This window comes from Typopeltis vanoorti, chromosome 5 (assembly GCF_054136105.1).
Source record: "Typopeltis vanoorti isolate ZY-2024b chromosome 5, IOZ_Tvanoo_1.0, whole genome shotgun sequence".
Taxonomy (NCBI): Eukaryota; Metazoa; Arthropoda; class Arachnida; order Uropygi; family Thelyphonidae; genus Typopeltis; species Typopeltis vanoorti.
The window spans coordinates 125,554,724-125,622,740 of record NC_143553.1 but is presented as its reverse complement, the minus strand read 5'-3'; the positions used below and the strand labels follow the sequence as shown (position 1 = coordinate 125,622,740).

At 37.1% G+C, this 68,017-nt stretch overlaps 1 protein-coding gene across 2 annotated transcripts; it reads left to right on the top strand.

The window, feature by feature from the left end:
- Positions 1–27,631: 27,631 nt before the first annotated feature.
- On the top strand, positions 27,632–67,216 carry LOC150106793 (uncharacterized). Of its 2 annotated transcripts, none has more exons than XM_090392706.1 (4): positions 27,632–27,795; positions 28,481–28,559; positions 49,174–49,294; positions 66,966–67,216. In XM_090392706.1, exons 2-4 carry the CDS (start codon positions 28,482–28,484, stop codon positions 67,112–67,114), a joined length of 348 nt encoding a protein of 115 aa, XP_090248832.1. In that variant the 5' UTR covers positions 27,632–27,795; position 28,481; the 3' UTR covers positions 67,115–67,216. The 2 variants fall into 2 exon arrangements, with proteins under 2 accessions (XP_090248832.1, XP_090248834.1); XM_090392708.1 differs by lacking the exon at positions 27,632–27,795 and adding an exon at positions 27,928–28,041.
- The last annotated feature ends 801 nt before the right edge of the window (positions 67,217–68,017 follow it).

Here is a 68,017-nt window from a genome sequence, read left to right as displayed (position 1 = left end):
CCACACAATCTTAAGACATCTTCTGTCTACAAAAATAAAATCCTAAATGGAATGCTTGTAAATGCATGCATTTATTAACAAATAAATATTACTTCTTTCTGAAGTAATGAGCTTGTGCAGAAGCATGGAGAATTCGCCCCTGCTTTACACAAACGTACGATAGCGATTAATGGGAATTTTGGAGCATTTTTCTTGTAAGCATGTAATGATGTCATGATGTTTTGTGGGGCCGACGTCTTTTCACTTCACTCGACGCTCCAGTTCATCCAACATATGTCCAATAGAATTGAGTTCAGGACTCTATGGAGGTCACTCAAGAGTAGTTTCATTCATGTCCACAAACTAAGAAATGCCAGCAGCAGCCTTATGACATGGTGCATTGTCTTGCTGAAAGAGACAATGGTCAGTTCCATAGAAAAGCCACAAAGTAAAAAACATTGCATTGTCCAGAATGTTCAGATACCTCTTGGAATTCATTGTTCATGGCACTACAAAGAGCGGTCAGAGGCCGAACCAGGAAAACTAGGGTCATACCATCACGCAGCTAGCTTTGAATTTCATAGTTGGCGTTATCCACTCTGATTGGAGACTCCAATCGGGCATCCAACACCCCTCCATCTGTGACGCGATTCGTCGCTCTATAACACAGCTTTCCAGGCATCCAATTCCCACTGTACACACTCTTTGCACAACTGAAGACAACACTGCATATTGGCCCATGAATGTTTTCGTATTGACTCGTGTTTCAGTCGATACCCGGAAGTCCGCATTTAATGTGTCGGCGTTAAATGGCGGTATTTATATATAATCTTTCGTAACAACCTATGGTCAATTCGGTGAGTGTGGTGGGTTTTCCACTGGGGTAGAACTTTCAGTTTATTCGCTGCACTTCCATCTCAGTATGGTATCACTGATTGTTTACCTAGTATAACCCGATTTGTTAACAATAAGCCTGCATGGCATCCTATCACATTGCCTCTTTCAAACTCCGTCAGTTCCTATTTTAAAGCCGTTTCACCAAAACACAGTTGCACTGACTTGGGAGCATTATATTACTGCAATCTATACCCACTGAAAACACGTGACTCGTTACATAGCACGATGAATCTTTACCTTTAGTAAAGGTTCATCGTGCTATGTTTGGGCTGTCCGTTGACTTCTTACCAAATAGTATATATATACAGTATATATATATGATACGAGACCATACGACACTTCTGCGCATGTCAACAGAAGGAGAATCCATTCCGATAATAGGGTATTTTGTAATATATTAATTAATAATTAATTGTTAATTTAGCTGATTTATTATTATTAAATAATAATTGATCATTAATAATTATTAATTAATTAAACATCAATTAAACGTAAACATTATTAAATTAATTTGTTATGATTTTCATTGACATATCCCATTCTGATCACCAAATTGAAAAATTTTACCTATAAAGCACGTAATTTCGCATGTTGTTGACCAAGTCGTTCATCGCCGTTGTACATAATGAACAGCGTGTTTCTGCACATTCTGGCGTAACAGAGAACACTCACTGCTCACAGATAACCTGTGAGCAGTGAGTGTTCATGAAGTTTAATTTTTCATGTGAGTAAGTGTGAAAAAAATAAAAATAAATAAAATATATCAGCTAACGCCTTTTTGTTCCGTGTAGGGAGTAGGCGAGATCGTTTTTTAGCCCTATCCAACTTTTGGAGACTGAGTGGAATGTTCAATCTCCACTGGTAGCCAATCAGAGACAGCTGGCCAGGGCTATCACTAATAAAGCGGCACGCAGTGAAGAAGGGGGATAGTAAGTGCCGCCATCTGGTGGTCCCTAAACCTAACACAATATTTTTAATGTCTGAAAAGAGTGTGGATTCGACGGCGGATTTTCTTGTGTTTACGGGATGAAAAACCCGAGTTTCCTGGAAGAAGTGTTTGTCTTTTTATTATCGAAAGTCTAAATTTTCCTAATTGTTATTTTAAAGATTTAATTTGGCCCGAACGAGAAAAAAAAGAACCAAAGAAAAGTAATTTCTTTGGAAATGAAAATTGCAATTTTAGATCGCTTAGAAAAAGGAGAGGGATCTACGGCGACTGGTAAATATTTTAATTTAGGCGAATCTACTATAAGAGCAATTAAAAAGAATGAAGTCGCAATAAGAAAATCTGTCATTTCTGGCACAAAACTAAGTGCCAAATTATCATTGTACTCAAGAGATGCTTTATTAGAAAACACGGAACGAATGCTGGTAATTTGCATTGAAGAATTAACTCATAGAAGAATTCCTATAAGTCTTTATTATAGTTTAATTTAGTTTAATTAAACAAAAAGCTCTTCGGTTTTATGAGATGAAGCAATTGGAGCCGTCTACTTCTGCTTCCCAGGCTGATAAAAAATTTTCGGCTAGCAAGGATAGTTAATCGGATTTTTATAAAGGAATGCACTTCATAACGTGAAGATTACAGGCGAGGTTGCAGCAGCAGATGAAGAAGCAGTCAAAAATTTTCAAAAGAAGTTAGTCAAAATTATTGAAGATGGTGGATATTGTCCCGATCAAGTGTTTAACGCTGACGAAACAGGATTGTTTGGGGAGAAAATGCCTAGTCGAATTTCATCGCAAAGCCTGAGAAAAAAGTAAGTGGATTTAAAGCAAACAATGATCGAGTAATGTTGTTACTTTGTAGTAATGCATCAGGGGATCGAATATTGAAACTCCTCTTAGTAAATCGACCTCTAAGACCACGTGTTCTAAAAGGCAAAGATCTAAAACAGCTGCCGGTACATTGGATGGCTAATACAAAGGCCTGCATAACAACTGCTGTATTTATTATTATTATTATTATTATTATTACGGGCGACTTCAGGGAGTCCTTAGACTCATCGAGGGAGGCCCTAAACATCATAATATCTATCATATCCAGGTATGATAGATACTCGCAGTATCTATCATACCTTGCCTTGAACTCACTCACCGTCATAGCACCCACAACAGACTCTGGCAGCTTATTCCAATCATTTACCACTCTAAAAGTAAAGAACCCAGCTTTGACACTCTTACTAACCACACTCTTTCCCGGCTTTTATGGGTGTCCCCTAGTTCTTCCACCACCAATCCTGATCTCAAAAATATCCTCTGAATTAATCCTATAGAAACCCTTTAGCAGTTTGAATGTCTCAACATTATCTCCCCTTTTCCACCTATCAACTAATTTCTACAACCCACAAATCTTCAACCTGTTCTCATAAGGTTCATTCCATAGAACTGCTATCATCTTGGTCACTTGCCTCTGGATTCTCTCCACCTCCTCATCCCCATCATGAAGAAACCTAGGTGACCAGATCTGCGCACAGTAGTCGAGATGAGGTCTTATCAAGGAGGTACAATAACTTGCTTGTCTCTGCTCGTCAAAGTATTTTTCAACAACCAAGTGAGTCGATGAGCTGATTTAGCCACTTTTGCAATGTACCCCCTAAACTTCATCTACCTATCCACCGACACTTCCAAGTCCCCGGCCTCATCAATCTCCCGGAGTACAGTTCCACCAATGTGGTATACTGCTGCTAATCTTTTCGCCCCAAAATGCATAACCTTACATTTTGTCACATTAAATTGAGATCCATTCTCCTTAGCCCAGAACTCCAATCTGTCCAAGTCGTCCTGTAAGATTTTGACATCTTCTGCATTCACTATTGCCCTACTCAACTTTGCATCATCAGCGAACAAATAAACTGTTCCTCTTAGATCCTTTCCTATATTGTTAATGAACAAATTAAGCGGCAATGGTCCAAGAACAGAACCCTGCAGCACACCACTAGTCACAGGCCGTCTTTTGGACTCTACTCCTGAATAAACTACTCTCTGATATCTCTCCATCAACCACCCACCTATCCATGTCATTTATTGAATGAGATGGATAGGTGGTCCAATGGTCCACATCATGCTGGCTAACCCACCTATCCATCCCATCTCATTGAATCATTTACTAAATGGTTCAATAATTGCTTTGTACCAGAAGTTGAAACATACATGAAGCAAAAAGTTCTCGATTTTAAAGTTTTATTAATTGTTGATAATGCACCAGGTCATCTGCATTTAGAACATCCAAATGTGCAGGTAGTGTTTTTTCCACCCAATACAACAAGCATTATTCAACCATTAGATCAAGGTATAATTGCTACTTTTAAAAAATATTATGTTGAGCACACTTTTCAATTTATGTCGGATAAACTAGAAAATGAATCACTAGCAATAACTGGCGTTTGGAAAAAATTTTCTATTTTGGACTGCTTAAATCATGTTGCATCTGCTATCGCTGAAATAAGACCACAAACTTTATATGCCTGCTTTAAAGCAGCTTGTCCTGGATGTGTTGCAAACAGTGCAACCATTCAGACACCTACATTATCAGCTGAAATCATTGCTTTGGCACATGAAATTGGTGGAGAAACTTTTGATACATTTAGCCAGCATGATGTAGACCATTGGCGCACCCAGGGAGGAGGACAAGGGCCCTCCCCCCAAAAAAAAGAAAAAGGAAAAAGCACGAGAAAAATTTCCAAAAATCTTTTCCTAATTAAAATTCATTTTTTTTTTATTTATGTTGTGTCATGTCTTCTATTTCTATGCTACTTATGAATTAGCGGTCACATAAGGTGGGAATAACTTACAGTGCTCGGGAATCATGGCCGCTGTGAACTCAAGGCGAACGAAGTAGTGCTCGGGCGCTACTTTGTTTGCCCGAGCCGTGCCAGAGGAGATCACGGGTATCATGTATTGACGATCACTGCAGATGCTCAGTCATAGCTCGTATGCAATGCGTAGTGCGTATTCTCAAATCGTCTACTCAATCGCCCTCCCTCAAGATGAAATCTTGAGTGCTCGGCCCCCCTCCAAGATTAAATTGAGTGCGCCACTGATATGGACAGTGCTTTAAGTGACGATGATATTATTGGATATCGATTAACTTTAGATATCGTCGAAGATCCAGAAAACGATAGTGAAGCGGAAGAAAAACCTGTCTCCCTCACTGCAAATATAATTCGAGGTCTTGAACTGTGCAGTAAATTGGAAAATCGTTTTCTTCTTAATGAAGAACTGTATATCTGGATCGCAAACGTTGCCGAATGTTGTCTAATAGCAACGATAATTCTGATGAAAAAATGTTAAAAAATGTTACTTTTCAATAAAATTATATGAATAAAGCTTTAAAACAAACTTGGGCATTCTTATTTTCCTGAATTTTCATGAACTTTTTTATGCGATTTTAAGTTTATTTTAATTCATTGCTTCGGTTTTATGCGGTTTTAGAAAATTATGGAACGTATTATCCCTAATTTTTCAACGTAAGTTAGGCCTTTTTTGTGCGATTCTTTATATGCGGTTTTCTGTGGAACGTATCTACCTCATAAAAAGAGACTCGATGTATATATATTATAAATATTTCAAAACTAGGATTGCCTCCATTTTAAATTCTCAGTTATGGTCGTTGACAACGTAAATCAAGAGTCATCTTTGGTTCATCCACTCTAGTGCTGCCATCTTGTGTTGTTGACACTGAACCTCGAAGATCGAAGTTTTCGATTATAATCGATAGTCGGCCGGAAGTTAAGGTAGTTACTGGAAGCGGAATTTTTATGTGAACAATCATACAAGCAGATGTTCTCTACGCAAGTAGAGTCGCACCTTTACAACGTGGGTGAGTGAGGTTAATGTGTTTCATGGAAGTTTCACCAGTTTTACGCGATGAATAGTAAAATAACACAATTTTTCTCTTCCGCTCCCCCAACTAAAAAGTTAAAGCTCGAGAACAATAAGTTTAGTGATAGTGATGGGGCAAAAACAGACCCGATGGGCAGTGATACAAAAACTGGAGGGATAAAACACGTGGCTGCTGCGGTTGCTACAACGAGCATCACCATTTCTACTGCTGAATGTGAGCGTGGCTTTTCCCAGATGAACCTGATTATCACACCGACAAGAGCTTCTCTACAAATGAGGACCATAAGTACACTGATGTTCATCAACTGGTTGGGCTTCCTCTGCTTGTTTTTCAACCTTTACCATACGTCAATTCCTGGTTCCTGAAAGGCAGACATCTAGCAACAGACACGAAGCGTGTGTAACGAACTCGTGAAAATGATGAGCCCGATTTGGAAGCTATTGTGAAAATGAAAGTATTTTTTAAATCACCTTTGCTTTAATGTTTAATGTTTTATTTCCATTTGATATATGTAATATCCCTTTGTCAAAAGTAAAAGAACGAGAGTTTCAAAGGCCTGGTATGTTTCGATTTTCTTGTGTTGTGAGATGGTAGAGTTCCAGTAAGCTTATATTTAGAAAAAAGTTCTGTATATATGTACATATCCGCTAACGCTCTTATTCACTATAGTAAATAGGTGAAGCCTACTGACAGGTGCAGCAATTTAGTGGTCCCCTAAACATACACTATATTTACTGTCTGAAATGTTGTGAGTTCTATCGATATCAATCCCGTTTTCAGGAGACATAAACCACTTGTCAATGCCAGAGATCGGCTAACTGGTGAGCTGGTGGGAAAAACCTTAGAAAAAGTTCGTCTACACAGTGACTAAATTCGATCCTAGGGCGCTCTTTCTTCGGGCAGGCCTAGTGCAGTGGACTCACACACTGCTTCCACCGCGCTACATACTCAAATGTTCACTATGTTGAAAGAAGTATTTGGACATCTTATATGCGATGCAAATTTCGGATCCTACCACATGCAAAGATTCAGGGACTGTCTGCATAAGTCTCATAAAAGGTAGGATGTCCACGTTCAGCTGAAATGGCAGACTTCCAACTGGAGATGGTAAATATTTTATATGTTGCTCCCACTTACAAAATGTTATTTGTAAACCTATAGTGCATTTTCTGCTGCACAAGGGCTAGGGATTTTTCTATTTTTTTATCAATTTTATATATAAAAGAATTAGTTAATGCCATTTAATAGTGTATAGGGAGTAGGCGAGGCCGTTTTAGCCCTCTCTAACTTGTGGAGACAGAGAAGGCACTTCAATCTCCACTGGTAGCCAATCAGAGATAGCTGGCCTAAGGCTATCACTAATTAAGCAGCACACAGTGAAGAGACAGCTCAACAAGTGCCACCATCTCTTGGTCCCTAACCCTAACACAATATATTTAATGTCTGAAATAGTGTGGGTTCTACAGTCGGTTGAGTTTACGGGACGAAAAACCTGTGTTTCCGGGAGAAAAAATATGGTTACCCGCGACAGAGATCGACTAACTCGAGAATCAGTCGAAAACAGGCTTAGAAAAATTTCCTCTCGTCGACGACTAGATTTGAAACCAAGTCTTTCTTCGAGCGGTCAATCGCCATGGTATGCAAATGCCACATCCACTGAGCTACATTGCATTTTTCATTTATTTTTTTTTTACAATTACAATTCTAGAGACCGACCCTATTAGTTGAAGAGCGGGTACACTAACCACTCAGCCAACCAGGCCGACACACGATATTACTTATGCGCACAGTTTTCTTCCACATCATCTTTTTCTTATGAGTCTCTTGCTAAATTAGATTATATATCCATTAAACTTTTACCCTATTTATTTTTTGTACTATATAGTCGTCTTCCGATATTGCCTCATTTATGTCTTTTTAAACGCTTCACGTGCACGAATAAGAAGGATATCGACAACCGATACCATTGTGCAGAATACTGTATACTCCTCAGTTGGTCATAATTTTCAGCTTGTAGTTCAGCATGTAACCTTTTATGAACGGAATATTCATTAACAAATAACTATATAAAATGCCATGTTGAATATTATTAGAAAATATTTTGTCCATCCATCACTAGGATGCGTTGTAGTCTATCCATATATTTTACTGAAAGTTATATCTCCTAACATGTGATTATAAGAGTATTTTAAAAAGTTATACATTTAATGATTCCAAGTAGATGTGGTCTATTTTAAAAATATATTTAAGAAACACTAATATAAATGCACTGGTTTTAATTTTAGGGCACATTTTCAGTAAATTAGTGTTTATGGCAACTGTGGATACTGAGAAGTAGGACTTCTCAAACGAGTCCTACTCTGCATTGTGTCTCATTAATTCGTTATCTTTATGATTGGTAGAGGATAGTACATGAATGGATGGATACTGTTGAGTCACTGGATATTCTGTCTTTGATGTCTCTGAGGCTATGTTTGGTCTCCATTTCTGTATTTTTATGGATGTTCGTAAAATGAAACACTGCCATCACAAGATGGCAGGTAATGTCCATACACTTCCTCTTACTGTGTTTTGGTTTCACTGGATGAAGCAAGTTCTGATTTAGACATTCTTGTGAAGTTTTGCCCAATTTGCTTTAATGAAGCTGATGTACAGGTCAAAAGAAAGAGAGAAAGAAAAATCCATTTATTTCACCATTATCAGATTCAGGGCGTGTTTTTGGAAGGACTAAATTACTAGTATCGCACTACATTCTAAAAACATGATTATCACAAAGATGATGATGAAGAATTAACAAAATACTTTCAGCTATTTTGTTAATTCTTCATCATCATTAATAAGAGGATAAGCTCGAGTTTTCCGTGTTGATATGATTCCTACCTTTAGAAGTCTAGAATGGTGAGGGCAAGCATGTAAATATATGTTGACAGGAAGTTTGTGTTTAGTTATTTTTAGCCTGTCTAAAAATCTTATATACAGAAAGGGTAGTAAACCATTGATCCTCTAATAACTTGAATTTTGATTCAGATTATTTTAAGAATCTTATATTTTCTTGGTCTTAAATACATATTAAGAAAACCTCATGTAAATATTTTGATATGAAATTACTGAATTTATACAATGCTTTAAAAGTGACATAACTTTTCTGAGGAATTTATTTTCCATAGTGTCATTAATCTGATCTGTCAACAAAATATTCAGTGTTCTTAATATATGAAGGTGCTGAGCCTATCAATCTTTTTTAAGAATTAAGTATTAATTACTCATAACTACCCGGGATTATATTTTCAATGAATTATGCGAGAAAAGTTTTTTTCCATAAAGCATTATAAAAACTCAGTGCATTTCGTATATTATGGCACTATCTACAAACGATACTTAGATCTCGTAATATGGAAACTCATCTGATACTCCCCAATATATAGCTTATATACCGACGTAAAATGCGACCTGTAGCATTATCATTTTAATTATACTGAGTTTGTTGGTCGAAAATCGTTAGAGATGCAATTCTAGTGATAACCGTTTAACGGTTGTTATTGCGACAGCGACATGTCCTCCAATGGCGGAAATAATGCTGTATTACGGTCATTTGATTCTAGTGCAGTAGTAGTAAGTATTATACTGTCTAGTGTTGTTGAGGTGGTTTATAAAATCATGATATGAGTGCTGATCCTTGGTCCAAATTATCAAACAAAAATGTCATCGGCATTCCTTTTCCATAGCTTGGGAAAAAATCTAACTCCTGATCAAAACATTCATACAATATGGTATGGTATGGTATCAAACCACCATCTCTAGACAGATTCTGTTCCTTCCTTTTTCTTTATTTCTTGAAGTTGGTGAGAATTATTGAAGAGTATAAAATGAAAACATTATTCACTCTGTCATTAAAATAGAGTTCTCATTTCGATCTGTTAAAACCAAACGTAATTCTCATTAATACATTGAAGTTTATTTCCCATTATGCCACTGCAATACTCCATGCTCACCTATACGGGAAAATCTATTGAGCATGCTATAAAGATTGTCAGAGACAGACAATACCAGAGAAATAAAGCCACACACACACACACACACACATACACGCGTATACTCTGCATCGGAATGGATTTCCCATGTGATATCTGATTGAATCTGATTTGTTATTCTGTTATTACAGAAATCAGATTAGATCAGGTATTAAAAAAATACTCATCCTTTGACAGAAATTATTGCAAAAACTGAAGAGAAAATTGAAGCAGAAGATGATAAAAAGTGTCCGGGTACACTTGAAGATGATGCTAAAAAAAGAACCTGAAACAACCACGAAAAACTGACGTATTAAAAAACAAAATAAAATAATACTTGGAAACAGAATCTGAAAAAGAGATTGAAAAACATAGAAAAACAGACGAAAGTATTAAAAAAAAAAAAAAAGTATAAATACACTGTAAACAGAATCTGAACAGGAACAGGAAATTGAAATAATTCAAATTGAGGAAAATGAAGAAACAAAGAGTGTTCCTGAAACTACTGGTAACATTAAAATGCAAAGAGGAATAAAGTATTTATAATCAGTGACAACGAGTGGTCTTTGTAACCCAAATCAGAGAAGGATGAAAATAACAGTAACAAATATAACAAGATCAAGAAATAAAAAAAAAGGCAGTGAAAAAAGAAATCCGCACGAATAATAATATAAATAACGCACAGCACAAAAGTTACGAGTCTAAATAAATTGTAATGGTATAAATCATAAGGATACTCAAAATTTACTAATCAACCAACTGTTTAAATCTTTTCCAGATATTTAATGCTACAAGAAACAAAAATTTGCTCTATAGAGCCCATACGAAATTTTGAGAAAAGAATAACTGCCCATTATATCTTAATCCACGAATTTGTAAATAATAGTAATAGTGGTGGACTGATAACTATAATAAAACGCAAACCAAACATTCAGTTATTTTCTCATGAGTACCCATAACGCATAAAGTTTTAAAACAGATATAGTAGTAGAAAACAAACTACGCACATTTATTAATGTATGTGGACCAATAAAACCTGCATTATATATATAATGTGACAACGATTTATTTCATATATATATATATATATATATATAAATGAAATAAATCAAACATCAAGGGGACACGAACTTTATAAAATAAGCAAAAAGACCAAAAGAAAATAACTGAAGTACATTAAAAAGCACTAACACTAAAAGGGTTACACTAACATCTTTAAAGACTGTGGACTTACTGATGGTATTAGGTTTTTATATTTGATGAACAAAAAATTTATTCACTTTGCCCCAGGCAATGTCTAGAATAGACAGATTCACCTTCCAATTCATTCAGCAGTAACTGTAATGAGCGTTACACATACCCCAGTCGTATTCAGTGATCGCCACATGGTACAGTCTAAACTTCAGTATTCCCAAAAAGAAAAACCAAAAACATTTATTAATCGGAACTTTCCCTTATGAAAATTCAATGAAAAGCTAACAAAGGAAATTGAATTAATACGGAAGTCGAAAATATAATAGCAGAAACCGAAAAACATGAAAATGCAATCAGTGCGTGGGAAACATTTAAATTAAATATCGAAAAGGAAGCTATCCGAATAGGGATTAGAATAAAGCACCAGTAAAAGAAAGAGAACAGGAAGATCCTAAAAAGTTATCTTGCCTATACTACTCAGACAGAACAAACAGACAAGTCAAAGTAGAAATAAATCGATTAAAAATAAAATATAAGAACTACAATACGAGGGTGAAGGCAGACTGAAAATTTCTCACCCTAGCAATAAAAAAACGAATTTATAATTTAAAAATTATTTTTATTTTTCAATATCATCTCCCTTAAGACTAATACATTTATTCCAGCGATGCTCCAGCGTCATTATCCCCACCCTGTAGTGGTTTTCATGAAGATCTGCAAAATACCCCTCTACAGCTGGAATCACCTCTTGATTCGAAGAAAAACGCTGACTAGCAAGGAAGAATTTTAGTTTTGGAAAGAGAGAGAAGTCAGAGGGAGCCAAATCTGGGGAATAGGGTGAATGTTCCAACAATTTATAGTGCAGATCCCTTAATTTTCCCATTGCCAAAACACCTTCGCGGGCAGGTGCATTGTCCAGAGGAAAGATGATTTTTTTCTTCTGCAAACTGGGTCTTTTATAACGAATGTTTTCGTATGGTCCGGTTAAAAGATCGGAATAATATTCCCTGGTTATTGTTTTACCCTTTTCAAGATAATTAATAAACAAAATATTTTAGTATTCCAAAATACCGATGCCATAACCTTTCCTGCTGATGGAATCGACTTTGTCTTCTTTGGCGATGAATAACCCACTTCTGTCCACTCTTTTCACTGCTGTTTGAATTCGGGTGTATAATGGTGAATCCATGTCTCATCCATTGTAATAAATCGATGCACGAAATCAGTTTTATTCTTGTTAAAACGCTCCAAGCACTGTTCAGAGATTTTCATGCGAGTGCGTTTTTGATCTGCTGCGAGCAAGCCTGGCACCCATGTAGCGCAAAGCTTTTTCATTTGCAATTCTTCATGCAAAATATATCCTACGCGTTCTTTTGAAATGCCTATAGTCTCCGCAATTTCACGCACTTTGACTCGCCGGTCATCCAATACCATATCGTGGACATGATCAATGATTTCTGGGGTTGTTACACTTTTTGGACGTCCTTCACGTGGATCATCTTCAATGCTGGTACAGCGTTTTAACTTAGCAGCCTAATTCTTAATTATCGAAGACGAAGAAGAAGAGTTCCCATGAACTTTTATGAACTTCGAATGAATTTCTTTTGGCGTTAAACTTTCTTTTACAAAGAATTTTATAACCTCACGATACTCAATGACTTTCAGTTTCACACGGATGCTTATGACAGATGTACCAACTTAGAAAAAAAATTCTTGCCGATAGTGTTGCCATCTGGTGTATGATCTTGGCCGAAAACGTTTCAGACCACCCACGTACAATGAAATACAAAGTGCATGGCTACGGGCGCGTTTAAAAGCTGAAGAAAATGAACGCAAAATATCCACCTCCTGGCTGTTCGAAAGAGACAGCAACGAAGGAAGAATGATAAATGCTCTGAATTATGAAACGGAAACGTTGCAAGAAGATGCAGAATTACTGAATATGATTACTGAAGCTGACCAAATACTTTACAAAAGAGAATGATACCATTGAACGAAATAAATTATTGTCATTTTTACCCAAATAACTCGAATGGAAGCTTCAGAGATTGATACCCCCATTATAATATTGGAATGCAATAAAACAATAAATCATCTCCCAAAAATAAAATCTCCCGGAGCCGATGGTTTAACTGATGAATTTTACAAAAGATATTTTCAAAAGTTTGAAAACTTGTTTATGAGGATAATTAAGCAAATGTTAAATGAGGAACACGATCCTTTTGAAAACGATGAAACGCAGAGAAATGGGAGTCCTTAGGAATTCACTTTGCATCAAATTAACGAAGGCTACCTTTCACTGAGAAGATAGCTGAACAGAAAGAACCTTTATGTGTGTGTGTGTGTGTGTGTGTGTGTGTGTGTGTGTGTGTGTGTGTGTGTGTGTGTGTGTGTGTGTGTGTGTGTGTGTGTGTGTGTGTGTGTGTGTGTGTGTGTGAGAGAGAGAGAGAGAGAGAGAGAGAGAGAGAGAGCGCGTATCAGTGAATAAGACAATTTCTGGAATGATGAGTGAACTTTAAGAAAGCAAAATGAGTAATCGAATGACGGTGTTATAAAATAGCTACCAGTCAATTAGTTAATAACAGTAAAACAAAGGTATTAAGAGTTAACTTCATTAACTTTGGGGGGGGGCCATCCCTACCAAGCGCGTCCCTCAGGTGACAGATGAGAGGGACCCAAGCGGCCAGCTCCGAATAATGAATAAGGAGCCGTGGACCAAAGGACACTTCAGAACCATTGGTCAACAGAAGTGCTGTAGGCTAATGTAAAGATGCCAGCAAGTAGAAGAAGAAAAAGGACCCCAGTTCTGCATGGCTCATTGCAATCCCACCAAAATGGTGGTGAGAAATCAGTAACAGCAGGGGGTGCTTAGAATCCAGCAGAAGAAAGTAGACTGCCATCTGGAAATTCGACCCTATTTATCGGTTCTTTCAACACTCGAACTATGTCTTCTGACTCCCGTATTGATTTCCTGTTTCGAGAAATGCAAAACGTAAAGTTTGATGTCGTTACTATTTGTGAAACCCGAAGAAACTCTGAATTAAGAGCAAAATGGAACAATGACAATCAAATTTTCCTGGGAGCTGTAGGTAACGCTACAAGGGCTGGACGAGTTGGTTTCATCATAAACGAAAAACTAACTAAAAATATATTTCTTGCATAATCCATTCTGAACGACTAGGAACGCTAAAATTAAAAATAGGAAAATCAGTTACAATGAAAATAATAGTAGTCTATGCACCTACAGCAGCTGACAATGAAGAAACAGAAAACCTCTATGAACACCTACGAAAAACATTACAGAAAAAACAACGCACACTATAATGTGTGGTGATTTCATTGCAAAGATATGGTACATGATCTATTGAAGGAAAAATACATTAGACCGTGGGGGAAAGGGGAATGAAATGAACCAGGTAAACTCCTGGCAGAATTTTGTGAAGCAGAAAGGCTTTACATTACGAATAGTTTCTATAAAAAGAGAACTGGAAAAAGATGGACTTTGCAATCCCCAATTGGAGAGACAAGAAATGAAATTGATTACATTCTAACAAATTACAAAAGAATAATAAAAAATGTTGAAGTCATTGGAAAAACCTACTGCGATATTCATTCAGACCACCCTCAAAATACATTTCAAAAAAATAAAGAACGCATACAAGCACAGTCCAATCATAAAAAACGCTCGAAACAGATAAATCCAGAAGAATTTAGAAAAAATGTGGAAGAAACTGACTGAAAATTTAAAAAAAACGACGACATCGACGAAGATTTAACAAACACTAATAATCGTTTATTGAACTCCAAAGAAAGAGCCTCCTATGAACTTCCTCCTAAGACCAATGAACACCTATCAGCAAGAACGATATTCAAGAAAAGAAGAGTACTGAAAATACAGGAAAATACCATTTAGAATATAAAATTATATGTAAACACCTGAGGCAGAACATCAAAGACGACTATAATATATATAGAATGGTAAATTGGCAGAATCAGCTAGGCTCAGTAATAGCCTAAAAAAGTAGAAAAAGAAATAAGTCTAAAGCAACCACTACCCTCAGCCTTCATAGAGCTGAAATGGAAAAAATCGTTTTATGAGAACCTTTACTCATGTAAACAGGTAGTCATAGCGCCAGTACCAAATGAAAATTTGGAAAATTTGGAAATACCATCTATCCTACCTGAAAAAGTAAAAATGGCTATCCACCATATGAAAAATGACCGATCACCTGGAATTGATGGTGCAAAATCAGATGAATTAAAAATGGGTGGAAAAGTACTCTTTGAAGCTCTAGCAGAAAGATTTACTCGATATATTCAATTAAGGAAAGTACGTACTGAATGGGAAACATAAAATACCATAATTCTGCATAAAAAAGGTAATAAGGAAGACATAAGTAATTACAGACCCATCTGTCTATTATCGCACACATACAAAATATTTTCCAGAGTCATCCTAAACAGAATACAAACCTCCATCAAATAGTTGATGGAGAATAGTTGCAAAGAACAGGCCGTTTAAAAAAAAAAAAAAAAAGCTTTTCGACATAGACCACATTCAAACTATTACTCAACTAACAGAAAGATACAGAGAATACCAAATTCCACTTTGTCTTCTTTTTATAGATTTTAAAAAGGCATTTGATACTGTTGAACATAATGCAGTATTCCAAGATTTAATAGATCAAGGAGTAGAATTAGCATACATCCAGCTCATAAAAGATATCTACAAAGAAGGCACAACAAATATCACTCTTCTCAATCACCTGATTAAAATTAAGTTAAATTAAAATTAGAACATCAAATTACTTGTATAGTAACACCCGAGGTTAAAGCATGTGTAAATATATGATGTATCTATTTTTGATGTATTTAATTTTACAACTATGTATTTTTTTGTTATTGGTTTAAAGTTAACTTAAGTAGAGAAGTACCTCAAAGGCGATGTCTTATCACCTAATCTCTTCACATCTACTCTGGACAGCATCATTCGAAAAACTGACATGAACGGTGGAATAAACATTGATGGTGAAATGTTAAATATGCTATTATTTGCAGAGGATGTGGTATTAATGTCTTACTCCTCCGAACTGTTAGAATCAATGCTGAATGGCATAAGCCGAAAATTCCAAAAAAAAAAATAATTGGATTGGAAATACATCCAGAGAAAACAAGATGGATGAAAACGAATACTGTAAAGATTACACAATCACTCTAAAATTCTACACCATCGAAAAAAAAGTTGAAGTTTACATCTACCTCGGACAGTCCATAAAAATGAATAACGACCTATCAAATGAAATAGCAAAGAGAAAAAGAGCTGCTTGGATAGCCTTCAATAAAATAAAATTAACCATTACCAACCTAAAAATAGATATAGAAATAAGAGCCCACGTTTTCAATAGTCGCATCTGCGGGCCTTGGGGCAGGAAATACCTAAATACGCCACTGAGTGTAACCACTGCAAAACTTTTATACCTCCATACTTAAGCACCTGTGTAGCTCAGTGGAAGTGATGTTTGCACTCCTCAGCACTAACCAGCCCGAAGATAGATTTCGAGTTCAAGTCTAGTCACCGACTAGAGGAACTTAAACCAAGCCTTTTTTCGACCGGTTCACGAGTTAGTCGATCTTTGGCACGGGCAAGCTGGTTTTTTCTCCCCGAAAATCGGAGTTTTCGTCCCATAAACTCAAGAAAATCGACAATACAAACCACACTCTTTCAGGATACTGTGTTAAGGTTAGGGACCACAAGATGGAGGCACTTCTTGTGCCGTATCTTCACTGCGAGCTGCTTAATTAGTGATAGCCTTGGGCTGGCTATCTCTGATTGGCTACCAGTTGAGATTGAACTGTCCACTCAGTCTCCAAAAAACAGATAGGGCTAAAACGGCTTCGCTTACTTCCTATACAGGAATAAAAAGGTATTAGCTGATTTTTTGATTACTTAAGGATTTCTGTTCGAATATCATCTACTCCAACTGCCTTTGCATATCTCAATTTTTGAGGATATTTTCTTATCTTTAAAATCAAACCATCTTCCTTTAACGGCTAATATAGCTTACTTTCGTTTAGGAGTGCCCTTTTTTTTACAATGTCACTGACTCTTTACCCAAAAATCTAGCGCATTACTGAAGTGTTATAAAACTAATATATGAAGAATAAAAATAGTTGAAATTTTAGACATATCTGTTTGAGATGTTGTTTTCTGTCTTCTTGTTCTGGCGATGTGCCTTCATATGCTGTTAAAGGAAGGATTTATGGGGGGAAAGTAGGGGTAAAGTAATGTGAGGGAATTATTTGAAAAAACCCGAGTTTTTTAATATATATATATAAATAAATATTATTATTACTAAGGGTGGGTAGAGGGCGTTTTGGGAGGGGAAGTGTGAGAGATGGATCTAAAGATAGAAATTATTTTTGGGGGGAAGACGAGGGATTTAAAGGGAAAATGTCAGGGGAAAAGTCAACTACCACCCTGACTTTTTCACCTTAAATCCCTCCTCTTTCCCCCCCCCCAAAATAATTTCTAATTTCGGATCCATCTCTTACAACCCCCTCCCAAAACGCTCTCTACCCACCCTTAATAATTATAATATTTATACATATAATAAAAAACCCGGATTGTTTCATATAATTCCTCCACATTACTTTATCCCAACTTCACCCTCCCGCAAAAAAAACCCTGCCTTTAATAGCTTAACAACATGTGCTGGCACATCGCTGGAACAAGAAAACAGAAAACAACATCCAAAAAAGGTATGTCCAAAATTTCTCCTATTTTTATTCTTCATATATTAGTTTTTATAACACTTCAGTAATGCCCTAGATTTTGGGGTAAAGTGCCAATGACATTGTAAAAAGAAAGGGGCACTTCTAAACGAAACTAGGCTACTATTAAGCCATTAAAATAATAGCTTATTTTGAGGAGTAACATTGGAATTTTCCCAGAAATAATACCTATGATATCTTCCTTTATTTCCTTCAATTCTTACTCCTGAATGCCATTTGCATTCCTCTTGAAAATTTTCTAGTACGGTTGTGTCACTGCTCGTTTCGTTTATCATTCTTTCAAAGTAATTACTCCAGACATCTATGATATCCTTATCTTCAGTTTTCATGTCACCATTACGATTTTTGATTCGTTATACAGCAGTCTTCCCTCCACATCTAAGCTTTTCCAATAGCCTTCAAAATATTTTCAAACCTTCATGATATTTATTTTCTATATTCTTCACAAAGTGTTCACATGACTTTTGTTTAGCTAATTTTTACACACAGCTTAGCTCTCTTACACTTTTCTCTGTAATTTTTTAGGGCATCTGCCGCTTATTTGTTAGGAACTTTTGGTATGCGTTCTTTTTTTCCAAGACTGCTTCTTTAACCTCTTGTGTCCACCTTGGAGTTCTTATTTTTTTTATCCATGTAGTAAACTTCACCACCTACCTCTCTAGCTGAATTAATCAATGTTTTCTTCGGAGTTTGCCACTGTGACTTCAAGATTTGTTTCTTGTTTTCAAACTGCTGCAAATTTTCTGAATCAATCAATGTCTTCTTCATAGTTTGCCAATGAGACCCCAAAAAAATTTCTAAGCTCTCTTCCATTTTTTTTTTGTTTTGTTTTGTATTCCATTAGATCAGCGGTTCCCAACCTTTTTGATTCGCGGAGCCCTTTTTAGAATCAATTTCTATGGCGGAGCTCCTTAGGCCTACCCTATTTCTTACAAGTTAATGGTGTTTAGGAGTAGTATTACGTGGGGAAAAAGAGGGGATAGATAGTAAGGGAATGTAAAGAAAAGATATACTAAACAATTGCGCAAAATCCATGCAATGAAATTATATTTTAAAAACTTTGAAATTTACCATAATATCTCAATTTATTCTCAACTACCACCAATACACATTATATTGTCAAAACTTGGCAATGCATAAAAGTTCTTCCAAAGTCAATAAATCAAACCATTTGCGTTATAACAGATTTTACATTATTGGTGAGAGCAACAGCCACTGGGGAGGGCAAATTAGTCTTCTCAGTGCCGGTCCCAAGACCGGATAAATGGGGAGGGTTGGCGTCAGGAAGGGCATCCGGCCGTAAAAAAACCGTGCCAAAACCCAAGATGAAATGTTAGATAACAGAGAAAGGATCACGGCTAGGGCGTCCCCGGTAAGCGACGCGCAGTTCTGTCGCCCGAGGACTGTGAGAAGTGGGCTAGGGCTACTGAACCAAGGACGGGTTCAGCTAAAGAAGCGAGTCCAACAGAGAGAGAGTATGTGTGTAAAGTAAGAATCGGGTCGCTGAATGTGGGTACGATGAATGGGAAGAGTAGGGAGATAGTGGACATGATGAGAAAAAGGAAGCTGAAGATCTTGTGCGTGCAGGAGACAAGGTGGAAGGGCAATAAAGCGAAGGGATATAAACTGTTTTATAGCGGTGTGACTGAGAAGGGAAGAAACGGAGTTGGAATTATCATCGATAAGGAGCTAAAGAGTGGAGTCTACGAGATGTGCCGGAAGAATTATCGGATTATGAGCGTTAAGCTTGAGATGGGAGGAAGTGTGGCTACTATAGTATGTGGCTACGCCCCGCAAGTAGGTTGTGATGATGAGGAGAAAGCGACATTCTGGAGAGAACTTGACCAAGTAGTAATGGAAATCCCTGATGGTGAGAGAGTGATCGTTGGAGCAGATCTGAACGGGCATGTAGGAAGGCGACGAAGTGGTGAAGAAAGGGTACATGGAGGTTGGAGTAGTGGTAAAAGAAATGAAGAAGGTAAAAAAATTATAGAATATGCTGTGGATTTCGATCTGGCTGTAGCTAACACGTGGTTCAAGAAGAGAGTTGGGCATCTGATAACCTATAAGAGCGGGGTTAGAATGAGTCAGATTGGCTATATTATGTGCCATAGGAAACATCTGAAGGAGGTGAAAAACTGTAAAGTGATTAATGGAGAAAGTGTAACAACACAGCACAGGTTGGTTGTGGTAGACTGTGATATAAAAGGGGAAAAGAAGAATAGACGGAAGTGATGGGTACAGAGGAGAATAAAGTGGTGGAAATTGGAAGAGGAAGGACCAAGGAATAAGTTTAAAGAAGAGGTATTGAAATAAATGAAGTTACCAGAGGATGTGAAAGAATGGTGGTGGGACGTTAATAGTCGGAATATTAGAAAAATTGGAGAAGAGCTGCTTGGTATAACATCAGGAAAGGGACCACCTGAGGATAAGGAGGCATGGTGGTGGAATGAGGAGGTGCAGTTGGAGATCAAGGAAAAGAAAGAGGCAAAGAAAAAATGGGACATGACTGGAACTAGAGCCGACAAGGAGGCATATAGATTAGCAAAGAAAAATGCAAAGAGAGCTGTGGCAAGGGCGAAAGCGAGGGCAGTTGATGAGGTTTATGAAGAACTGGAGAGAAACGGTGGCGAAGCTCAGTTGTTGAGAATAGCGAAAGCCAGAGATAAGGCCTCGAAAGACATAACATCAGTCAAGCAGATAAAAGATGCCTCAGGAGTAGTATTACAAGACGAGGACAAAATCAGAGGAAGATGGAAAGAATATTTCCGAAAACTACTAAATGAGGAAAATCCAAGAGAGAGGTTCGAGGATGGAGAGGTAAATGAAAGACCGGTGCAAGACATAAGTAAAGAGGAAGTGGTTTGGGTACTCAGAAAAATGAAGAATGAAAAGGCTGTGGGAGCAGACTAGATACCTGGGGAAGTGTGGAAAAGTTTGGGCAGTGAGGGCGTGGATATGTTATGGGATCTGATGTGTAAAATAGCCCAACAGGAAAAGATACCAGAGGAATGGAGGAAAAATATTCTCGTCCCAATCTACAAAGGAAGAGGAGATGTTCAAGACTGTGGCAACTATAGAGGAATCAAGCTGATGTCACACACATTAAAAATATGGGAAAGAGTAATTGAAGCAAGGTTACGGCAGGAAACGAAAATTGGTGAGGAGCAGTTTGGATTTATACCAGGAAGAGGGACAACTGATGCAATATTTGCGCTAAGGCGATTGATGGAGAAATATAGAGAGATGCAAGTGGATCTGCACATGGTGTTTATAGACCTGGAAAAGGCATACGACAGAGTGGCCAGGCAGGAGGTATGGAGGTGTATGAAGAAGAAGTGGGTGTCGGAGAAGTACGTGAGGTTGGTGAAGGAGATGTATGAGGGAACAGAAACGCAGGTCAGGTCTATTGTCGGCATGACAGAAGGGTTCCCTATTGTCGTAGGGCTACACCAAGGGTCAGCTCTGAGCCCCTACCTCTTTGACCTGGTCATGGATATACTAGTGGAGGATGTCAAGAAGGAGGCACCATGGAGCATACTGTTTGCCGATGACATTGTTCTATGCGAATCATCCCGAGGGAAGCTTGAAAATACCCTGGAAGAGTGGAGAAAGGCATTGGAGAAGAGCGCCATGAGAATTAACCGGGTGAAGACTGAATATATGTCAACGGGGAGTGACGAGGATATCGTCATACGACTCCAGGGTGAAAGGCTAATTTCAGGGAAGAAATTCAAGTACCTTGGGTCGGTTGTCGAGAGAAATGGTGACCTGGATGAGGAAATACAGCACCGAATAACATGCGGTTGGATGAATTGGAGGAAGATGAGCGGGGTCCTGTGCGACAAGAGATGTGCCACGTCTCCGCACCGGCGATGCTCCTTGGTGCGGAGACGTGGCCTATAACCAAGGCACAGAAGAGGAAGATGGAAGTAGCGGAGATGCGAATGTTCAGATGGATGAGTGGTGTGACAAAGGACAGGATAAGGAATGACTACATCAGAGGGACGGTTAATATGGGACCAATTGGCAAGAAGGTACAAGAAAGTAGGCTGAGGTGGTTTGGACAAGTTGAGAGGAAGGGTGAGGAGTTGTTGGTAAACAAGTGGAGTATATGGAGTTGGAGGGAAGGAGGAAAAGAGGCAGGCCCAAGCTCAGGTGGAGGGATGACAGAGGATCTTAGGGAGAAAGGATGGAGTCCGAAGGATGCTCTGGACCGGAGAACTTGGAAGAGGAAGGTTAAAGATTGGTGCACCGACCCCATTTAGCATGGGATAAGGCAGAGTGAAAGAAGAAGAAGAAGAGGTGAGAGAAACAATAAGGTCCATACAATAAACTCAGTTCTTCCAATTTAATCATTACATCCAATTCAATTCAAATACATATTCGTTCATTATTTGTTATTCGAAATTTTTATCATTCATTATAAAAGACAATTCCTATTTAATTTTACTAACTACTGTGCAACTAGAGTGCATTGTAGAGCAACAGTGGGCCTAAATTAAGACATAACATAAAATAACGTATAAAAGTTTAATGAGACACCTGTGGTTGCATTTTTTGCGCAGTTTTCTTATTTTAGGTTCAATTCATGATAATTGCAGGCGAATGTCTGGTTCTGCATTTACGTGGCTTCTGTATTTTGTTTTGGTACCTGTATAGGCGGAGAATCGCGCTTCACAGAGATATGTAGTTGAGAAAGGCAGCAATACTAATTTTGCTTTTTCAGACAAGATTTTGAATTCATCTTGTAAATGCAGCCCAAACTCCGGTAGACTTTGAAACACGATTTTTAGTTTGTTGTGAGATGTCAAATTTATAAAGACCTCGCATTCCACTGAATTTATGCTGGGTGGTTTTTTGTTCACGCTGAACACATTCAGTAACCATTTAAAGTCATCAAGCATCTTCTCTTGAGCTGTCGGAAAATAATGTTCAAATGAGTCTTGCAAAGCTTCCAGATGCGTCTGAATGTTTTTCAGTATTTCTTCTTGAATCTTGATGTTATTTTCATTCAAGAAGCTTTTTGTAAGGGGCAAGCAATCGATATCATCTTTTTCCACACACTTCAACCAATACATAAGTTTTCTCTTAAAAGAAGACACTTTGGTCTTTACATCAAAAACTCTTTCAGTTTTTCCTTATAATGATAGATTCATTTCGTCAGTTTGCTAAAAATGTCGGCCAAATACGACAGTTTGCACACCCAGTCTTTATCATTTAAAACCGTCGCCAATAGAGCGTTATGGTCCATCAAAAATGCTACTACCCCCTCTGCACGCAGTTCCATCAAACGTGTCAACGCTTTTCCTCGAGACAATCACCTTACTTCAGTGTGCAGCAGGAGGGACTCATGGTGGCTTCCCATATCTTCACACATTAGTTTAAAGAGCCTGATTTAAAGAGGTCGCGATTTTATATAGTTTATTATTTTTATGGCATCATTCAACACTATCATAAGCTCAGAAGGCATTTTTCTCGAGGCGAGCGCGTGTCTATGAAGAACGCAATGGCTGTTACTACATTTCTTTGCCTTATCTTTAATTTTGGCAATGGCTCCAGCATTGTGACCCATCGTTGCCTTTGCACCATCAGTGCATATATCTACACAGTTTTCCCACGGTATTTCATTTGATAAGAAGAATTCATCCAAAAAATTAAATATTTCACCCCCTGATGTATCGGTTGGTCTGCAAAGAAGAAGGTCCTCCTGATAGCTTTGTAAGTAAACATAACGAACAAATACCATTAAAACCGTCAACCCGACGACGTCAGTCGATTCATCCATTTGTAGTGCGAATTTCGTATACCTTATGCGACTGACAAGGGTTTCTTTCATGTCATCAGTCATATCGCTGAATCGTCAAGCAGTGGTGTTATTTGATAAAGGAATGTGTTGGAGACTAACTTAACAGCTTTTTCATCAAGCAAACACTTGACAATATCGATTGTACAAGGTTTAATAAGAGTCTCTGCAGTGGTATAAGTTACACAGTAACTTATTAGGTAGGAAGCTTCCAGTATGTTTTAATTATTGGTTTTAGCAAGTGTTGTCATAGTTTTCTGTGAAACCAAAATTTCGTTGCACTTCCTCTTGAAAAAACCAAGCGGTTTATCTTTCAACTCGGGATGGTTTCCCTCGAAATGACGCCGCAGTCTAGCAGGAAACATGGAACTATTGGTCAACACATTTCTTCAAATCACACAGAGAGGCCGACCATCATTTGTTTTTGTGAATCCCATATTCAAGTAACTTTCTTCGTATTTTCGTTTTTTATTGGGAGGTCTTTCCCCCCACTGCCCCACTTCTGTCGCGTTTTGAGATTGAGGTGGCGCGGCATATTCAGAGATGGTTTCTTTTGCGGAACGTTCTTCTGACAAACAAACGCTGGAGTGCATTGCTTGGTTATCATCTTTTTTTTTTTTTTTTGTCGTTGGCTCATCTGGCGAAGTAATGGAGTGAGCTGTTTGTCCTCCTTTTCAAATGTAACACTTTCTTCTTCAAAGTACCTGTTTGAAGTCAGCGATCCATGCCTAAAAGAAAATCACACAGGATATGAGATATGAGAATAACTGACTTTATCTTTCATAACCCAGAATACAAAATAAAGCAAATAAAAAATTTATAAAAAATACAAATACTTACCTACTTGAAAACCAATAAAAGCAACTGAGTCAATCAATAATGTAACGTATTTCTATCGGAAAAAAAGTTCAGGGTTCGAACGTACGAGTAGAAAAAAACACAACACTTTATTAATGAACACTTACTAACTACACAACTAAACACAACTACACAAAAAGAGGTCAAACGCACAGAAAACTCCGGACGAATCGCTAAGAAATCACAATGTTATCGCTATGAAAATTCCCTGTGAAATGATTGATTCTACTTTTTCTTTCTTATTCTTTAATTTCATTTACATTTTATTTATTTTATTGTCCTGGAGCGGCTGCAGAGCCTCTGGGAAATGCAGGAACCACTGCATTAGAGTATCTGTTGACTCATTTGCTAGGAACTTTTAGTATGCTTTCTTCTTTTCCAGGACTGCTTCTTTAACTTCTTTTGTTCACCATGGCGTTCTTATTTTTCTATCCTTGCAGACAATTTCAACACATACCTCCCTAGCTAAATCAATCAATTACTTCTTCAGAGTTTGCCACTGAGACTCCATAGTTTGATTCTTGTTCTCAAACTGCTGCAAATTTTCTTGAATAATGTTTGCATAGTTGAGTCTAAAATTTACCTGTAAAAGCTGCTCAACTCTAATCCTTTTTAAAACTTTCTTACATACTGCTCTTTTCAATGTGATATCATTTTTTTATTCGATAACACTCAAGAAAATTGAAATTTTAATTTTACTAACGTTAAATATGTAGTAGAAATAAAAATGTAATACGATATACGCAGCAAGTATATAGAACAATGCAAGTGATAACAATAGCAAGTAAAAAGTATACAACATATGTTATAAAAAATATCGTATACTTATTTGCCAAGTGCTAATATAGAGATTGATAATAAAAAAGACAGGAATAAAGAACAGAAAGCGGAAATAGATTAGAAAAAACTTGGTTACACAATGTGTGTAACCAAGACTGAACCATATATGTGTACCCATACTGATATCTTGGAAGAGGAAGTGAATAAGGCTATAAAACATCTCAAGAATAACAAGAGTCCTGGAAATGAAAACAATAGGTGAGATGCAAAAATATGGGGGAGAATCAGTGGCAAAAGAAATACATAAGCTATGTAATGAAATATGGAGATCAGGGTATGCCCCCGTAGAGTGGAAAAAATCGGTCTTGGTTGTTCTTCATAAGAAAAGCAGTGCTTTAGAATGCACCAATTACAGAACTATTGCATTAATGAGTCACATTGGCAAAGTGCTGATGAAAATACTAACAGAACCCCTGAAGGGGCATATGGAGGTACATCTTCCGGATGAGCAGCCGGATTTCGACAAGATCGAAGCACAGTGCAACAAATACTCGCACTAAGACTAATAGCAGAGAAAGCTCGAAGAATGAACAAAAAGATATATTGCTGTTTCGTGGACTTCCAAAAAGCATTTGATAATATTGACCAAAATACAACATGGGCTGTCTTGGAATCCTATGGTGTGGACAATAAATTGATCTGCCTGCTGAAAGATATAAACAGCCAAGCACAAGCAAAAATCAGAATAGCAGGTGAGACTGGAGATTAGTTTGCCACTAGTCAAGACACAACACAAGGGGACCCAATATCACCAATCATCTTCATCACACAGGTGGAGGCATTTCAATAAATGGCATGAGAATAAGCTACCTCTGCTTTGCAGATGACATCGTCCTGATTGAAGAAGATGCAGCAAGGCTGGAACAAACATTGTTCCATTTTTCCTTTTAAGTATAGTGTTTGCAAAGCAAACACTATACTTAAAAGGAAAAAGATATGGACTAAATGTCAATTTTGAAAAAACTAAAACAATGATATTCGGACAACAGGAGTTACTGAACAGAGTTACGATCAGGACCGGCCTTCTCTATAAAGGGACCCGGGTGCAAGAAACCATTTGGGGCCTTAAAATATTTTTCAAAGGTAAAAATTAAAGGATTCGAAATAAGCGTATTGTAAAACCTCTTACCTGCAAATGATTTTGGCACAGGAAAACAAAACAAAAAAAAAACATTCGAAATATAATACGTTTCCGCAAATGTGTACCGACTGTGCCCACTCGGACGTGTGGCCCGGGTGCATTGCACCCACTGAACCCCGAGATGGTCGGCCCTGGTTACGATAGACAGATTTCAACTGGAAAATGTGGAACACTTCACATATCTTGGATGCCACATGACGAATGACTTGGACCCCAAAAAAGAGATAAAAATTAGAACAGCCAGAGCAACAACTATTTTAAAAGCCATGACAAAATATGGAAGAGCCGAGCTATAAAGATGCAAACTAAACTGCGCATTGTAGAAAGCTGTATCTTCAGCAGCATGCTCTATGGATGCGAGGCCTGGGTACTCCTGAGAGAATCTGAAAGGAGGGTATTGGCATTTGAAAGGAAGTGCTATAGAAAGATCTTGAGAATAAGCTGGATATAGAAGGTGAACAATGAGGAAATCTACAGACGAATACAACCAAAAGAAAACCTGATTCAGAAAATAATCAAAAGGAGACTACGTCTCTTTGGCCATATATGTAGAATGAATGATGAGAGAAAATTAAAAACGTTGCTGTTCGGAATGATTGAAGGAGGAAGACGAAAGAGGAAGAACAAATAGAGAATGGGGCGATGACGTTAAATGGTGCGGAAACTCTATACACAAATTGAGTCATCTTGCACAAAACAGAATGCAATGGAAGAATCATATCAAGATGGCAGCAGACACCTACGGGCATTGGACCCATGGTTGTTGATGATGATGATACCGATTACTATAAAATTACATACAGAAAATAATTGAGACATAATCTATAATATTTACAGTAATTTTCTATAATATACGTAAAATCGACCGAACAACACTTATATCAAATATAAATACTGATAGAAAGGATAGAGAGCCACAGGTCCAATTAGTCCTTCGCGAAAGAACAGCTAATATTTAACCTTGCATTTTGATTAGATTTGTGAAAACGTTGATATTCTTTCTGAGACACGGGAATATTATAACGGGACACTGAGAGCAAATGATGCGGTAGGATTTTTTCCTTTAAACCAATCATGTTGGCAGAGTGTAGACGCATTAGGGGTATCTATTGCGCCTCGTTCCTAGCCTGTTCATTCCTTAAGATATAATTATTGGTAATTATTATCATTATAGCAAACACCACGAAGTCAGACTCCATAGACGTTATAAATAAAGATTTATTTGTATTACAAAAAAATAAATAAAATAAAGTTATAGTGCTGGCACCTACAGAATTTGCTCTTAGAATACACACATTCAGCTGTGATCAAGAACGTAACGTGTGAAGGTTTATTGACGTTAGTCTGTGTTTTGACAATAAAAATTGATAAGAAAAGTCGGTTGTAATCCTTTGATGTGTGAAGGTTTATAAATGTAATATGATTTTCTAATAAGGTAAAATTCAATTTACTAGAAATTACCTATTGAAAAGTATTGCTGTTTAAGCAACAAGTAATTTTAAAGTAAAATATGCTAGTTGCCTGTTTTTCAATGTACGCTCTGTAAGTTGTGTATTACTGGTATCAGCGGTATTTAAACCGTGGTCTGTCATTGAATTGTATTCGTTTGTTCGGCATAAGGTTTTAAAGTGTAAAGGTCTAGAAAAGTAATGTAGGATGTTAACTATAGAGCTCTAAGAAGGTATTTATTGTTTAATAAATTGGTAGGTGTGTTGCAGAGAGGTGAGGGAATACGTGTATCCTGCCCTTTTGTTGAAAATAATTTATTTCTTTGTAGTATTTTTTTTTTTTAATCTTCAAGCAAAGGCCAGGACTTTACACACACACACACACACACACACACATATATATATATATATAGAGAGAGAGAGAGAGAGAGTTTATTTATTTGTATTAGTTTTTTAATCTTCAACGAAAGGTCAGGACTTTACATGTATCCTCTCTTCTACATACCTACAAATAAATTATATATATATATATATATATATATATATATATATATATATATTTATTTATTTATTTATATATATTCCAGTGTACTATATTAAAATAAAAAAAAAGATAATGACATCTATTTAAAAGACTAATGTTCTTGAGAAGTTTTGTTTTTTTCTTTCCAGAATGGCTGAACATCCATCAGCAGGGGTGACAGGGGAATCAAGTAAGGATCCTAAAAGTACTCAGCCAGAACAAAATGAGGTAATTTGATTTAGTTCAACATAATGTAGTGTATGATGGATGGCATTGTGTGAAGTTATAATACACTGATATTATTCTCCCCCATCCCAGACACGACAAGCAAAAATATTCTATCCCTTTAAGAAATCAGAGCAAAATTCATGAGTCTTGTCTTTAAAAAAAAAAAAAAAAAAAAAAAAAAAAAAGTGCTTGCTTATCTATTGCCAAAACTATTTTCTTAGTCTTTCCCTTTTTCTGTGTCCATTAATTCGCCTGTAGAGAGCAAAAATACAGAATGTACAAGAAGGTAGATGTCTAAGTTGGTTTCTCAATCATCTCGGTTTACTTTAATTGAATTTTCAAAATTTGCAATATTATTGATTGTAGAACTGCAAAGTATATTAATAAAGCAAAAGTGTTAGATATTAAATGAGTATTTCTCTATTAGGCCTCTTTAATATTTTACACTTGATCTTTCAGAACTAAAATTACAATCTGCCATCAAGTGATGTAGTAAGTTGGATCCATAGGATACGTGTGTTGAGGCTTAAGTGCTGTGAAGAATTCATGTTAGAGGTTTAATGGAATATTAACAGCACTGAGAAAGGATTAAAACTAATTTTAATACTTCCAATATTTCATCTCCGTTACAGAGACATCTTTGGGGATTACAAAAACCTTTTTGTAACAACACACACACACACAAATACAATACAAAGTGAAACTAAAGTCCTATCTAGGTGGTGCGCCCTCTGTGGGCATTTGCAGGTGGCCTGCGATGTAAAGAGGGATCTCTGATAATTAAAGTTTCCCAAATTTTGGGAAGTTTAATGCAACCGTATTTGTTTAAATTAGGTTGATTCCTGAGTGCAGATGCAGATTCAAAAAATAGTCTTTCTTTTTTGAATTTACTATGGTGGAGCATGGTAGTTTTTTTTCAGGAGATCCTGTGGGATGTATCCAAAACATGGTCTGCAAGGCCAGACTGACCATAATTGTGTTTGCAGATGTAAGAAATGTGTTCTTCTAACCGGATGGATTCTGACCTGCCTGTTTGACCGAAGTAGGCAAGTTTACAGGAACAAGGTACTCTATATACACCAGGCACTGAAAGAGGAGGGAGCAAGTCTTTAGTGGAGCAGATAAGGGTAGCAAGTTTATGGTGGGGCTTACCGTAAACTTGCTATTTTTAAACCTCTAACATGGATCCATAGGATATGAACCCCCAATTCTTTGTGAGGAAGAGATATATATATATATTGTGCTGAAAGATTAATGATAAAAAAATGCATCATTTATTCAGTGAGGTCATTCTGGCTTTGTTTTGAATGTTCTTGGTTAATAGCACATTTGGGTTGATCTGGCGTAACATAATATGATGCATGTCAGATCTAAGAGGGGAGGTGGGGAGACAAAAGCAAATTCCTTTAAAAACCACTAATAATTCTGTCTTCTTTGAATAATTGTTCTTTCTGAAACTTGATTTTTTACATTCTCTCTTAGAGACTTTAACATTCACAATATTCACATCAGACTGCTATCTCTTTTCCAATTGCACTAGCCTAGCTGTAAGAAACAGCAAGGTATGCACAAAGTAATGACCTAGTGCAGATTGTTTATTTACCCCAGAATACCAGACAATTTATTTTATTTACTTACTTCACTTTTATCATCATCATCATCATCAAATTCCTGCCATGTACCCTCAAGGGAGTGTACAGGATATGATAGTACAACATGAAAAAAATTACATTATTACTAACTCCCTATCTACAATGTTCCTCCAAATCAGTCTGTTACTTGTCAAGACTCCAACATTATCAGATCTTATATTTCTATCGTCTAAGGCACTTTGTACCGTATCAATCCACCTATATCTTGATCTTCCTTGGGGTCGTTTTGCTGCCAACCTGGCAGAGAACACTTGTTTTGCTAATCTTTCTTCGCCCATTCTGTTTAAGTGACCATACCACCTGAGATTAGCTCTGCTAACTCATTCCTGGATGCTGACAATGTCAAGTTCTTATCTAATATCCTCACTTTTAATATGGTTTGCCATTGATGCCATCTGTTCATGCCCATAATCTTTCTCAGGACTCTCATATCTGCAATCTCTAGTCTTTGGTCAAGTGTTTTACTTCTGACCCAGCTCTCAGATCCATAAGTTAAAATTGGCTTGAATACTGTCTTGTATACAGCTAATTTAGTGTTTTGGCTAATTTCTCTCTTATTCCATATAAATTTATTCAATTGACTTCCTACCATACCAGACTTGTTGATTTGCCATCTTCACTAAAAATCATGCGTAAGTAGCTGAAATGTTCTACTTATTCTATAGGTTCTCTATTCACAATGCAGTTGATATTTTCAGTATTTCTGCCTATTTTTATTGTCTTTTTAATGCTGACCTTCATACCATATTACAACAGTTACTCACTTTAGTCAGGGAATCTTACAGACGTGTAGCGGATGTATTAGAAGTATAACATCATCTGCATAAAGTGATCCATATAATTAATAAATAACAGAGGGGATAATGTACATCCTTGTCTGACACCACATTTAACATAAAACCATCTTGCTGTACTTTCTTCAATTCTAACTGCTGACTTAAAATTCAAATAAAGATTAAGTATTGCTTATAATTCCCCATTGACACCATATAACTGTAGCGTTTCGAACAACTTCTCTCATGGCACCTTGTCATATGCCTTTTCCAGATCTACGAAACTTAATACAGATCTTTGTTATATTCCCATGATTTCTTAACTGTCTTCATAAAGTGAAAATCTGATCCTGTTGACCTCTATTTGGCCTGAATCCAGCTTGTTCTTCACCAAGCTTCTCTTCCACAATCCTTCTCAACTGTTTCTCAAGTATACTTCCATATATCTTACCAGTAACACTCAGTAGAGAAATATTTCTGTAATTCTCACATTCAGTTTTATTTCCTTTTTTATATATGGGTACTACGAGAGCTCTACTCCAATCATCTGGAATTTGTCCCTCTGTTCAGACCTTCTGAACTATGCAGTGCAGCCACTGTAAGACTTATACCACCATACTTCAGTATTTCTGGTCGGATATCATCTACTCCAGCTGCCTTTCCACATTTCAAGCTTTTGATAGCTTTTTCTACTTCAAGTATGGATATGTATTCCTGACTGCATGCCTGGTCAGTGTTTTTTACCACTGTGCTGTCATCACTGTTTGTTTCATTTAGCAATTTTTCGAAGTAATTAATCCATACTTCAAGGATATCTTTTTCTCCTGTTTTCATGTCACCTTTATCATCTCTAATTCCTTTTACAGCTCTTTCTTCCATTTCTGAGCTTCAACAATGTCTTGCCTCTTTCTTGATATTATTTTCTATGTTCTTACCAAAGTCCTCCCATGACTTTTGTTTAGAGTTTTACACAGTGTTTAGTTTTCTTACATTTGTCTCTGTATTCTCTAAGAGCACAAGCTGACTTATTTGCCAGGAACTTTTGATATGCTTTCCTCTTTTCTGATCCCTGTGTTCACCATGGAGTTTTGATTTTTCTACCATTACAGTCAACCTCACCACATGCCTCTCTAGCTGAATCAATCAATGTTTTCTTCAGGGCTTGCCACTGAATCTCCAAGGTTTTGGTTGCTTTTCTCAAACTCTTTCATTTTTTCTTCAATCATGTTTGTGTATTTTAGTCTACAGTTCACATCGGAGAGCTGCTCAACTTTTATTGACTTTAAAACTTTCTTACATGTAATTCTTTGCAATATGAAATTCAATTTTATCCTGCTCAAGACTAAATAGTGATCACTTCCAATTTCAAATCCTCTGTAAACTCTGGTGTCCTGCACCAGGGAGAAAACATCACTATCGACAATAACATAGTCAATGAGACTTTTCTTATTCCTTGCCTCTTATCTCCATGTGAATTTGTGCATATTAATAACCAATTAATGTCCTGAGCAGAAATCCAACAGGTGTTTGCCATTGTTATTAACTTTGCTCTTTTCTCCAAATGTTCCCAAAATATTTTTGTATGTCTGACAATCTTTTCCTACTCTGCTATTAAGATGCCCAAGAAGTACCAGTTTTTCCTTTTTCATTGTGTCAGTTGCTTTCTCTATAGCCTCAAAAAAATTCCTCCACTTTTACCTTAGCAGAACCTTCTGTGGGACCATAGGCACAAGTAAGTCTCATCGTCCAGTTCTCCATTCTGATATTTGCCTACATCACTCTACTTGAGACTGCCTGCCATTCAAGAAGATTAGCCTCGTATTTAGTATTGAATACTATGACTACTCCTTCTTTTCCTTGGTTGTCATTGCCTGGATATAATATTTTGTATTTATTGCTCAGAAAGATCTCACCAGTTTTTTCCTTTTTTGTTTCAGTCATCCCTATTATGTTGGTCAGCTAGCTCCATTTAGGCTTCTTATGTTAATAGTACCGATCTTGAACTCTGGTGATGTTGAGTTGGGGTGGGTTTTAGGATTTGTTCCAGTAGCTGACTTTTCACTGTTTGCCCTAGTTCCCTGCAAAAACAACGGGGGGCATAGTTTAACCGGGCGACTTCCCAGCCGGCATGAAATTCTGTCATGTTGTACCATCATTTTTTATTTTGGTTTAAGCCAATAAGAATACAGTTTGGTCGGCTAAATCCCAAATTGCCAGCCCATCCTCGTTCGTTCAGTATCCAAGTAGATACCCAACAGGGTGCACCACGAAAAGGTGAGGTTTGGAGATTAGGTCAGAATCCCTAATCATTTCTCTGCATTCATTTAAAGGCTATGTGGAGGTCTCCTCTCCGTTATATAGCTCTCATTATAAGTGATGATCAGTGATAATTCACACTAGGCATTAATCACTCTGCTGCATGTAACCAAGCCTATATTCTATCCATTCCAGAGAGAGAGAGAGAGATAAAAGTTAGTTATCAGATTATTGTTACGTTGCCCTCACTTCAGTTCTTTCAGAAATAATGGAGTAGGTTATTAACAGTGAACTTCCACCACCTTCAGGCCTACTAGTTACTCAATAATGATCATAGCTTTTTTTTTTTGATGGTATATAATAGTACTACATACCAGCATCTTTATTTACAATGATGTCTGGCATATGCACTGTTTGACAAATTGTTGACAAATTGGACCTTCCCAGGTCAACAGTCAGTGACATCATACCAGCACGGAAGCAAGTGCTATCTGCAATGGATGACCTACCACACTCACCGAACATGATCGTAAGGTGCTACGAAGGATAAGATGCAAAAACTGCCATCATTGAATGCAGAGTTCTAATCTTTAAAGGTACCTGTGGCATAACTATAAATAATAAATTACATGATAACCACAGTAATTAACTTTAATGAAATAAAAGTACAGATATTTCGTACTAAAATTAGCAGTACATCATCAGTGTAGACAACAAGCAATTCAAAGGAATGGAATACAAAGTGCATAACAGTCAATGGATTACCAATTAAAAACTATTGCTGCATGCTAGAAATTAATAATAATAAATAATATTATTAAAATTATTCTTAAAAAATATTTTTTTCATGGTTACATAAGATAAGAATCTCCCAAACTTTTGGGAGAGAGAGAGAGAGACAATCGTTCCGATTCAGATTTGGCCGATGTATAAGGGCTTCGCAACTTTCTTTGAAAAGGCATTCATATTTAAACTTGCATTTATGGAAGAAGATGAGCTTTATCCCACTGGATATTGTGTTTAGTGTCAATACTATGTTGTGCCAGACCAGACTTTTGAGGTTTCATGTATTTGATATAATATTGATGTTCATTAATTCTTTTCCCCCCCCAGAATGGCCTTTGTCCAAAGTATGTTAGATTACATTCACACGGTATCTGGTAAATGCCAGTTAATGGAGGTGCCAGCTTGTCTTTTTTTTTTTAGATGACAACAGGTGATAAATTTTGTTTGTTGGAAAATATGTGGGAATGAGATGATACTTCTTCAAAATTCTACCAATCAGTTCCCAGATGCCAGAAATATAAGGGATTGGAACCCTGCAGTCTGTTGAAGAATCCTGAGGTGTTGGAACATAAGAATCAGTTATCTGCTGGATTTGATTAGGGTTGTAACCATTAAATTCCATTAACATTTTGATAGTGAGAAGTTCTTGTTGTTTGAGGGAGAGGAGCACACTTTATGTGCTCTATTAATTAAAGACTTGATAACACCAATTTTTTGAGAGGTGTGATGAGCAGACCTTTGATGAATGTATTTGCCAGTAAAGGTAGGTTTTGGATAAACACTGGTTAATAAATTACCAGAGGCTATGCATGTAAAAAGGATGTCCAAGAATGGTGGGTGAAGGCTATTGATCTGTTGTAGGAAAGTAAGTTCCTCTTCAGAATGCGGCCAAATAGCAAACATCATCAACATAATGAAACCAAAGAGAGAGTTGGGGATGAATGGATGAGAACAAGATGTCTTTCAGAAGGTTCAAAATATAGTTTGCCAAAGGTGGAGACAGAGAGCTACCCATGGCAGTACCTTCAATTTGTTTATAGATCTTGTTTTTCCAGCTGAAATATCCTGAATGTATAACAAATTCAAAAATCTTTGAAATATTAGGAGGGTAATCATCATATAGTAAATTAGCAGTGTCAGATAATGGAATATTGGTAAAGAGGGAAACAATGTCAAAGCTGACTAACAAGTCCGACTCTTGTATTTAAACATCCTTGATTTGTTCAAGAAAATGTATGGAATTTTTGATGAAAGATATGGATTGTCCAGTATGGGGAGTTAATAAACGTGACAGAAATTTAGCAATTCTATAAGTGGGAGAGTCAGTACAATTCACAATGGGTCTTACTGGATAACCTTCTTTATGAATTTTTGGGAGGCCATATAGACGAGGAGTTCTTTCAAAATGAGTGCGCAACTTGTCCATGGTATTTTGACCCCAGCTGCCAACTTCAACAAGCAGCTTATCTAATTGTTTAATTTTGCATTTGTGTAGGATTATGATTGATTTCTTGATAGGTGGAGGTATCTTGTAAAAGGCAGTCTACTTTTTTCCCATAGTCAGCCTTATCCATTACCTCTACTGCTTTTCCTTTATCAGATTTCAAAATAAATATATTGCTATTTTTCTTAATGAGGTTAGCGCACGGGTTTCAACACTCGATAAAGTACATGGAGGTAATTTGCTTTTAAAAAGTGAAGCAGCAACTTCAAAGCGTAGTTTATTAGCGTCTTCACTGGAAAGTCCCAACAGGCTACGTTCAATGTTATGCAAAAAATCAAGATATGGGATGCATTTGGGTACCACAGCAAAGTCAAGGCCTTTAGCTAATGCACTAGTTTCAGCATCAGATAACAGACGTCCAGAAATATTCGCAATCCATTTATTAGTAGGAGTGTTGTCAGAGGTAATTTTTTGTTTACGGTATAAAGATTCACATTTTTGCATCAGTTTGCAGGAATTTTTTTCATAAGAACGGGTTAAAGATTGTTTAGAAACACAAAGAATGATATCCAGTAATTCATCATCCAGGGTAGCTGTAATCCTTTCAAGATCTAAAATAGATCTTGAAAATTCATAAAGAAGGTTATCCAGCAAGACCTCATCGTGAATTGTATTGACTCTCCCACTTATAGAATTGCTAAATTTCTGTCAAATTTATTGACATTTACTGCCTATACTGGACAATCCAGATCTTTCATCAAAATTCCACACATTTTCTTGAACAAATCAAGGATGTTCAAATACAAGAGTCAGACTTGTTAGTCAGGTTTGACATTGTTTCCCTCTTTACCAATATTCCATTATCTGACACTGTTAATTTACTATATGATGATTACCCTCCCAATATTTCAAATATTTTTGAATTTGTTATACATTCAGGATATTTCAGCTGGGAAAAACAAGATTAAGTTGAAGGTACTGCCATGGGTAGCCCTCTGTCTCCACCTTTGGCAAACTATATTTTGAACCATCTGGAAGACACCTTGTTCTCATCCATTCATCTCCAACACTCTTTGGTTTCATTATGTTGATGATATCTTTGCTATTTGGCCACATTCTGAAGAGGAACTTACTACTTTCCTACAACAGATCAATAGCCTTCACCCACACATTCAGTTCACTGGAAAAAGATAAGATGGTAGTTTACCATTCTTGGACATCCTTCTTACATGCACAGCCTCTGGTAATTTATCAACCATTGTTTATCGAAAACCTACCTTTACTGGCAGATACATTCATCAAAAGTCTGCTCATCACACTTCTCAAAAAAATTGGTGTTATCAAATCTTTACTTAATAGAGCACGTAAAGTGTGCTCTTCTCCCTCAAGCTTACAACAAGAACTTCTCACTATCAAAATGTTAATGGAATTTAATGGTTACAACCCTAATCAAATCCAGCAGATAACTGATTCCTATGTTCCAACGCCTCATGATTCTTCAACAGACCACAGGGTTCCGATCCCTTATATTTCTGGCATCTGGTAGAATTTTGAAGAAGTTTCATCTCATTCCCACATATTTTCTGATCAACAAAATTTCTCGCCTGTTGCCATCTAAAAAAAAAAAAAGACAAGTTGGCGCCTCTATCATTAGCTGGCATTTACCAGATACCGTGTGAATGTAATCTAACATACTTTGGACAAAGGCCATTCTGGGGGAAAAAAGAATTAATGAACATCAATATTATATCAAATACATGAAACCTCAAAAGTCTGGTCTGGCACAACATAGTATTGACACTAAACACAATATCCAGTGGGATAAAGCTCATCTTCTTCCATAAATGCAAGTTTAAATATGAACGCCTTTTCAAAGAAAGTTGCGAAGCCCTTATACATCGGCCAAATCTGAATCGGAACGATTGTCTCTCTCTCTCTCTCTCTCCCCCAAAAGTTTGGGAGATTCTTATCTTATGTAACCACCAAAAAAAATAGTTTTTAAGAATAATTTTAATAATATTATTTATTAATATTAATTTCTAGCACAGGGCAACAGTTTTTTAATTGGTAATCCACCGACTGTTATACACTTTGTATTCCATTCCTTTGAATTACTTGTTGTCTACACTGATGATACTGTTAATTTCAGTACGAAATATATGGACTTTTATTTCATTAAAGTTAATTACTGTGGCTATCGTGCAATTTATTATTTATGTAGAGTTTTGAGCATCAACTGGAACACAAATCTGCACAAAAACATTCAGAACTGAGGCTCACAAGATGGGTTTCCATGGTAGGCCTGCAATATGCTATCCCCACATTATGGAACAACTAATGTGCAGTGTGATCTTCAGTGGTGCAAAGAGTGTGTATACAGTGAGATGTGGATGCTTGGAAAGCTGTGTTATGGTCCCTACATCCTCTGCCAAGAAGACGGGCAGGTGTGGTGGATGCCCAGTGAATGTCTCTTACCAGAGTGTGTAACCCCGACTATGAAATTCAGAGATGACACTATGATGGTATGGTCCTGTTTTTCCTTGTTTGGCCTTAGACCTCTGTTTGTGATGCTGTGAACATTGATTCTGTTTGTGATGCTGTGAATATTAGCAGTCTTATAACATTCCTGTGTTATAAGACTGCCACTGGAACTTCTTGGTTTGTAGACATGAACGAAACTACACTTGACTGGCCTCCACAGAGCCCTGATCTCAACCCTGTTGAACATCTGTTGGATGAACTGGAGTGTTGAGTGAAGTCAAGGGAGGTCCGTCCCACAAAATTCCTTAACTTCATTACATGTTTACTGAAATAGTGATCCAAAATTCCCATTGATAGCTATTATACGTTTGTGGGAAGTATGACCGATAGGATTGCTTAAGTCATTGCAACTAAGGGTGGTCCTATATCTTATTAATTTAGGCACCATGGCTGTTTTGTTCCTCACACTTTGGTGTCTTTTAACTTCTTTCTAAGTAGTGCATATATGATACATGTAGAAATATGTAATATTCAGTAATTTTTTACAAATTTACCTACTATGCAAATAGGCTTGGTTTAATGAAATTTGCAGTTTTCATTATGGCTATTACTAAGATTTTTGCTGTAAAACATTTTATGTTTGGTATATAAATATCTTATTAAAAATTCTTATACATGGTGATTCAGAACTCTTGTAACCCCCAAACTTTAAGGGGTGATAGAACACACCTAAACAAGCACTTTTCGTCATACAATGCATGGTCCGAACTCAAGCGGTGAAGTGCTAGGGGTTAGCAACTACTGTGTCAGGAAATGAAGAAACACAAGAATGACAGAGGAGATTTGAAACAATTGCAGAAATTGCAGAACGTAAATGAAAGAATTTTATTGAATAAATTACAGAAACTGCTCAAAAGAGCGACCACCAACATTAACGCAGGCTTCATACCTTCGACGTAGTGATTGGCATACATTGGTGAAAATACCAGGCATTTCTTGTACAGCGCCAATAGAAATCCTGGCAATAAGGTCCTCATTGGAATCGATGGGGCTATCGTAGATCAGGCTTTTCATATGGCCCCATAGGGAAAAAGCCCAGACATGAGAGATCAGGCACTCATGGCGGCCAAGTGATAGGACCACCCCGACCAATCCATTGTCCTGGAAGTGTTGCATCCAAGACATTCTGCGCATCCATGAAATGGGTGGCGCTCCATCATGTTTGAATGTTTGCTGGAACAGGGTTCAGTAATTCTGGCAAGACCTCTTGTAAAGATACGAGGTATGTTCTCCCATTCAATCGTACTGGCAGAAGGTATGGGCCAATCAAATGGTCATGTAGGATTCCAGCCCAAACATTTATGGAGAAACGCCACTGTACGAATGTGGATGTGTGGCGTGTGGATTTCTGCTCGCCCACACATGATAATTGTGGGTATTAAAAATGCCCTCACGTGTAAAGGTGCATTTGTTAGTGAATAAGACGTGCATCGAAGTCCAGCTGCACTGCAGTCTGCTGCTGAAACCACTGTACAAAATCCACGAGGCCAGTAATTTGAAGGTGTCAAGGCGTGCACCCTCTGTGCATGGTAGGGGTGTAATCGTTCATCTCGTAGAATTCGCCACACTGATTGGGGCACACGTACGGCATGGGAAATTGCTCTCATGCTACATTCGGGATGATCTGCAACCTACGTAGAATTTCCTCTATAATACGTGGTGTCCTCGCACTCTTTGCACGCCCTGTATCCTGCATGCCACTGACAAAGGATCCCATTTCTGATTTGTGAAAGAATCCATCCTTTTTGCACTTCACTGTAGAAATAACGATGACTGAAAAAACCAGCGCTTATAAGTATTCACTAGAAAGCACCCTCCAGCGCTTCACTGCTTGAGTTCGGACCATGCATTGTATGACAAAGTGCTTGTTTAGATGTGTTCTATCACCCCTTAAAGTTTGGTCCAAGAGTTCTGAATCACCCTGTATATATTTTTATATTTTACTTAAGTTTATATACTTGTACTGTAAATTTCTCAATAAACTGTTATATACTTAATTTGTTCTTATTCAAAAAATATTATCAAGCAATGGAGTAAAAGTATCAGTAAATTTTTTTTTTCAGTTTTTTTCTGGTAGCAAAAAATGAGTACTGGCATCTACTATGTTGTTTTACAAAAAAAAAATGTGATGACAATTATGAATCCATAATTTAGAGGTTAGCAAAATAGCCATTGAAGAAAACTTTCCTTTTGCTGTCCTCAGTTTTAGATGCCTGCAAAATTGATAATTGATTTTGTTATATTATTTGAATATTGAAGTGAAGAATTAATAACTTTACTGAATGCAGATGGTACTCTAGTGTCAGAAGCTAATGAGCACTCAGTTAATGAGTGCTCACTTTGCTAAGATGTATCAACCAGGTGTATGTGGCATGGTGTACAATGCTACTGTTACATTGGATGAAAAGTTAGATGTACATGAAAATAAGGTTGAAGAGCTGTTGCATAACCTGGATAAGAATTTCTCAATAAGGACAGATGGAATATCAACATGTTGGCTAAAGGAATGTTCAGCCGAATTGGCTAGACCTTTCACATGTTTGTATAACTTGAGTCTCAGTTCAGAAATGATACCACAGGAACGGAAGGTACATTTGATTGTCGCTTGGTGTCGCACGGATTAGATCGTCGGCTTGTCTAGAGCTCCTGAAAAGATCAGTATTATTTTGTGTTAACATTAGATATTTTACTAGAATTTTAAGTAGTATTGTTTGCTTTTTGTTTCTTGGTGTGTCTGTGCAACTTTTGCGTGTTTTCTGTTATTTTAATTATTATTTTTAAGAAAAGATAGCGTACACATGGCACCGATAAAGAAAAAAATGGCGGCCAGGTCGCCATGCTTGTTTAAGAGTTTCGATGTAAAAGAATTTATGCAATGTGCTGTCTGTGAGATGTATGCCTTGCGAAGAGCGGTAGGAGTCTGGTTAGAAAGTGATAGTGGAGTTAATATGTGTAGAAAGTGTAAAGAGAATGAGGACTTAAAGCGTGTTTCGTGTATCGAGACTGATATCGTTAACGGTAGTCAGAATGCAGAAAATGGCGGTGTACTAGAGTATTGCGTGGTAGTGCCAGATATGTGTGAGAGCGTCGCTGAAAGTGTAAATGAAGGTAGAAACACCGAAAGAATGGATGATTTGATCGATAATGAAAATGGTGACATAAATGCGAGTAGCGAAATTGCCCGTTTAAATGGCGCGATACACAGAGCCAAAAGACAACTGGAGCGTATGCAAAAATGTGTGTTGAACGTACCGACAAATAACCGGCGGAAGTCTGTGACGGCAAATAATAGAATGTTCGTAAACGTCAATAAAATGAAGGAGCGAGTGCTGTATGGGGATTCGCTATTAAGAGGCGTAATAATTGAGAGTTTAACGAAGTCGTACCAGCCGGGTGCGAACATAAAGGACGTCAGCGAATCTATTCGACTGCAAAAACAGAGGATGAAAGAGATGATAATAGTGGCAGGAACGAATGATTTGAAAGAGGACAAAATGGAAATGATAGAGGATGTGAGGGAGTTGTTTGAGGTAGCAAAAGAGAAGAGTGAGAGAGTTAGGATGGTGAGTATCTTACCGCGGTATGACAGCGAAGTGTTTAGAAGGAGGGCCATAATTGCCAATGACTTTATGCGTGGGTCATGCATGGAGAGTGGTGTGGAATTTGTGGATGTGTGGAATGAGTTCGATGGGCGAAAGGACTTATATAAGATGGATGGGTTACATTTGAATGGAGTTGGTGTACGGAGACTTGAAAGAGTGTTGATGAATGATGTGGAAGTGGATGTACAGACTCAGGGAAACTAGATTTATTAAGAGGGGGGGAGTAGATATGCAGACTTTAGGGGGGGGGGCAGTTAAGTGTATGAATGAGTATATTATGCCAGGGCGAGTACGACGGACAACAAATCAGAATGGGATAGTTAGTATAAGGAATCAAAGTAGGGATGGGACAAATGGGCTTCTGCGATTCATGTACACTAATGCCAGGAGTATTAGGAACAAGAAGGAAGAGTTTTTGGCCATGGTTGGCACTTCCAGGCCACAGGTTGTCGGTATTAGTGAAACATGGCTGGCAGAAGATGATAAAGCTAGTGGGATTGAATGCGATGGGTATAGCGTGTTCAGGAGTGACAGGGTGAATAAAAAGGGGGGAGGAGTGTTATTGATGATAGCTGATGAGCTTCAGCCAAGGAGTATAGAAGTTGAACTGCAGGATGGGGAAAAAAGCACATTTGAGGCTGTTTGGTGTGAGATACAATCTAGCAGAACAAAATATACAATTGGGTGCTGCTATAGACCGGGTGATGGAGTGGATGGTGGGAATAGTATGCATAAGCAAATAGAAGAAATGAGTGGAAGGAGGGTAATTATTATGGGTGATTTCAATTATGGTAACATTGACTGGAAAGAGGAGAGGGCACATGGGAGGAAGGAATTGGATTTTATGCAGTTATTAAGGGACAACTATCTACGGCAACATGTATTGGAAAATACCAGGGGGCAGAGAGTGCTGGACCTAGTAATTGCAACTGAGAATGTAGCTGTAACGAACATGACCATGTTGCCACCAATTGGTGAGAGTGACCATAAGGTCATGACTTGGGAGGTGGCTAAAGGAGTCGAATTTACAATTAAGACAGGGTACATGTGGAATTACCGGGCTGGTAAGTATGACAAGCTTAGGTGTGTGCTTGGCTCAATGCCATGGCATGTAAAACTGCAAGGGCTGGATGTTGATAGTGCATGGGAGGTGGTTAAGAACTGTAAGCAGGAGGCAATGGTTGACTGTATCCAAGAGTCCGAATAATAAATCAGGTAGGGGTTAAATGGATGAATAACACTATTAAGCTTGAGCTGCAAAAAAAGAAACAATTGTGGAGGGAATTTAAGGAGAAGGGTGACCATCAGGTGCATGAACAGTATAAAGCTCAGGCCAGGATGGTAACAAGGGTGGTAAGAAAAGCAAAAGCAGATTACGAAAGGAAATTGGCCATGCAGGCTAAAGAGAATCCCAAACAGTTTTTTCAATATGTTGCAAGTAAAAGGAAAAATGCTCATGGTAGAATGATCTTAAAAAATGCTGAGGGTAGGGAGGTAACTGAATCAGTCGATGTTGTGGAATTACTGAGCGAGCACTTTGCAAGAGTATATCATCCAGATGGTGACTTTGCGGAAATGGAAGAACCAACAGCTTATACTGGAATTGTGATGAACGAGGTAGAGGTAACTAGTCTATTACAGAACCTCAATGTCAATACATCTGTGGGATTGGATGGTATACCAGCTCGTGTCGTACGTGAAGCGGCCAAAGAATTGTCAGTGCCCTTGACCTTTTTGTTTAATTTGAGCCTCAGGACTGGGTCAGTCCCAAGGGGGTGGAAAGAGGGGAAAATAGTTCCACTGCACAAAGGTGGTTCCAAGGCTGCTGTTGAAAATTACCGGCCAATCAGCATAACAGGAATCATTATCAAGGTCTTAGAGAAAATAGTCAAGAGGAAAATACAAGATTGGATAGAAGAAAATGGGATACTGTATCGGGGACAGCATGGTTTTGTGAAGGGTAGGTCATGCCTCAGTAACTTGCTCACGTATTATAACACAGTGACGGCTGAACTGGATAAGGGTAATGGGTTTACAGTGATTCTGCTGGACCTTGCTAAGGCCTTTGACAGGATACCACATGGAATTCTAATCAGTAAATTGCAGCATATGGGAATGGACATAGGGTTGGTGAGATGGATAAGAGGGTGGTTGACGGAGAGATATCAGAGAGTGGTTTACTCAGGAGTAGAGTCCACAAGACGGCCTGTGACTAGTGGTGTACCACAAGGATCTGTTCTTGGACCACTGCTGTTTAATTTGTTCATAAATGATATAGGAAAGGATCTGAGAGGAACAGTTCATTTGTTTGCGGATGATGCGAAGTTGGGTAGGGCAATAGTGAATGCAGATGACGTCAAAATTTTGCAGGATGATTTGGATAGATTGGAGGTCTGGGTTAGGGAGAATGGTTGTCAATTTAATGTGGCAAAATGTAAGGTTATGCATTTTGGGGTGAAAAGATTGGAGGCAGTTTACTGCATTGGTGGAACTGTGCTCCAGGAAATTGATGAGGCACGAGATTTAGGAGTGTTGGTGGATAAGGAATTGAAATTTAGGGGACACATTGCAAAAGTGGCCAAATCAGCTCATCAAATCACTTGGTTGCTGAAGAATACGTTGACAAGCAGAGACAAGCAGGTTATTGTTCCTCTGTATCGAGCCTTGATAAGACCTCATCTCGACTACTGTGCTCAGATTTGGTCACCTAGGTTTCTTCTTGATGGGGAGGAGGTGGAGAGGATCCAGAGGCGAGTGACCAAGATGATAGCAGGTCTGTGGAATGAACCATATGAGAACAGGTTGAAGATTTGTGGGTTGCAAAAATTGGTTGATAGGCGGAGGAGGGGAGATATGATTGAGACATTCAAATTACTGAAGGGTTTCTATAAAATTAATTCAGAAGATATCTTTGAGAACAGGGCTGGTTGTGGGAGGACTAGGGGACATCCATGGAAACTGGGCAAAAGTGTGGTTAGTAAAGGTGTTAGAGCTGGGTTCTTTACTTTTAGAGTAGTGAATGAGTGGAATGCGCTCCCTGAGTCTGTGGTGGATGCTGTGACAGTGAATGAGTTTAAGGCGAGGTATGATAGATACTGTATGAATGTCGAATAGTTGTGATGAAAATGATTTGGGGCCTCCCTCGATGAGTCTAATGACTCCCTGGAGTTGCCCGTAATAATAATAATAATAATATGATAATTCCATTGTACAAGGGTGGTGCAAAAACTGATGCATCTAACTACTGACCTATCAGTATCTTTGGTGTGGAAGTGAAGATTTTGGAGAAGTTGATAAGAACCCACATACAGAAATGGGTACACAAACAAGCTATACTCTGCAAGGAGCAGTATGAGTTTACTAAAGGAAAGTCATGTTTTAGCAATTTGCTCATATTTTATAACAATGTTACGGCCTAGTTGGATAAAGGGAATGGATACACTGTGTTGGATTTGGCTAAGGCATCTGATAAGACACCACACAAAAAAGGCTGTTGCTTAAACTGGAGAATATGGGATTGGAATATAAACTCTTGACTTGGATCAGTGGAAGACAGACAGATATCAAAAAGTGGTATACGGTGAGTATGAATCTGCCAAAATTAAGGTAACCAATGGTGTACCTTAGAGCTCAGTCCTTGGGCTGTTGTTCAATCTATGTATTAATGACATTAGGAAGAGTCTAATAGATGTGCAATTGTTTGCCAATGATCCAAAGATAGACAGGGCAATCAGACAGCACTTACAAAATGATTTGAATAGGCTGGAAATTTGGACAAATGAAAATGGCTGTCAGTTTAATGTTAGTAAGCGTAAAGTTATGCACTGTGGTGTGATGAGATTTACAGCAGCATATTATATTAGCAGGATTATGCTACAAGAAGCTGATGAGGCTAGGAATTTTGGTATAATGGTTGATAGAAATTTGAAGCTCAAAGGTCACATAGCAAAAGTGGCAAATACAACTCAGAAGATAATTATGATGTTGAAGTGAACCTTGACATGTAGGGATAAGGAAGTTATTTTGGCTCTTTATAGGGCCTTGATAAGACTGCACCTGGATTATTATGCGAAGATTTGGTCTGCCGTGTTTCAGCTAGATAATGAAGCTGTGGGAAGGGTACAAGAAGAGTTACAAAGATTATATCCAAATTATGGGATTTAGATTATGAGGACAGATTGTGAGTATGTGGATTACAGACTCTGGTTAATATGAGAAAGAGAGATGATATGATAGAGTTCTATAAACTGCTGAATGGGTGTTATAGGATATCATCTGATGAAATTTTTAGTTATATGGAAGGTAGGGAGAAAACACTTGGACATCTATGGAAGTTAAGTTTGTTCACAGTCAAGAAAAGGTTAAGAGCTAGGTTTTTCTCTCATAGGCAGTCAGTGAGTGAAATAATTTGCCTTTAGGGAAATTTAAGGGAAGGTATGACAGCTGGTTTGAGTGATTTATAGCCTCCCTCAATGAGCTCTTGACTCTTGGAGGTTTCAGATAATAATTTGTGCTAAGCGAAATATTTAATAAATCTCATTCTCCACTAACGTGTGAGCATGTAAAAATAACTAGTGGAGAGAGATGGGAGAGAGAGAAGTAGGAGGATAACAGTTATTATTTATTTAGCATTTGGCTAAGAAGAATACATGCATATGCCACCACACACACACACAAAAAAAACACGTGCAAGACAACAAAATGCAGAAAATAAAACAACAGTGTGAAGTGACACTATAGTCATATATACATATAAAAATATACAAATAAGCATAAAATTAAAATTGAATGTTTAAGTTCGACAGCCAGTCAACAGCATCTGTAGAAACTGTTATAAAGTCAGTTACTGGTCCCATGTAGGCTCTGTGAGGACAGTCAAATGTGATATGTTGTATAGTTTGGTTATCCTCACCACAGTCACAAGATGAGTTTGGTCTTATTCCCCAAGTAAATATAAAAGCTGCACACCTACTATGGTTGGTGCGAACCCTCTTTAGGGAGGTCCGTATTTTTCGAGGTAGGCCGAACCCCGATGGAGGGCTGTTGGGGTTAAAGACAGTCTCCCAGATTACTAGGGCTTTGGCAGTCCATTCTGTGTGCCATGCTGTTGTTGCATCATAGCCCTTAGTGACAAGTCACTGTGCCAGGTGTCTTGACTTAAGTCTCTGTGATGTAAAGCTGTCAATATCAGAGTGTATAGGAAGCAGTGAGTTCCAGCAAATTTTGTTATATTCACGAATTAGGTTGTCTTGGCATCGTAGTTGTGGTGGTTGTATGTGGTTCAGAACTGGTAGCCAATATGATGGAGTAGTCTTTATTGTTCCAGAAATTATACACATTGTCTGATTCAACAAGTATCAGTTAATTTAATGTGTGCACTGTTCAGCCAGACAGCTGAGCAGCATTCAGCAGTTGAGTAAACGAGGCCCAGAGCAGATGTCCTTAATGTGGGAGCACAAGCTCCCCAGGTTGTACCAACAAGTTTATGCAGTATGTTATTTCTAGTTCTGAGTTTGGCAGCAATATTGGAGAGATTCCTACTAAAGGAGAGGGCTCTGTCCAGATACTTTGGATTAAAATTGTGCGGTAGTATGTTCCCATTTAGTGGCACCCTTCAGATGTCTTGTGCCATGCTATTGTTCAAATGGAAACGGCATGTTTCAGTCTTGGTAGTGCTTGGAATAAGACGGCACTTCTCAAAGAAGTGATTTAGCTCCTCTAGGTCACTAGTTAGTAAATGCTCTATAGTACAGAAGTTCTGGTGTTGGAATGTGATGCATAAATCATCAGCATATACCAATTTTCTAGACATTGTCCTTGGAAGATCAGAAATATACAAATTGAATAAAAGAGGGGCCAGAACTGACCCTTGGGGAAGTCCATTGTTATTAAGTGTTCTTGGCTTTCTCATATCATCATCATCTATAACTACCCACATTGTTCTATTAGATAGAATAGTGTTGATCATATTGGTCAAAAAATGATCATGTTGATCATTCACGTCCAAGTTACAATGGATGCGAAGTGCATATTAAAATTGTAATACCATTGATATTGCATTGAAATATGTGATGGATACAAAGTGTAGAGGAGTGATGTATTTTATCCATATTGACAGCGATGTGGTTAAGACATTTTTCGAAACCGGATTCTGTATGAGTTGTTAGGCCAAAACTTGATCTTGACAGTTGTGCCCAGGCCTAAGCAGTGCTACAAGTCTATAGGTTTCAGGATGGCTATTATCTTTGATTTTTTAAATTCTGCTAGTAATCTGCCACTATGTAGACTATTAGAAAAGAATTTTGTCAGCCATTACACTGTATTTGGTCCAGAGTTTTTTAAAAATTCAGGTGAATATTATCAAGTAAAGGAAAGGGAAGCCTGGGTGGAACAGAGGTTGGAAGCTCTGTTGACTTGAGTTTTGATAACACCATAGTGTTGGGGGGGGGGGAGTCGATGGGAAAATTTGTGCATGACCTGTGATTAGCATATCTAGAAAACGCAAGTTATTTTCTTCTTCTGTAGAAGAAGAACTGGATAAGCCTAAATGATTGACCTTCAACATTCATAAACAATGGTGTTGAGATTGTACTAAGAACAGTCCAACACCAAAAACTATCTCGCCAACAGTACTTCTATGACCAGAGATATCTTGTTGATATAAGAGGCTGAGGGAGGGTTACAAGAACTGATTACAATAAATCAAATGGTAGTGCGGTATAATAGTGATCTACAAGGGGCATATTTGTTTGCACACTGCACTGGATATCATGCAGAATGTAGCAACAGGCAGATTTGCCAAATTCCACTCCTGACAGCAAAAACAAACAGCTATGAGGATATAATGGTCAGAAGAACACTAACACTAGATGCTTGAGAAATGGAAAATAGTTTAGCTGTCAAGCCCAGCTTCTCTCTATAGACTGAAGGGGATGGATGGGTTGAGCATGAATTAATGGACCCATAGTACCAGATGGAAACACTTCAGGTTTTCTTAGCACATGTTAGGTCATCCTATACCAGTTGGGTGACATCCAGATGACAGCCTACAACATTTTTGCTGCCCAGGCTCATCCCTTCATGCTCACAGTTTATCCAACTATTAATGGTTATTTCAGTTAGGATAATGTATCATATCATAAAGTATAGGTAACTTCATATTTCATTGGCTTGGTCAAGTCACTGTACTTCCACCCAATTTGATCATTTATAGTTGATATGGAATGGGCTATTAGTGACAGGAACCTGCTGCAATCCAATCTGAGGCAATTACATGCATTGGCATCTCTTAGAGTCCATACTCTGAGGTAAGGCTGTTTCGCTTTCCCTCGCTTAAACTTTCAGATGCGTTTCTAATGCATAATAGAAGTGATACTTTCTATTATGCATTAGAAAGATGTATCTGTTAAATGCTATCCTGTGTGCATGCATGCATACACACACACACAGGATAGCATTTAACTCTGATATACACTCACACAAATGTGATCTATATAAGCCGTCATAGTTTTATCCAAGTATATTTAGTAAAATAAATATATTTTCATGGCATTATTGCAGGTGAAGCAGCACAGTATAGATGATGATAGTGAAGAATATAGACATACAAGGCTTTTGGCTGAAATTGAACTAATGACTGCAAAACTTGTGGAATTACAAGAGGAAGTGAGCAAGCAAAGAGGTAATGATTACTTTTTTTTTTGGTTTCTTTCCTATTTAAAATAATTCTTAATTTTTCAGGTGCATTTTTAATTTTGTGAAAAATGTTCCAGACAATGAGTGTAACTATTCCTTTATGAAAACATGTAACACAATCATATTTGACTTTACATAAATATTTCAATAAGGTTATAATAAAGTTTTTTCCAGCATACAAAAATACTATATTGGGTACATATGGTGCAAATAGTTCCATAAAGCAACAACCATCCCCATGCATGAAACAAACATCTTATTTTTTTATTTAAGTTAAGGGATATTATATCCCATATTGTTTCTTAACCGAATAAGAAACTCAAAGAGTTTCATGCCGAATATAAAAACTATATAAAGTTCGGCGATTCCAAGCATAAGCAAATACCTGGATAGAGCAGCAACCGACCCTTGAAGGTAGTGCAAGCTGAGGCAACTCATAGAAAGGTGGAGCAAGTTCCGATCACTATTCTTGATATTTACCCATAATGTGAACTTAACTCCTAGGAGCTGTATTATTGTTCAACATTATGAGAGAAGGTCACTACCCAGACCAGTTTCGAGCTTTTTTGAGGTCTCATCAGTGAATAGGTAAACCAAGTTAATACCAAGTTTGTAGCGAACTTTATAAAACTATATAAAGCCGGACTTTATATAGTTTTTATATTCGGCATGAAACTCTTTGAGTTTCTTATTCGGTTAAGAAACAATATGGGATATAATATCCCTTAACTTAAATAAGTTCATGTCGCCGAATTGAAGCCTTTGGCTCTTCATTATAATTAGTAATTCAATAGGACACCTCTTGGCAATTCTCATAGAAGGGATGTAAGTTCTGTTCACTACAAACTTGGTATTAACTTGGTCTACCTACTCACTGATGAGACCTCAAAAAAGGTCGAAACCGGTCTGGGTAGTGACCTTCTCTCATAATGTTGAACAATGATACAGCTCCTAGGAATTAGGTTCACATTATGGGTAAATATCAAGAATAGTGATCGGAGCTTGCTCCACCCTTTCTATGAGTTGCCTCAGCTTGCACTACCTTCAAGGGTCAGTTGCTGCTCTATCCAGGTATTTGCTTACGCTTGGAATCGGCGAACTTTATCTAGTTTTTATATTCGGCATGAAACTCTTTGAGTTTCTTATTCGGCTAAGAAACAATATGGGATATAATATCCCTTAAGTTAAATAAGTTCGTGTTGCCGAATTGAAGCCTTTGGCTCTTTATTATAATTATTCTTTTATCTTATGGTGAGTATCATTTACATTGCTTTTCTCCAAAACATTTATTACTCTTATTGCAAGTTAAAGAAGCATGTGTTAGTGTGGGGAAAAAAAAAAGGTAATAATGCTGAAAAACAATGTGTGATTATCTATGAGATAAAAATAGTAATTTTTGACTAACATAAAATCAATTTATTCAAAGCTTTACTATCCCTATTAATCATGTACATCAAGGAATGGCTGTATTTATAAAAGAGTTAACTTTTCAATTTGTGAATAGCTACAGGTACACCACCAATTTTCCAACTTCGAATGGTCCAACACCTCCTTTAGTCTGGACAAAATTAAGAGAGTGCACTTGAAACTCTTGCGATCACTCACTGGGCCACCAGAGATACACTCAAATGACTAAGCACTTACTTGCTTAATTAGTATGTGTGGGGGGACTGTGGTGAGGGATGTCTTTAAAGGTTTAAGAAGCATCATGAAATTTCTATCCATAAAGTTTGTGATGAAAAACTGTCAACAAATGATGAAGTAGCTTTTGAATATATGGATGAATTTGGCAAACTTATAACTGACTGGGGCCTCAGTCCCGATTAAGTATATAATGCTGATGAAACTGCATTATATTGGTGATGCACACCAATGATGCACACCAATGTAAAAAGGCCCACAGGATTCCAACAATCGAAAGATAAAATTACTGTGCATAAAAAAACATAATGCAGGCAGACAGATGTAAGCAACTGGTGACAGGAAAAACTAGGCATTGAAAAGTATTAAAATTTATGTTAAGATAGTACGAGGGTTGTTTGAAAAGTTTGGTAAAAAAATAAGTTAAAAACACATATTTTTTTGGGAAAAAATCACCTTTATTTCTCAACATAGTCTCCATCGACCTCGATGGAGACTATGTTGAGAAATAAACTTTTTCCATCACACATTTGGTTCAGCGAGTTTCCAAATTTTTCATCCCATCTAAAAAGTAGGATTTGTCAAATTGTGCAAAATAGTTATTGACATCCTTGTTCAAAGAAAATTTTTTAAGTTTGAGAACAAGAAGACATGAGGCCAGTCCGCAGAATATGGTGGATGTGGAACCAATTCAAACCTCAATTCATGCAATTTTGCCATTGCAACAGCCGATGTGTGGGATGGTGCATTGTCTCTTGATGAAAGAGCACTTTTTTGTGCACCAATTTTGGCTGTTTTTTTCTTCAGTTCTTCTTTTAAATGGTCCAACAATGGCACATAATAAACTCCTGTTATTGTTTTACCTTTTACCAAATAGTCTATCATAATAATTCCTTGGGAATCCTAAAAAACAGTGGCCATCACCTTTCCAGCTGACAAAACGATCTTTGTCCACTGTTTAGACTGCTGCTTGGACTCAGGTGTGTAGTGGTGGATCCAAGTTTCATCTACAGTCACGAATTGATGCAAAAAATCCTGCAAATTATGATTAAACATCACCAAACACTGCATTGAAATGTCTTTTCGCATGCGTTTTTGATCAACAGTAGTCAACAATCGCAGCACTTATTGCGCGCACAGCTTTTTCATGTGCAATTTTTCATGCAGGGTATTATACACCTATTCAGTTGAGATGCCTACAATCCCAGCAATCTCGCGCACTTTCACTCAGCAGTCTTCCATAACAATATCATGGATTTTGTCATTCATTTCCTTCGTAGTGACCTTAGTCTGGCTTGTGGAGCACGCTTCATCTTTGATGGACTTGTGACAACATTTAAACTTATTTATCCCAAAATAAATAGTCTTTAATTTTGGTGGCCCCATGAACTTCATTTAACTCGGCTTTGATCTGCACGTCTGTGCACTTCTTCAAATAAAACTGTTTTATCACTGCACGAAACTCATGTTTCTCCATTTTTATGAAAAATTCAAACACAGTCATTTTAAATGTTTTCCAAACGAGAACTACGCATCGCACGTGGCTAGAATTTTGCTAGGAGTCATGAAAAAGATGACACTTACTGACACTGGTATGAATGAACGAATTGTGTTGCCATGTATTGGAAATTTACCAAACTTTTCAAACAACCCTTTTATTGTGCAAATAAAAATGGTTGGATTAGTGCCTAGATTATTAGAAGGTTCAAAACACTGGAAGCCCTGGCACATCTATAGGCCTACCAAAGATAGCAGGTCTTCTTATTCTTGATAACTGTTTCAGCTTGCCCCAGAGCTGAATTTTGGCTCTAGGGTGAACTTTTTCCATGAAACATTTGCTAGATGTAAATTCGGGTAAAACTGTAGAAATATTTATTAAAGAATTTAACATGAAAGAAGTACTTTAGTTCCTTGCTAGTGACTGGGAGAAGGTACAAATGTCAGCACTAAAGAAATGATAGCATAAGTTATGTCCTGTTTTTATGTTTGATAATTATCCTGATGAAAATGTTTACAATGACATTTATAGAATTTAATATACCAAAGGAAAGGAGAAAGAAGCTATTCTTAGATGAATATTCTTAGAAGCTATTCTTGCAGATGTGTTACAGAACCTGCTTTCTAAGAGTATAGCAATCAGTCGGCTTAATGGAGAAAATCTGACTGAGGAGATGAATATTGACAAAGAAACACTTGTTGTTCATCATTGTACTAACTCTGAAATTATAGATGCTGTTCTGATTCTGGATAAAAAAAATGAAAGAATTGCACTTTATCATTTATACTAATGTATTTCATTTAATAACTTAAATCATTTTTAATTTATATTTAATATTTAAGTTTCCAAGTCCATGGTGCTTTAGGGACATGGCATAATTATAATTAGTAAGTCATGGATATACTGATGAATTATTATTACATGACCTTGGTTGGTCTGGCAAAATGGCTAATCTGGAAAAGCTCTGGAACCAAAAGTGCCAGAAAATGGGTGGTGCACCTGTATTCACACATTGAATTCAAACTAAAGTAAACAGAAAGAGTAAGTAAAACATTCGGACTGCCTGCAGAACTGGACACACTTTCCCGATTCCTTTACACTTAAATAGCTGCAATTGACATATTGCAGCTATTTATGTGTATATACAAGTATGTATATCAGAGGCGTAGTGAGGCTATGGCCAATGTGGCCCCAGCCATAGGTGCTAATTTTGCATAGCCGCAAAAATTAAGATTTTTAAAGTTTTTTTTTTAGAACGGCTCAATTTTCTTTCCTGGTCATAGGCACCAAAATTCCTCACGATGTCTCTGAACTAATAAAAATAATACTTTATTTATAATTTATAAGAGAAATGATGAGAAAAGCAATAACATTTGAAATGAAAATGTATGATGGTATTGCATAAACTGTATGTATTAGGCATAAATGATGTATCGTACATAAATCACAAATGATTGTATGCATTTGTATGCATGCACATCTAGTAAAAAGAAATGCAAATTTAAAGTACTAATATTAAAGGAAACATGAAATGTTATATAAATCACGTTTCCTTAAGTGATTTTTTTATTGTTTAGAATTAGTGGCCAAAATCATCTAATTCAAAACTTTTTACTTTATGAATTAAAACTTAATTACACTGCTTCAATATTCAATACACCAGTACTCAGGCAAGTGGAAGACTTCAGGGAAGACTTTTTAAACTGTAAGTAAATTTGCATATACATATGCGTAGATTCATATGAAAGGCACTGTATATCAACATAATTTTAATTCTTGTAAAACTGGAGGATGAAAAGACAATTTTAAGCTCCTTGTTTAAATTCATCATCATCATCGAATTCCTGACATGTACCCTCAAGGGGTGTACAGGATATAATAGTACTACATGAAAAAATTACATCATTACTAACTTCCTATCTACAATTTTCCTCCAAATCAGTCTGTTACTTGTCAAGACTCCAACATTATCAGATCTTATATTTCTATCATCTAATGCACTTTGTACCGTATCAATCCCCTTTATATCTTGGTGTTCCTCTGGGTCGTTTTCCTGCCAACCTGGCAGAGAACACTTGTTTTGCTAATCTTTTCTCTCCCATTCTATTCAAGTGACCATACCACTGAGATTAGCTCTGCTAACGCCTTCCTGGATGCTGACAATGCCAAGTTCTTTCCTAATATCCTCGTTTTTAATATGATATTGCTATTGATGCCATCTGTTCACGCCTCTAATCTTTCTCAGGACTCTCATATCAGCAGTCTCTAGTCTTTGGTCAAGTGTTTTACTTCTGACCCAGCTCTCAGATCCATAAGTTAAAACTGGTTTGAACACTGTCTTGTATACAGCTAATTTAGTGTTCCGACTAATTTCTCTCTTATTCCGTATGAATTTATTCAATTGACTTCCCACCATACCAGCTTTGCTGATTCTGTTGTCTATTTCTATATTTAATTTACCATCTTCAGTAAAAATCGTGCCTAAGTAGCTGAAATGTTTTACTTGTTCCACAGGTTCTCCATTCACAACACAGTTCACATTTTCAATGATTCTGCCTATTTTCATTGTCTTTGTCTTTTTATTGCTGACCTTCATACCATATCTATTACATCAGTTATTCAATTTAGTCAGAGAATCTTGCAGCCTTGTAGCGGATTTATTTAGAAGTATAACATCGTCTGCATAAAGCAAAGAGCTGACATTAACATCTCCAATTTTGATATCATGTTTAATACCACTTTCTTTCATAATGTGATCCATATAGATAATGAATAACAGAGGGGATAATGTACATCCTTGTCTCACACCAGATTTAACATTAAACCATCTTCCTGTACTTCCTTCAATTCTAACTGCTGACTTACAACTCAAATAAAGTAAGTATTGCTTGATATAATGCCCCATTGACACCATATAACTGCAGCGTATTGAATAGCTTCTCTCTTTGCACCTTGTCATATGCTTTTTCCAAATCGACAAAACTTAAATACAGATCTTTGTTATATTCCCATGCTTTCTCGACTATTTGTCATAAAGTGAAGATCTGATCCTGACAACCTCTATTTGACCTGAATCCAGCTTGTTCTTCACCAAGCTTTTCTTCCACAATTCTTCTCAGCCATTTCTCAGGTATACTTGCATAGATCTTGCCAGGAACACTCAGTAGGGAAATACCTCTGTAATTCTCATATTCAGTTTTATTTCCCTTTTTATATATATGGGTACTATGAGAGCTCTACTCCAATCATCGGGAATTTGTCCCTCTGTCCAGGCTTTCTGAACAATGCAGTGCAGCCACTGTAACACTTTTATACCACCATACTTCAGCATTTCTGGTCGAATATCATCTACTCCTGCTGCCTTTCCACATTTCAAGCCTTTGATGGCTTTTTCTACTTCAAGTATGGATATGTATTCCTGACTGCATGCCTGGTCAATGTTTTTTACCACTGTGCTGTCATCACTGTTTGTTTCATTTAGCAGTTTTTCAAAGTAATTACTCCATACTTCAAGGATATCTTTTTCTCCTGTTTTCATGTCACCTTTATCATCTCTAACTCCTTTTACAGCACTCTTTCCTCCATTCCTAAGCTTCTTCAACAACCTCCAGAATATTTTGCCACCTTCTTGATATTTATTTTCTATGTTCTTGCCTAAGTCCTCCCATGACTTTTGTTTAGCTAGTTTTACACAGTGTTTAGCATTCTTGCATTTGTCTCTATATTCTCTAAGAGCACAAGCTGACTTATTTGACAGGAACTTTTGATATGCTTTCTTCTTTTCCTTCACTGCCTCTTTAACTTCCTGTGTCCACTAGGGAGTTCTGATTTTTTGATCCTTGCAGACAACCTCACCACATGCCTCTCTGGCAGAATCATTCAACGTAGTGAAATACACTCGCCTACTTTTGTTTCAAGGATGAATGAAAATTTTCAATTTGTTGCTCAGTATAACTGGTGAGTTATACCCTTTATCAGTAACTGTTACCTTTTCTGCTCTCCTGACCAATTGTGATCCAAATATGTTGAACCAGAATCAAGTAACAGGAAGAATTCTCCTAATAACATATATTATCAAGGGCAAACCTATACAATATAGATATATTTTTAACTGTTCTTTCTCTCTCTCTCTCATTATACTTTTAAATGAAGCCAGAGTTACTTCATACCTCAGCAAACAGCAAGTTTCTTTAACTGTACTCACAACAATATCTGCATGCTTGAACTACTGCAGCTGTTACAGTGAATATACTATGTTCATACTACAATTGTTTTCACCATTGTGAACTATAAAAGTAGCACCTCAATTTTGCGTTTTTTCTTTTCTTTTCTGTCACAGGAGTAGATATTTCAGTGAAACAAAAATAGTAACTTCTTTGAATTTATTATGGTGTTTTCTGTAGTAATGGTGTCTGTAATGTTATTAGATAGGGCAGCCAATTATGATCAAGAAAAATAATAGAGTATGCATAAAAGTAGCACCTCATTTTTACTTGTGTTTTTTTTTTTTTTTTTTGTCACGAGCAGTTTTATACTTCAGACTAGTACAGACCAAAAAAATAGTTTGTTATGGTGAATTTCCATTATTGTAGCCTTTATTTGTTGACTGATTTTTTAGGAATTTGTTTTTATGTTGGGGCCCATATACGAGAGGTTGGCTGGTCAACCTATAGTATGTTAGTGCTGTATATGGGTAGTGGGTTGGGAAAGGAGAAACTTGTTTACATTTGATTTAAAAGCCTGTATGTTGTATTCCTTGGGAAATACATCAGGAGGAAGACTGTTCCACAGTACCGCAGTAGCAGGGATGGAGGAGGAAAAGAAACTTGTTATGTGGGTTTCAAGGTGTACTGTGAAAGGATGTTGGGTGGCAGCTGTACGTAGACTTAATACAGAGTGGGGGGAATTATTGATGCTGTTCCAGATGAACATTTCCCATGGAAATATTTATAGAATATACAAATTGCAGAGACCAAGCATCTATGTGAAAGTGAGGGGGAGCGAGTTGGTGAGAGATTTGTCATTTATCAGTCTAATTGCTCTCATGCTAAAATAATAGAGTATGCATAAAATAGTATTGAGTCAAGCATTTTGAGGGAGCTTTTAGGAGCCCCACTCCAAATGTGAGAGCAGTATTCGACAGCTGGGTAGATTTGTATAATGTTAACAGCTGTTTAGAGGTGAAGTAGCATCTTGAGTGAAAGAGAAAACCTAGTTTTTTGGAAGCTGAGAATGCAATGGTTGTGATGTGTTTATGTCAGGGTAATTCCGAGAAGAGAAATCTCATTTTGTCTGGGAATTTGAGTTTATCAAAAATAATGCTGGGGGAAAATAGTTCTTTTTTGTGATTTTTGTGAGGTTATCTGAGCTCCCATTGGAGGATGGCTTGGAGGTCAGAATTAAGGGCAGTGGTGGTTGATGTTCTGTGGATTGAAGTGAGTTGTGTAGAGTAGGGTTTGTCAAATGAAAGGGAGGAGTGTAATGTACTGTCATCTACAAAACTGTGTATTGGGTTAGAGGTCGACTGAAGTAGGTCATTGATATATAGAAGGAAGAGGGTCAGTGAGAGAACTGAATCTTGTGGGACCCCAGCATCACTTGGATGGTGAGAGGATAGGGAGACATCTACTATCACTCACATAGTGTTCGTCCAGACAGGAAGCTGACAATCTATCTGCATAAGTCCTGAAACAGTCCAAATGATGGGAGTTTGCTTAGTAAGCCTTTGTGCCAGACCCGGTCAAAGACTTTAGAGATATCAAGTGCAACTACTTGGGATTTGCCGAATTTCTCCATGACATTTGTCCAGCGATGGGTGATGTATGAGAGTAGATCTCCTGTTGACGGAATCCATACTGGTGGTTGCTTAATAGCTGGGTATCTTCAATTTAGATTAGGAGTTGAGAGTTGATGGTTTTCTCCATCACTTTAGATAGGACTGAAGTGAGTGAGTTAGGGCAGTAGTTAGATGGCAAGGGATTTCACTGTAATAGTTTTACTATTGTGAGAGTTGACTGTATTTCTTCACATATCTCCTTTATAGAACCTATACACTTTTAAGATTTGGGTAGTTTCATGAGTGTGTTTATAGCACTAAGAATTTTGTTGACAGAACCACCTCTTTATCACCATCTTTACCTTATTAAGTGATGTGGTTATGTCCTTTTAACTTTCTTGAGTTTTGGGAAGAGACAGAAATCAGGTGGAATCTGAACTGTATAGTAGGTGGTCCAAGACAGGTGGTAAATTGAAAGCACTAAATCTGTGCAGTCATTTTGAGGCCTCACATTGCCATGTTGGAAGCAGGCTCTATCATGATAGAACAAACTCTGATTCCACATCTTCAGTTTTTGCAGTGTTCCAGTGCAGTGTAGTACTCTAAGTTGGAACATACCATTGCATTAAATTATGATTATATGGTGTGTATATATATATATATATACCATTCACTTCCCAGAGAGCAGTCTACAGGTCATTGTCATATGTATAGTACTGATACCAATGTCTGCATACTCATCTCCTTAAACAACTTGCATTTGCTGATAAATATCAATCCATGAATGTTTTCTGTAAAAATGGCTAGTGAAAAACCGGACTTGATGGACAGACACCAAAGATGTTTATCCCTTTACCTAAGCAATACTAGAAAATTCTTAAGAAAGCTCATTTCATTCATTTTGCATTTCTGTAGAGCCAATGTTCAAAAGGATGTGGTTGATTGTAGAAGATAAATTCTGTGTGGAGGAAGAAGTTGGTCATGCTCTATCAGCTGTGACAGATCATTGCATTTAGCATTGTGCTATATCATCAAAGCTTGAAAGGCTGTGATTGATTGTGGGAGATGTATTCACTGGAAGAAGTATATTAGGCTGATCTGAATTGCTTAGGTGCAAGACAGCATTAACAGCACATTTTAAAGTTAATTTTGCAAATAAGATCATGTTTTAGTATAGGTAAATTTGCAGTTGACTGAGATGTGAAGGGTACTTAATAATGAAGAACAAGGACTTTTGCTTCAGAAAGACTTAAATAGGATATTTTGTTGGGTCGAGAAATGGCAATTAAGAATTAACACTTAAAATTTGAAGCCCTTGCCTGAGTATCAGAAATCCAAGGTTAATCTACTGTTTGAGTAAGGATAAAACTGAGCAGTGGAAGACGAAAAGGACCTAGTAACAGTAGGTTCTAGCAATAATTTTATTATGATCTGTAGAACAAAAAAAGTTAAGTGGGTCATATCCTTGTGATATTTAAGGCATCATTATTGTTGAGAATAGTGGTTGATTAGAATTTTACAGGCTTCTTTAAATTTGCTTTCATACTAGGTTTTAGTATGATTGTAAGGAACAAGTGCCTTTCCATCAACTCTCTATAGATTATCCAATCCATTGCATGATCAAAAAGGCCAGAATTAGCATAATTATTATCTTAACATGTCATTTTTGTTTTTTCCATTTTTCACTCCTTAGGAACCCTACCCCACTGCAAGACTTTCATTAAATAACCAGGTCAAGGGAATAGCCAACTGTGTTGCACATTCCTTAAGAATACATGGTGTGTCATCCATTCCCACAGCCTTATTCACATTTAACCCAACCAACATCTGATACACCTCTGATCCTTTTACTTCCAATTCTCCTAATACTTGCCTCTCTTCTATATATTGTATTGGCATCATTTACACCAGTATGATATACACTGATAAAGTGCTTGTTCAATAATTCCACTATATCCTTTGCAGCTGTTATTCTACTGCCATGACTATCCACCAGTATTGATCTGCCATAATTATTCTTTCTCTTGCTTGCCATATAGCAAAAAAATTCCCTTGAGTTAACCTTAGCCTGACCAGCCAATCTCCTCTCATATTGCATCTTTTCTTTCTTTACCATGCTCATCACCTTCCTAGCCTACACTTTATACTCTTCATGGTTCCAATCACCACCAACTATCTTGTACATCTTCCATAACATTTTCTTTTCCAGCACAGCTTGCTTGATTTCACTATTCATCCATTTCACTCCTACTATATTTACTCACTTAATCCTTGGTATGCAGTTATACATTGCTTTTGTCAGATACTGTCTTGTGAGTTTCCATGCATTATCAACACCTTTTTAGCTCAGCTCATCTACCCAATGTACTGATGTTAACTGACTGCAGAGCTTCCTATAATCACCTGCTTTATACTTCCACATGTATCCATTTTTGGCAGTAACCTTTTCTTGTTTCATCACTTCCCAAACAAGTGCCTCATGATCACGCTCACCAACTGGCAGCAGTGTCAGCACCTCATTAACAACTACATCTGTAGCCAATATGTGGCTGCATAAAGGCAGTACTATACATGCATCTACACATGGGGGGAGTAGGCAACGATTTGCTATACAACAGTGGTTGGGAACCTAATGTATGTACATACGCTAGGGTACATGCCTGTATGGTACACTCCAGGATTGGCCATATGAGGAAGGGGGATCATTGCAGGAGTTGAATAAGTTCTTTAATTTTGTAGCAGATTTAAAACTGGAATTAAGATTGTATTTGTGTGGTATTCTGTTTATTTTTATTTTTTCCTTATAACCCTTTAATGTCTGGATTGTCTAAGGTTTTAGTGTAATTATTTTTTTTTACTTTTTAGGTACAGTTATTCGTTTGAAGAATTCTGTTGATAGTATTTTGCTATAGTCATTTTTTAACATATTGCTGATAGTTTGTAATTCATACTTAAGCATTTGCTCATATGAGCAAATGCTTAAGTTTTTGAGCGTGTTCATGATACCTAGTTTTTAGTGTTGGGCAGTCATAACAGTTTATGTGTGCATGTGTTGGCCCGGTACATGCAGGTTTAAAGTAGACAGTAAAGGATAGACTGCTCAAGGGTGTATGCTGAGTGTATCTGGAAATGGATGTGTTCTGACTTTTAGTTTTAATACTGAACTGTATGTTTTATTTATTCAGGTGGCCAGTGGAAGGTCTAATGTTTGGCAGCCATGGGTCAGATAATGAAATATCATTAATATACAAAAATAACTAACACAGTGTTTATAGGTTGTAATAGTCATTTAATTAAACCTAGTTTTGCCACATATGTCAGTGGCTTCATTTGGGTTAGGAAGAACAAACAAATATATTTTTTCCTAAAATTCAAAAATAACAAATAAATATGAATCATTACATAACTAAACTGAATATGTGGGCACCGTTACACAAAAATAAAAGTAAAAACAGTAGATTTAATTAAATAACTATTACAACCTATAAACCCAGTGTTACATTCGTTTTTGGTCGTCAAGATAAATCAACATGCTCATCATTAACATACCTAACTGAAACTTTGAATTTTGAAGTAAAGAAATGTAGATCACTTTCTAGATTTCAGATAAGATATAATTTTTATCTTACAGATATCATGGCAATTCTTGCAAATATGACAGAATTCATGTTGATGTTTCTGGAGCAGAAAACTACATAGACATTGGAATGCAAATAAATAATTTACTATCTAAAATTAATTCATTTACAGCTGATGGTTTGCTAGTTGAAGTAGCATTATCAGAGGCAGTTTAACACTATACCCTCAGTGAAGACACAGACTAAAATAAAATAACCGGAGACAGTCGTGCATATAAGGCAACAGTGGCGCTCATTGTGATGATTATTGTTGTTGATGCTGATGGATAGATAGAACAGTGTGCCAAAATCTATCTAAAATCATACCTTCCATTCTGTTACAGTTAACAGGGTTCAATAGAACTTGTGCTGCTTTCAGGAATAGTCTCTCTCTCTGATTTGAACCGGGATTTGTAAAGCAGCCTGGCTTTCTTCCATCTTGTGAAGTGGACTTTCTCTAATGCACAAAGCAGTTTGCTTGTTTTGTTTGATTCTCCATTCTGGATTTATCTTTTTTTGGACCAAAGAAGTTTGTCTTGTCTGTCCAAAATATTGAGTTCCACACTGCCAGGGGTTGCTGTAGACCTGGGAGAGAAAGAGAGAATCTAGGCTATTTTTGATCTGTCATAGGCAAGTAGAAATATTGTTTAGAGGTTTGTATACAGTTTCTGTGTCATGTCAAGAAGGACCCAAGTTTATCTGTTGTGCCTTGGATATAGTGTATGTGTAGTCTGGTTTTGGTGGTGGGGGGGGGGAGATTTACTGTTCTTTTTAAGAAGTTTGGCAAGGGTTTCTTTTGTTGTATCCATTTTGGTGGAATGATGTGAGTAGAGCCTGTTGTTCCAGGTGCAGTGCTGGTCCTGAGGACAAAATTCACTCTGCCCTGGACGCTAAAGTTTTGAAAATTCCAAGTTTCTGGGCAGGATTGTTGTATGAAGTGGCATGTAGGTATCTGCTTGTATATGTGAGTTTACAGTAAACTGAACATATCAGTGGCCCATCTACTTTCCTTGTAACTAAAGTATCTAAGAAGAAAGCAGACAAGGGCAATGCTACGGTGATCATGAACACAGATGACTACAATAATAAATTTAAAGAATTGTTATTCAATACATCAACGTACTTGCCTATAGTAAAAACCCTATAGTATCAATTAAAAACAAATTTTAAAGTCTGCTAGAAAGCATTAGAATTTGGCCAACTGAAATTGTGTGTTAACTGAATTTTTATCTGCATACACCAAGACTTTACAGACTACCTAAGGGCCATTAAACCAGGAGTCCCTTTTACATCCTCCCATCATGGATGTCATATTTGTCCCACCTATAAACCAACAAAACACTTGAGATCTGAACTCAACAAACACATCAATAAGACACTGTCTTACATAAAAAAAAACTCCATGCACTTTGAAACCACTTACAAAACCAATTCAAGGAGAATGATCGCTTAGTAAGCTTTATTGTGTTGTCCCTTTTTACAAATATTCCAGTAGATTAACACTAGTTCTCCTGTCCAAAATTTATCCCCCAGAATTCCAACTTTCAACAATTATTCCCTAGACATTTGCAGACTCTTTCAGGGTATCTTAGTTGGAACAACCAACTCTTTAAATAAATTGAAGGCATAGCAATGAGATCTTCACTTTCATCCCCCCCCCATTGTTCAAAAGAAAAAGAGTTCAAAAAAAGTTCAGTTCAAAAAAAAAAAAGCTTCTGCATCCTGGTTCAAATCAGACTGTTCTTGGAAGCATCTCATGTTCTACAGAACTTTGTTAATTGCATTATACCTGATAGTGTAATCCTACACAGATTTTGACTTGCTGCCCCATCCTTCTATCAGCAGTAATCACAAAAAATCATTTCTAGAGAGCACCTATGTTGCCGTCAATGCACAAGATTGTCCTTGTTCTTGAGGTCAGTTCATTCTTGGTCTTTGTAGTGTGTGTGTCTTTAAACTGCCTTTGATAATGCTTTACATTAGCATGTAAATAATTAATTTAGCTAGTAAATTATTTATTTTCATTTGTGTCCACATACTTTGTTCTGTAACTTCAACATGAAATCATTTAATAGCCAGGACTAGTGCATGGCCTCTTTTCACATTGTTTAACCCTGCAGAAGTCGCAGTCAAAAAAACTGTAGCTTAGGTCGCGTGTATCTGAGAGATACATTCATTACTAGTGTGTGCTAAAATGCAATAAAACTTTAAAAAAAAAACTGCAGATATAACACATGATGGTTTATTTATTTTCAGTTACAATCTAGAAATTATTGAACAAAGAAAAAAAAACTAAACCAATACTCTACTGACATCGGAGTTCGTGGTATCTCTCAGATACAATTTACTATCAAATATCACAAAACTTTACGTAACATGTGTTAAACCAAAACTGACCACATAAACAGTGTGGAATAATATTGCATGCGCAGCTAGTCATGACCTCTAAGCTATACACTGGATATGTGTAAGAATATTTATATTAAACAATTTGTATGTCAGATCAGCCACAACCTCCGCAGGGTTAAGAATGCGAAAAATAAACCTTTTCCATGGTCACTTTGCCACAATAACCATCCATCAATGTCAACCTTCCATAATTATTCTTGATTACCACATAGAACAATTTCCTGGGATGTTCTTTAGCCTGTTTAGTTAGTGTTCTAAAATATTGCATTTTCCATTCTTTTCATGCATATTAGATTTCTAGCCTGCATTTTATACTCATCTATGTGATAATTTCTGACTACATCTTTCTCTTCAGTTTCTGTGGTAAACATTTATTTGGAAGGTGTTCCACAATAAACCATATATGATGTAAAAATAATTGTTTTATTGTTATACTAATATTGCATTCCTTATGTGAGACTTCTTCAGGAGAAAAGTACAAAATTATGGTTCAAAATTATAATCAAAGAAACTTACAACATAACTGTTAGGTTATGTTCTGCCTTTTGCTTTTAACATATATTTGTAATAACTTTACTATATATCATTCTTTTTTGTGGTACCTTAGGATCAATTTTCTATGAACTAAGGTCATCATATAATTCTGTGTGGTTTAGTTCTTTAATGAATGAAGACCAGACAGCAGAATAATGACCTGCTTTGGCTCTTAATTTCAAAAAATGACCAACTCAGGTGCATAACATTTTGGATGCTCCTTGAATTTCCTAATGTATCATCTCAGTTTGGTGCCACAGCATTTGGCGTAAAAAGCAACCCAAATTCTGTTTGTTTTTTTTCCTCAACATCTGCCATGCAATTTTATTATTATTACTACGGCCTACTCCAGGGAGTCCTTAGACTCGTCGAGGGAGGCCCTAAACATCATGTTCACACAACTGTTCAACATTCTCACAGTATCTATCATACCTTGCCTTGAACTCGCTCACTGTCATAGCACCCACAACAGACTCTGGCAGCTTATTCCACTCATTTACCACTCTAAAAGTAAAGAGCCCAGCTCTAACACCCCTGCTAACCACGCTCTTGCCCAGCTTCCATGGGTGTCCCCTAGTTCTCCCACCACCAGTCCTGATCTCAAAAATATCCTCTGAATTAATCCTTTTAGCAATTTGAATGTCTCAATCATATCTCCCCTTTTCCGCCTATCAACTAGTTTCTGCAACCCCCAAATCTTCAACCTGTTCTCATATGGTTCATTCTATAGACCTGCTATTATCTTAGTCACTCGCCTCTGGATCCTCTCCACCTCCTCCCCATCAAGAAGGAACCGAGGTGACCAAATCTGGGCACAGTAGTCGAGATGAGGTCTTATCAGGGCTCAGTACAGAGGTACAATAACTTGCTTGTCTCTGCTCATCAAGGTATTTTTCAATAACCAAGTGAGTTGATGAGCTGATTTAGCTACTTTCGCAATGTGCCTCCTAAACTTCATCTCCCTATCCACCAACACTCCCAGGTCCCTGGCCTCATCAATCTCTTGGAGTACAGTTCCACCAATGTGGTATACTGCTGCTAATCTTTTCACTCCAAAATGCATAACCTTACATTTTGTCACATTAAATTGACATCCATTCTCCTTAGTCCAGAACTCCAATCTATCTAAGTCATCCTGCAAGACTTTGACATCTTCTGCATTCACTATTGCCCTACCCAACTTTGCATCATCAGCGAACAAATGAATTGTTCCACTTAGATCCTTCCCTATATCGTTAATGAACAGATTAAACAGCAGTGGTTCAAGAACAGAACCCTGCGGCACACCACTAGTCACAGGCCGTCTTTTGGACTCTACTACTGAATAAACTACTCTTTGATATCTCTCCATCAACCAACCACCTATCCATCTCACCAACCCTATATCCATTCCCATATGTTGTAGTTTACGGATTAGAATTCCATGTGGTATCCTGTCAAACGCCTTTGCCAGGTCCAGCAGTATCACTGTAAACCCATTTCCCTTATCCAGTTCAGCCGTAACCTTGTTATAAAACTTGAGCAAGTTACTGAGGCATGATCTACCCTTCACAAAGCCATGCTGTCCTCTGTACAGTATCTCATTTTCATCAATCCATTCCTGTATTTTTCCCTTGACTACTTTCTCCAAGACCTTGACAACGACTCCTGATATGGTGATCGGTCGGTAATTTGCAACCATAGTCTTGGATCCTCCTTTATGCAGTGAAACTATTTTCCCCTCTTTCAAGACATTTCTCTGAAAAGTCAGTCTGTCTTCCTACATAACAGACACCACATGAGAAACTGATTTTTTTTTTTTTTTAAGTGTGGTTTTGGTGGAGAAATGTGATGACTTTGTACAGGAGAGTTACCTTAATATCATACTTCAAAATTGTCATTATGGCTCATAGTTAATCACTGCAATGTTTGTCTTCTCTACATAAAAGAAATCTTATGTTTATGTAAAATGGGCAAGAAGTTTTCAAATAAAAAACCGTCTTATTACATTACAAGAACTGTCTCAGATTAAGCATTGTACTAAAATAATGATTTGCCATCACTGAGAGTTTTAGATTGAATGTCCCAAATTTATTTTCTTTGAACATTTACAGAGTAGGTGAATTCAACTTATTTAATGAAATGTCCTATTTCAATATGTTATGTGTGATTTTTTTTTTCTTCTCTTTCGATACTATTAAAGTGGAATGTGCTCTTCTGAGCGTAGATCTGGCTACCAAGATGGATCCTCCTCATATGAGAGAAATATTAACTCGACTTCAGCACAGTTATCAAGAATGCGCTGATGGTGTACATAAAGAAAATGAAGAACAAATGGATAAACAATCATAAATATAGCATCTTTGAGTAGTATTGCTTGTATTTTTTGGTTATTGTTATTATCTATGTATTTCACTGGTTAAAAAAAAAGAGTAAAAAAACTTTTATATTTTCTGCTTTCTTTATTGTGATTATTATTAACAAAATGCCCATGCCTAGAAGTAAACACATCTTATTGATTTAATTTAGTATTCTGTTAAAACATGATACCAAATTAAACTGCATGAAAATTTCATTTTATAAAACAAAGTTTTAAATAAATCATTGAGTGCAGTAATCTTTACAATGCCTTTGATATGTGCATTGCAGAAATCACATAACTAGAAATGTAATAAGGAAGATTTGTTTTGTCACAGAATGATATGCCATAATTCTTTTAAGGATTATATATTGTCTCATGAAAACATTGAAAAACTAATATACATAAATAACTTCTTAAATTAGTTATGGGAGTCTCCTGACACTTAGTCATAGTTGAAATAAGTTATTCCTTTCTAAGCATTTTATTGGTCATATGGAGCATCTGTAGCTCAGTTGGTTTAGATGAGCCCTTTGGTTGGAAAGACCTGCGTATGAATTTCGAATATGACATGAGAAACCTTTATCAGGTGTTTTCACTCAAATAGCAAGTTAGCTTGTCTTGTGCAGAGGTGGAGGGGGGGGGGGGTCCTCCTAGAAATGTGTTTTTTTGTCCCTTGTCAAAAAAGCAAACTGGTTAGAAGGACATGCAGTACACAGACCATAGGATACTATGGGAATATGAATTAGCAATTCTGTCAGATTTGATTTTGAATTCCTGCATCCATGTTTTACGATGCTTCGCTAAGGAAAGATGTTCGCATATGCGAACATCTTTCTTTAGATTTTTGCATAAAGATGTTCGCATATGCGAACATCTTTCCTTAGTGAAATTAT

Bases quoted from the DNA above. Each gene is read 5' to 3' on its own strand.
- LOC150106793 (XM_090392706.1), top strand. From the start codon at position 28,482: ATGGCTGAACATCCATCAGCAGGGGTGACAGGGGAATCAAGTAAGGAT. The intron at 28,560-49,173 runs GTAATTTGATTT...GCATTATTGCAG, and splicing joins CTCAGCCAGAACAAAATGAG to GTGAAGCAGCACAGTATAGA. The intron at 49,295-66,965 runs GTAATGATTACT...ATACTATTAAAG, and splicing joins GGAAGTGAGCAAGCAAAGAG to TGGAATGTGCTCTTCTGAGC.